The following is a 72,089-nucleotide window of genomic DNA, read 5'->3' as shown; positions in this document are numbered from 1 at the left end:
ACGTTCGGAGGATTACGCCTTGTTGATTTGCGAGGAGGCATCTTTCAACTATAAGTTTACAGATGAACATAATGGTAAGAATTCAATAGCAAAATTAATGATTGAGTCTCAATAACTAAGTCGTCATAGTTCAACAACTAGGTGAGAGTATGAGTTCTAGTGACACAAGAATGAAAGCATTTGAATAAAGAATTCTAGAAGATTAGATATCTGTTAATAATATTGGTATTAATGATGTAATAAGTTTAGGAAAATTGACCTAACAGTAGGTCTTACATCAAACCATATACGGATAATATTGACAGATTAGAAGTCTAGTTAATGTACTTGCAAGACAGGAATATTTTACAGACAAGTGCTTCATAGAGCACAGGTAAGAAAAGGCCATTCCTTAAATCAAAAGAAAAGATGTGCTAGACATCTTCTATCAGCGATGGGCATTCCTCGGGTGAACCCTCAGATCTGCCAGTTGACGCACCACTTCTTGAAGATGTCGCTCATGAGCTCTCTGACGCACTCGAAGTTCTATGACTTCAGCTCGGGATGCAGCTAGTTGTTGCTGCAGAGCCTCATTGGATCTTCTAGTCCCTTCCATTGCCTCTTCGAGATGGCGAATGCAGACCATGTTAACGCCTGAATTGGCGTCAATTTCCTTGATTCGGTCGATGGCTGCTCGACCTTGCTCATCATTATGGGCGACCTGCGGACCATGACGGGCAAGGCTCGGTCAGCTGAGCCACCTTCGCTAAGGTTGTAAAAGATTTGGTCCCCATAGTAAGGTAAAGGTTGACCTTGTTCATCACTCCAACGGTTCAAGTTTGTCACCTAGAAGGGTGTGGGGCCTTTAAATACTGGTCGGGGGTTGGGGTTTGTGGCTTGAACTTCTTGGGGTAGGTTGTTGACTTCGGGCTCGGAGTCAGAACCATCCGAAAAGCCTTCTGCGAGGTGATCATCCAAATGGATTAGATGATCATCTTATGGCTATTCTTCAAGCCATCCGACATTGCCTTGATTTGGAAAGTATGGGTCGCCAGGAGGATGGAATCCAACCATGATATCTACGTGAGAAAAGGGATATAAGGATCTTATATAAATAGACATACTACTTAAGATAATTATAAGATGATCCTTACCAGTTACTTCAATACTTGCATAGTGCATACTAGTTATACGAAATCAAAACAGGATAGACCTTCGAATAAGTGACCCTAACTCTAAATCCACAACCAAAAAAGGAACAGGAAGTAAAGCGAAGATCACAGATTCTAAGTCTATGACACCTTAATCTCATATAACCTTAGTGTATCCACTTAGCAACTATTGACCTACTTAGTAAAAACCTTTTTAGTTCTAAAATTAGTAACTATAGTAACACAAAATACTCTTATAATATTTTAAGTTTATGTTTTGTTCTAATGATATCATTGTATTAGTGTTGGTAAGTTTTTAGACTTGTTTCCATATCACAACCATTCCCGGGCATATGCTAATCACTTCTCGGACCAACATAGTTGATCAGGCTATGTCACTCCCAGAACTGACCATACATCCCCAAGCCTACTTGTGATATCCGACAATCGTAATACTTTTGTTCTGTCCTAGTGACACTGATTTTAGTATGAATGCAGGTATGTATACTTAGTTAAATATTTTATTATTTAAAAGTATAAAATCTTGGTCAGAGTATTTTAATCTCATTGTGTTTATAGTTTGTATATCTTTTATGGCTTGATATACTCAATTCACTATAAACAATGCTCTGATACCAATCTGTCACACCCCAAAACCGGAACGGCGGAACCGTTTTGGGGCGGAGGACGTCATGTATAGTATTACAACACAGTATAATAGTAAACAAGTAAACAACATCATCCATTGAATTAATAATATAATTTAATACAAGTGTCTTCTGTGCAGTTTATAAGACACCAAAAATATGAATCAAAATAAAAAGATGAGTCTTGAATGTTCTCCATCTTCTCAAAAGCTGGCCTCGGTACCTGTTTACTGATGACCTGAGAATACAAGTTATTTTGAAAGAGTTTATCAGCTTTAAAGCTGGTGAGTTCATAAGTATTTTAGTGTCATTGTTTGTATGAAAATTGTTTGTAAGTGTTTGAATGTATAAGTTTTTAAAAGTTTGTAGTAAATGTTTGTATCTCCTAGAAAATCCTATATTTTCTACTAAAAGTATCCTTCTACCAAGCCATCAAATGTGTTGTAAGTTTGTTTATTGTAAAAGAGAGTATTTCTCCCAAATGTGACTATCATTAACAAAATATAGTTTTTACATTACCGTTTATGTGAGAAGATCACAAAATGAATGCAGTGGGAAAATAATAAAGTACTGTAGTATTGTAATATGGTAACTACTGCTGTACCAACTACCTTAAACTGATTGTTAATTAAGGTATAATGTGATATAATTGTAACCATACTTGATCGACCTAGTAAAACACGACGCTCGAAGACGTCGAAAAGTTATGACATTCATCACCCGAAGACCTGCAGGTCCCACTGTAGTTAGCAGCAATGTGTAGGACGGTCATTCCAGTGTAGATCTATACACAAATTCATGCTCTCTCTTCAGAAGACTCTGGTTACAAACGAGCCATGGTCGTGATGCCATGCCCCGAAGTAGTGGCTCACATTTATGTTATAGTATTCTTGTATATGTATTGTATGTACTAGTGTAGTGTATGTTCCCTCTGTCTAGTATGTAGTATGTTCTCTCTGTTTCTCATCATAGTATGTTCTTTTGTATAGTATATAGTATGTATTGACTCATATATGAACCGACTCTTTGTATGTTTCATTGTACTAGAAAATGGTAAGTAGTATACCTCTAAACTATACCTATTAGAGTTTACTAGAAATGTTGTTTGAATGATTTAGTAAGTTTATACACCTTTGCTATCCAAAGGTGTTGGATACTGAGGTAAAAGCTTTATGTCTACACATATATACATAATATGTAACTAAGGATCAAACGACACCCGGACAAACAACATGATACTCTAATTCCACATCCAAACAAGGAACAATAGTTAAAGTGAGTTATCAGTCCTAAGTCCTTCAAACCTTACTTATATAACTATATATGTATTGGACATGGTTTCGACAATATATAAGTTTAAAAGAATTAAAAGCAAAGATTTGGCAAATAAGAACAAGTTTTATAAAGATTTTTAACATGTAAAAGAGTGTGATAATCATTTTGAAGTAGTTTTCTTGACAAAACAGTTAAAATTATAGTAAATCCATTTATTTGATGGTTATTAATCACATGTGATTGATATAATAACTATAATAATTCAAATTGTATTCCCCCCCCCCCATAAAAGCATTTAAAAACATTTAAAAGGTTAATTAAAGGGGTATGAACTCACCTGTAGTGATTAACTCGAATGAAAGATCGATATAGGATTGTTGGGTGTCAGTTCGAGTCTTGTGCACAAACGAACCCTATTTAACTTATAATTACACATATATGAATACATTTAATGTATATAACCACTAATGGTGATAGTGACACGCCTTAGGGACATAAAAACACTTAGAATTAGGTGTTACCAACAACTATGGTTGCACATAAGGGGTGTATGGCCCTATATTGGAGTGTAAGGCCACAAAATCATGGACTTTATGTGTGTGCGGCCAGAGTGTGCGGCCACGTGTGTGTGCGGCTGCACACTCATTATGAAGTGTGCCAAAAACGTGTTTCCAAGCCTTAGGAATGTTCTAGGGAAGGTGTTTTGACCATTGCTTTTCCGGAAAGCAAGTTTGATGCCATTTTGGGACTTTAAAAGGGTGTGTATGGCTACACATGGTGTGTGCGGCCGTACACATGGTGTGTGTGCGGCCGTACACACTTAAAGATCATATGAAATGGCGTTTTTCATGCATAAATTCAAGGGTCCTTAGCTTATATCAAGCTTTTGCAAGTGTATACCCGATTTAGAGGCTTAAAAGTGTAATTAAAGTCGAAAAAGTTAGTAGGTGTTCTTGGTGTTTTTGAAGATATAACACCAAATAGGTGTTTTTAAGGATCAAATCAAAGGGGAAGACTAGTTAAGGTCGTGTATTAGCTAATCAAAATATGAATCACTTACTTGATTGAAGATTGAAGCGAAAAGTTGGATGATACTTGAGAGGATTTCGAGTTCTGGTCTTGAAGAAGTGAAAAAGTGTTCAAAAATGACTAAGTGTTGAATATATAGGTGGGAGTGTGCGGTTGGGATGGGTGTGCGGACGCATACTCGGGTGTATGGCCACACACTCCACATGTTGGAGTTTTTGGCTCGATTTTGCTTTCTACGACTCGAGTTAATCCATTTCTAGGGTCCTACCTTGATTGTACTAGTTTTAGAACACCTAAATAGACCATAAACCGCGCTAAAAGATAGCCAAATGAGTCTAACTTTGATAGATTTGAATAAGTGTACAAGATAGAAATTTCGGGTTGTCACATAGGCTAGCACCCAGATATGTTCGAAAGTATCCGGTTGAATGAGACTGAAGGGGTAGGCCTGCAACTGGATATGCTAGGTAGTACGATTATTGTATGTTATGTGGTATGATGGGGGAACTCACTAAGCTTTGTGCTAACAATTTTTAGTTTTGGTTTTAGGTACTTCTTCTTCAAAAGGAAAGGAGCTGACAAGATCGCAGCGCATCACACTATCGCATTATGAGATCTTTGGGAGTTGTACTCTGATATTACTTTTCTATGATATGTTTCTAGATATTTGACATACTGGTTTTGATTATGTTACGGGTTGGCACTATTGATGATTCAGACTATTGGTTTTTAATATTACTTATTTAATGTGTTGTGTGGTAGTATGCTTACCAGGCAAGGCCCAATGCCAGGTGGGGCCTGATGAGTAGATTGTATGCTAGTGAAACATCTCAAAAATATGGTCCAAAAATTTCATAATAAAACCATAGTAAACCAAATCATCTCATAAAAACATAAGTGATAATATCTCAAAAACACTATATCAAAACATTGTAAAAAAATCATGTGTCCAAACATCAGAGTAAATCACCCAGGCTAAACATTGTGGTGTGTGTCATGCAGTCATCCCGAGCTCTTCTCCTTGTTAGTGGAAGTACCTGAAACCAAGCCTGAAAATTGTAAGCACGAAGCTCAGTGAGTCTCCCCAAACTACCACATACCAAACACATAACATGCAACTAGGAGATACGGGCCCCGCCCACACTCAAGGAGATTTAGGCCCCGACCACACTCGGCTAACAAGGAGATACGTGCCCCAACCACACTCTTCTGGCTTTGAGATATGGGCTCCGTCCATACTCAGCTACTATGAGATACAGGCCCCGCCCAAACGTTGCTATCTAGGAGATACAGGCCCTGCCCACACTCCACTGACTATGAGATACGGGCCCTGCCCACACTTAGCTACCATCATACAATCAACAAGTATAACTAAATCTACCAATCTGTCATATACATAAATAATGCTATGAGATACGGTCCCCGCCTACACTCGGCTAACTGTGAGATACGGGCCCCGCCACACTCGGCTACTAATCAAACATATACGGGCTGGTCTAGGTGCCTTCGACCTGTTTCAATCCAGGAGGTCAACCCGACCTCAAATGTCAGGTGAAATAGCTGAAACGTCTCTGCTCCTGCAACCGGCTCTGCTCACTCCCTATATATAAACAACCCTTTAGATACCATTCTATACTCAAGACCCCTTCATGGGTCAACCTTGGTCAAAGTCTAAGTCAACACCCCGAGTTCACTTAACTCATTGATTCACGAAGCCGAATTTCCATGTTACTTGCAGTCGCGATAAAACGAGTCAACTCGTCAAGTCCTCCATCAGACTCATTGAGTTCTGCCTTTTACAGAATCGGGACCAACCGAATTAACTCGTCGAGTTCCTACAAGAACTCGCCGAGTTCTTCAGTCAGATTCTTCATCTTAATGGATTAAGCCTTATTCTTAAAATCGCAGCTTCACACTTCACATTTATACTGAAAATGTCCTTTTAAGGGTAAAGTTTCCAACTTTACCCATTAATAGCCTTAAATAATGGGTTTAGCTCAAACCCTAACTCTTATGACTTAGATCTTGATCCAAATGTCATCAAGACTCCAAACCAAGGCACATAAACTGAAATATGGACCCTAGAAACTACATGAACATGTAAATCTTCCATCCTTTTCTCCATGCATAGCCTTTTGGAGCTAAAAAGGCCAAAATGACATCCTAAAGCTTGCATAGGCTTCAATGGCCATAAAGTTTGCACCTTTATGCCATGAGAGCCCTTCAAGGTCCTAGAACTGAAAGTATACCTACTTGGGACGTCCATGTCCCAAAGATAATGCTTCTTGGACCAAAAACCCCATAAAATGAAAATAAGGAGATCTAAGAAGCTACTAAGCAAGTTTGAGACTTGCTTACCAGAAAATGATGAGAATGAAATGGTGTCTCTGGATCTACTAACTTCCTCTTGAATCACCAAGCTTCTCCTTCCTTCATAATCCTCAACATACACAAAAACTCACTAAAAATGGATCACTATCTCACAAATGCATTAGGGTTTCGTGACTTAGGTTTTAAGACTTGGAGGCTGGAAATGAGGCCAACCTTTGGAGGTTAAGGTGCTTAAATAGGGTGCTAAACCCTGATAATTAGGGTTTCATTCTGGCAGACCTACTTTTCGAGTTGAGGCTCACAACTCGTTGCGTAGACTTTACATCTTGTGTCCAAATTCCATTCATACTCGACGAGTTTGGGGCCTCCAACTCATCGAGTTTCCATAAAAAAGTGAATAGTTTTGATTTAAAATACATACCAAGAACCATGCGTTACAATTCACCCCATTTGTTTCAGACTTCGTCCTCGAAGTCTGCTGCCTCGAATAACTCTAGGTAGTGCTCTCTCATTTCCTCCTCTAGCTCCCATGTCCATTCTGAGCCCTTGCGGTGCTGCCACTGCACCTTCACTAGCTCGACCCTCTTGTTCCTCATCTCCTTCATCTTTATGTCTCGGATGGATACTAGTCTCTTGATGTAATTCAGGTTTTCATCAACCAAAATATCCTCTAAGGGCACTACCACTGAGTCATCCACTAATCACTTCTATAGCTGGAAAACGTGAAAAGTGTTGTGGATCTGGCTTTGCTCTGCTGGCAGATCAAAACGATAAGCAAACCGGCCCACCTGAGCCAAAACCCTAAATGGGTCGATGTACCAGGGCCCCAACTTGCCCCGCTTCCTGAACTGGATGACACCTTTCCAAGGTGACACGTTTAGAAGAACCATGTCGCCCACCCAGAAGTCTAGGTCTAAATGGCGCATGTCAGCATAGCTTTTCTGCTGACTCTGAGCAGTCTGGAGCCTGCTCCGGACCTGCTGGATTCTCTCAGTGGTCTTAAGTACTACCTCAGTACTCCCCATGACTCTCTGACCGACCTCGCCCCAATAGATTGGGGTCCTACACTTCCTCCCGTAGAGCATCTCGAAGGGAGGCCGGTCTATGTTGGCGCGGTAACTGTTGCTATATGAAAATTCTGCTAATGGAAGATACTTATCCCAACTTGATGGGTTTTACACAAACAATCTTATGTGTGCATGCAACCCTAGAGTTGGATCTATGTTTTCACTATTAGTTATACAACACTATGAATACAAAAAGAAACCTAGCATGCAGCTACTATTTTCTAAATTGACATAGGAGAATAGAATACATACATTTTGATGTTATATAGTAATAACAACTAATTCCTTGAGTTTCCTTTGCTATTGAAAGCAAGTACCACAAATGCAATACCTCTAATGGCTCACAAACACACTTTGAGTGAGAGGATGAATATGAGAGAGAGGAGGAAAGGTACTAAGCTCCGAAATTCAGCCTTAGTAGGGTTTTCCCCAGGAGTGGTCGAATTCTAGTGCCTTAGGGTGCTATTATTACTTGAGGCTAGCTAGGGTTTCAAGGTGGAAACCCTAATCCCTTAGCTTAGGGCCTAAGCAAGTCCATGGACTCCTTTCCTTAAGACCTTGGACGAAAACTCCTAGATGCTTCTAGGATTTTCATTAAAGCCTTAATAAAGGTGATTCAATAGCCCAAAGTCTCAACTATCAAATAATTACAAAACAGCCCCTATATTTTTAATTAATTCCTTTAATCTCGAAATTAATTCCTAATTAATTTCTGATTAAATATAATTAATATTAGGATTCCAAATTAATATATTATTCATATAATATATTAACAAATCATATTTATACCCTAATTTATTATTCTTAACAATAAACCAGCCTCTCTCCACAACAGTCATCCTGTCTAGTCACCGGTATGAAGGCAACCCAAAAGGACCATGCTCACAATCGGGTCAAGTACATACCAAAATAGTTATGGAGTTAGACACTAATCCAACAGTTTCCCACTTGGATAAGTCTAATAACTATTTTACGTATGACTTCAGAACCTGATCAGCAATCGTAGCTTTCAAAAGTTGTTGTCAACTCTGATCTCATCAAAAGTGTGTCCTTTAGATAAGGGATCATGTATTCGTCCATTCTAGATATTATATAGACATGAGACATGGATTATAATCATTCTCTCAGCCTATGTGTTGTTTCTCGATTTTCGATTTATGACGACTGATAACAGACTACAATTGAACACATCAACTTAGTCCCGGCTTGGCCAAGTGCTCAGGTGTCTTCACTAAATCATTGAGGGGCCCACGGATATCGCTTTTATCCACTTTAGGTAAAAGGAACGGATAAACTTCGACTCCAATGCTCGCTTTTATCTACTCATCAAATCACACACAACAATATGTTTTATAACACCAAGTTACTGGTGCGTTTAGATATTATCAATGTGCAACCGACTTGCAGAATACAACTCACACGTCTCGGTTTCAAGAATATAAGATATTATCGTCTCACCAATCACTCGTGATAAAATCCATGAAGCGATCCAAGTGAGTGTGGTTTTAATCCAATACTCTAATCTTATAGCAGCACTCATGAACCCTGTAGCAAAATTTTTGCTATGTCTAAAACACTTTAGACAATCTACAGTCAGATTCATGACAGTCTTCATTCATACCTACTTCCAAAGTATGAGCGACTGCGGAGGGTTTGAATAATCTTATTATCCGGGAAGTCAAAACATGCAAAGTAAAACACAAGAATAATACTAATCACATATGGCCCCAAACTTTGGGTATAAATAAAACATTTTATTTAATCACTATATTGATTACTCATTATTTGTTGTTTCCAGTAATCAACTTCTTACTTGAATTATAACAACAATCGTCCCATGCTCTTAGCATGCACACTATGTTTACCTATGGTCCTTACTTTGTGAAATAGTATAATTGAATAACATTTTCAATCAACCTCATTTCACAATTCCTAATTCATTAGTGTAAGAATACAAAATTCTCGCCACTACTAGAATATGTTAGATTCTAGGATTTTATGCAACAGTCATTTTGTAATGTCACGGCATAAAAGTCACCAAGACTCAGCCAATGAAATTACAAAATGCTCTATTGGAGATTGTTACAACACAATTCCATAGTCATGAAGTCTCATATTCAAAGTACATTCATTTGAGCATCCTTCTTACATAAAAGTTTCTAATCTAGACATTGATTCTTGATATCCAACTCCCAATATGGAAACATTTCCATATTTTCCATATGACAACTCATTCTAAATAGAATCTTATCTCTTCATAATAAAGTCAATATGGTCCATCCACGACTATACTTACAACTTTCCACAAGCGACCAATCCTTGGCAAACCTTAGATTGTCCTTGGTAGTTGTTTAATTATTTTTTAGTCAAAACCGATTCTATTTCCTTTTTCCCTCTAAATGCCCTAGGCATTCGGAAAATTTTAGAACGGTCAAATATTACAGCATATGCAATCGATCCTATACCCGAAGCGTATGGGATACAATTCATAATGAAAAACGTGATACTTTACCAGTTTCTTACTATAATATCGTCATAATATTTCTATTTGCCATGTTCTCAAAATTCGAACTATGAAGAGGGATGTCGTAATCATAATCGAACTTTGAGAGTGCAAATAATAAATATACCCTTGACTAAATTCAATTAAAATTTCTCGATCTAAGCTTTTAGATTGGAAATGAAGTATAACATTCTCTCCCTTAATTATAGCAAAAAACATCTTTTCAACCCCTCCAACTTTGCAAAGTGAAACTTTTGTTTTTCTATAATTAATATTGCCAACTTGAAATACTTAAATAATAATAATCATGCTCCTGCTAACATGATGATTATATCCATTCCAGCATAACATTTATGCTCCCACTAGCTTTGACATGTATTCAGAAACCAGCTAAACTTCTAGAAAACAATACTTATTGACTTCCAAAGTTCATATTTTCTAATACGATGTGCTTCGATAAACCATTATCTAAGCTTTTCAAACTTATACACCTCCGCTTAGATGGCTCACATGTGTGTCTAAACTATTTTAGAACTTATATTACTAAGTCCCAAATGTTCACACCAATTGCCAAATCTCACAATTCGAACTACGAAGAGGGATGTCGTAATCATAATCGAATTTGAGAATGCAATTTACGTAATCACTATCTTCTTAAAATCTCTATTAGTGAAAGTGTTTCCTCACAATCATTTTCATGAAGGAGAGAAACCTTATTACACTTAGATTTTTACAGTGTATGTGTTCCTATCCATGTGAATTGCCATAACCATAATTGAAAGATAATGTTTGTGACATATTCAAACTCTTATGGACATAACTTGTTCACTCTTAATTTCTTTCCATCAAGGGTCCCATCATTGCGTCCAAGTTATTTAGCAGCTCACCTATGCCAGTCAACGTACTTTCATTGAACAAGGTGTTTGCCCTTATGCAACCTATTGAGAACTCGCAGAACTCATATGCATAATCAACTCAACTGGATTGACACAGAAACAAGAATATGTCAACACGATAGGTTACAAACCTCAAGTCGTGTGCTAGTGATTAATAATAGGTTTACTCTTGATTAGTTCTTGAAACTTTTCAAGATCATTTAGACTCCCACTTACCTCTTGACATATAAGATTCTCTTGTCAAAAAAATATTTCTTGACAAACAAATATTCAAGAGTTAGTGCGGATTCTTATCAAGACAAACACTACACACAATTGGTGTTAGTTGGTCTTTGTCTTATCCAAGACATCACAATTTACCAATTTCAAATGTGCAAGAGTAAGAAAAAAAATCTTCTACTTCACATTTGATGAGTGTGTTAGAACTTCTTACGATGTGTCACTCAATTCACAATCTTGGAGTAAGATTCTAAGACTTGATTTTGGAATGAAGTAATACTTGTTCTTTTGATTTAACCATTTCAAAAATTTCCGCTTCTTAGCCATACTAGTGCACTAATATGTCCTTAAAGGATCAATTGAGATATGGTTCTTAATCATTAAGACGATCATAAAACACGATACAAAAGTACTCTCCCTTCTTCTTAGATTGGAGAAACTTTTATCTTTCTGCCTAATTGATTCTTCTTATTTGTTCTGCCATTCATTGAAACTTTTCAATGATTCATAATTACACTTAATCTTGTAAGTATAACCACATTTACTAGACTTTTAGTAAATTATGATGAATAGTCTTATTGTAATTTGTGGTGGACTTGACTAGTGCATAACATTGTGTTCTAGTCCTTTAGTCCTTCACTAGACTCACATACTTTTGTGATCATGGAATTACTCTTAATTTTCTAAGTACCAAGATTTCCATACATCACATGATTCAAATCTTATGATTCCAAGGTTCTATCCAACTGAAACTTGGGCGATGGGAATCTTTCCTTACTTAGAGAAATTTGACACTTCCATAAATAACATAACTGAGAAACACATCCATTTATAGAAATACACAAACATCAATTTTTCACAACGATTTCATTGCAAGGATATATACCAAAAAATTTATTTTATTCATAAAGCAGCGGAAAACATGTCCTTACAATGAAAAATCAACTGAAAAACTATGTAATCAAATATTCCTTACAAATCTATCATAACTTCCCAAGCTCAAAATCTGATCTTCGAATCCATGCGATCGTGATCCATTTCTTCGTGATCAGACTCATATTGCTCTTCCATCAAGCTTCCTCTCTTTTCTCTGATCCTACAAAAATTCAAATGTAATCTTATCACATTATATATTAAGAATCAATAAATAGGAACTTGATGGAGTTAGATAGTGTAATTTACCTGAAGTAGAGTCATACTTCTTGACTCTCCCATCTCTTAGATTCTTCAGGTCCTCTGGGAAGCTTCGTAGCCAATGCCCCTTCTCTTGGCAGTAGAAACAGGTGGCTTCTCTTGGAGCGACCACAGAAGCATGGTTGGTTAAATTACCATACAAATATGCTCCATTACTTTGCCAAATCATTTCTGATTCAGCAGCAATAAGCATGTAAGTTAAGTCAATGAGGGTCGCGTCAACATCCATCATATAATACTCTCTTATGAACTTAACATATGATTTAGGGAGTGACTGAAGAACCCAGTCTACATCCAACTTCTTTGGAAAAGATGCACCCAACATTGTCAACCTATCGATGTGTGATTTCATCCATAGGACCTGAGAACACACGAGTTTTCCATCTTCATGTTTCATTGCCAACAACGCTTGAGTGATTTTGAACTTTTCAATTCTTCGATCTTGTGGGTTTGGGAGGACAAAGGGAGGAGGTGGAGGAAGTGAAATCAAGCTAGTCCACAAGGCAGGGATTGATCTTTCACCTTCATTGTGGAACAAACTTTCACTTTGAGTAGGAAAACCTTTTCCATGGGATTTAGGAAGACCATAGTTGTCAGACTTTGAAATCTACAAAACGGGAGAAAATCAAGTTAGTTAATTAAATGAGTCCTTAATAAAACACCCAAATGAGATATTAAGGCTAGGACCTAACACAATATTCTATAACTTGGGAGAGGGATGTCGTAACCCAAATGCAGAACATTTGAAGGTAAGTGAATGACGATTCACTAATTTTCCACCATGAAAAACGAAAATGAGATTAAGTTTTAAATGTATTGAAAACTCCAAGACCTGGAGCACCTAGTTCTTGGTACGTATTTCTTTTTATTAATTATATAAATATGTTGCATTTTGGCCTTGGACTCAGCGAGTTAAAGGACCAACTCGCCGAGTAGAAGCGGGATGGGACGCGGGATTTAAGCGATGGACTCGACAAGTCGGACCCCGGACTCGACGAGTAGACGTTGTCTGGACAAAAACCCTAATCTGAGGGTTTGCACCCTATTTAAACAATGTTATGTCGGCCACAACGTCCCTTATGCTCCCAGAACACCTCTCATTGAAACCCTAGCAATTATTGAAGCAATCTAAGCCTTGTTGGTGGATTTTGGTGCTTGTGCTCTTAAGAAGGAAGGGAAAAGCTTGAGGAGGCAAGTAGAGACCAAGGGAACCTGAGTTTGTGCACCTTCTACGGTTCATTGGAGGTAAAAAGCTGTAAAATTGCTCTTTCATATGTTAGATCCCTTTTTGGGAGATTTAGGGCTTTTATAAGCCATTTTTTATGGCCAACCATGATTGCAAACATGGTTGGGGGTTGGAGCTTCTGAATCACGTCATTAAGGGGGTCACAAGGCAGTTGGGGGCTGCTTATGCACCCATGAAAAGTCCCATGCATCATAAGAGCTTGTTTTATGTCTTTTTGAGCTCAAAGTCCCATGCAAGCACGTAAAGTTTGTAACTTTACGTGCTAGATCGATTGTAGAAGCTTGGATCTATCTTTTGATCAAAGGTTGTACATCAGAAATCGAGGATTTAGAGTGTGGACATGAGCGACTCGGCAAGTCTGTTCCTGGGACTCGACGAGTCCAAGGCTTTAAGTCCTATATTTGTTAAGGGTCAAAAGAACTCAATTGAGTGTTAGAAGGGTTGTAACCGGACAGAAAGAGTGACCCAACGCATTGGACGTAATTTTGGACCTGGAGTTCATGGGACTCGACGAGTACTAGAACAGACTCGGCGAGTCCAAGGCAATCTCCTTAAGATTGATGATGAAATCGACGAGTTGTTCATATAACTCGGCGAGTCGAGGATAGGACTTGTTCATCCGATGAAGGTGGACTTGACGAGTGTTCATACAACTCGGCGAGTCGGATGAGTTTCATTCGATGTTCATATATGAGAGGAACTCGACGAGTCGAGACGTGGACCAGGACGAGTAAAGGGTGAAGGACTTAGCGAGTTGACGGCCCAACTCGGCGAGTCGGGTCAACTTGAAGTTGACTTTGACTTGATTTGGACTAACCCTATTTAGGGTTGCACGTGCTGTGTGCTGAATTGAAGGTTGTCGTGTAGGGATCGAGGAGTCGAAGGGAGCCGACTTGTTTGCCGAGGATAATTCAAATACTGCACGACATTGAGGTGAGTTACTTCCCAGTAGGGGTGGGTCTAAGGCCATAATGTCGGCCCACCAAAAAGGGGTATTTAGAAGATAATGGGCTTTGTGATAATTATCTTGGTCTGGTTATGTGTTTTGGTTATGAGATTTATCTGTATGATATGATATGTGTATAGTAGGGATTAGTTTCCCTGACAGGGTCCTTAGGGCCAAAGGGTAGGTCAGTACCCGGATATGCCTGACTGTATGCTGATTTCTGTTTTTGTATGCTAGTAGTAGGGGTGAAATAGTCCCCATTTACCGGTTAAAAGATACCAATGACGAATACCGGTTGAAATATACCGATGATGATTACCGGTTGAAAGATACCAATGATGGTTACCGGTTGAAAGATACCGATGAAGGTTACCGGTTGAAAGATACCGATGAAGGTTATCGGTTGAAAGATATCGATGATATTGTATGGTATGGGGTATGATGGGGGAACTCACTAAGCTTTGTGCTTACAGTTTTGGTTTTGGTTTCAGATACCTCTTCGTCGAAGGGGAAGGAGCCAGCGGTGTAGCAGCGCATCACACACACACACATGGTTTCCACATTGAATTTCTGGGACTGTACTATGATTTTCATTACTTTTGATGTCATGGTTTGAGACACAACATTATGATCTTTGTAACTTGATGTTTTATCAACAATGTTTTGGTAAATATTTATTAAATTTATTAATTCAAAAATGAAATTTTTGGCCTTGAATTTTGGGTCGTTACAAGTTGGTATCAGAGCCCTGGTTTGAGGGATTCGGACACACCCTCGGGGTGTCTGGACTCAAACCGAGGGACTAAAAGATTTTTACAAGGAAAATGATTTTCTAAAAATCTAAATTGAGAAATTTTAAGAAAGACGAAGTGTATGATGCATGCGACCGGCCGGGCTCAAGTAAGCTTTCCCCAAGATACCCATACTTGCTATGTTATGTTATATGGTTTTGATTCAGAGAACTGCATGCTAGAATAGGACTAAGGATCTAGGAGGATGCCTTGTGTGCCTGATGTATGATTCTGAAAATTGCATGCTAGTTAGGGCGAAGGGTCTAGGAAGGATGCCTTATATGCCTATTGAATGAATTGTATGTTAGGACTGTTTAGTCAGCAGTAGGATGCCCTATGTAGGTTATGCCTGGTTTGGTTACTCAATGCACGAATGCTGCTTGGTTTGTGCTATGGGGGTTCTGGCCAGCTTCAACTAACTAAGGAGCGGATATGTAACAGTATCCGCAAGCTAGATAGGGGGAGGTGATGGGGACTCCTAGTGCAACTGATGGCGGAGAGTAGGTCGGAGAGTGCCATAGGAAAGCCTAGGAGGGGGTCAGTGGAAAGGGTATTGGTAAAAGGGACTTGGTGAAGTCGAAGCAATCCTTGAGGAAAGTACGGATAGATGTGGAAGGTAGTATGGGCCCGTACTACTGGAAGCAGAGGATCCATAATCGAATCAAGGAGGGCCTAGATGGAACCGGGGAACGTGGAAAGTGTGTGAGACCTCTAAGGGTATATGTGACCCTAACATTTGTATGTTTATTTTTCAAAATGATGGTCACGCGACATGGAGCAGGAGGTTCAGGATCTGGGTCAGAATCGGGCTCAGGGGCAGGATCCGAGCATGTGGATGATGGTTGCGCGATTTCATCGCGTCCGAGATAACGAGAGGTATCCTTGATGCGACGCTGGTTATCTTCGGGTCGATCAAGGAGGGGATCATTGAGCTGATGGAGGATCGCCTCAGGGTGTTCAGCAGTGACATGGCGACCAGCCAGTCAGGACTACGCACACTGTCCTTTAAGGACTTCAGAGGGAGTGGTGCGTCGGATTTCCATGGGGTGAAGGACCCCATTGCTGCTAGGAGATGGATCGCAGACATCGAGTCTGTGCAGCTGATGAGCTTTTGCTTGGAAGGGTCGAAGGTTCGTTTTGCTGCAGGGTGTTTGAGAGACAGGGCCAAAGATTGGTAGGAGTCGGTTGGTGACTCTCTAGGAGCCTCGGCTGTTGAGGCTATGACCTGGTCAGACTTTGTGACCAGATTCAGGGCGGAGTTTGTGCCAGCTGTGGAACTTCAGCAGCTGGCCAGGGAATTCTTGGATATGAGACAGACTACGGAGACTGCGGCGGAGATCACCGCGAAGTTCCGGGAGAGGGCATTGTTGGTTCCCCAGTATGCGGGTGATGAAGACATGAAGAGGACCCACTACCATGACATGCTACAAGCTGACATCCGGGAGCATGTCTGTTTCTCAGCTTGCCCTACCCTAGATTCCAAGATTGCTAGGGCTAGGGAGAGGGAGATTGATCTGGAACACATACGGAAGAGGAAGGCAACGGAGGGGATGACGATGGGGGCTTCGGGGAGGAAGCCCAAGGGATCCGATGGTAGGCCAAAAGGCCAGTTAGGGCAGGACCATTGTGGGAAATATGGTCGGTCACACGAGGGAGCTTGTCACACTGGGCTGGGTTCAAGCTGCTATAAGTGTGGCAAGGTTAGGCATTTTGGCAGGGATTGTACTGCCCCTACTCCTGCGATTCAGATTTCAGACCTGATTTTCTTTCATTGCAATCGGAAGGGACATAAAAAGGCCAATTGCCCTAGATTGACAGCAGCAGCAGCGCCGACAGTGGCGCCGACTCCAGCGACAGGACGGTTTGTGGATGGCCGGAAGGCCAAATTGGAGGCTCTAGTGGTTCAGAGTCGAGCATTTCAGCTGACAGCCGAGGAGGCACGCGCTGCACTCGATGTGGTGACGGGTATGATTCCTTATCTTTATGCATTTATGTTATGTCGGTGTGATTTTGATATATTATGTGCCTTGCTTAGGATCGTTCCATGTGAACGTATCCCAGTTCAGGTGTTGTTTGATTCGGGTGCCACCCGATCATTTGTCTCTCTTGTGCTTAGCAAGAAGTTTCTGGAGTCTTCAGGCATGTTGGATTTCCCTCTAGAGGTCGAGATTGCAGACGACCGGTTGGTATGAGCGTCAGAGGTCTACCAGGATTGTGTTTTGAGGCTGTTCGAGGAACGTTATCTGGTAGACCTAGTTCCTATTTCGTTGAGAGGGAACAAGGTGATTATAGGCATGGATTGGTTGAGCCCCAATGGGGCAGTGATAGATTGCACACAGCAACTGGTTCGGATCAGAACCCTAAGTGGGGGAGAGTTGGTAGTTCAAGGCGAGAGGCCACGACAAGGACCAGCGGTATGTTCAGCAGTGAGAGCTAGGCGTTACCTTCAGCAGGGTTGCGTAGGATATGTCACCTATGTTATGGACACCCGGGAGGCGGGTAAGGCGACAGTGGGAAATGTGCCCGTGGTGCGAGAGTTTACGGACGTATTCCCTGAGGAGTTGCCTGGGATACCTCCGGAGAAGCAGGTTGAGTTCCGGATCGACCTATTCCCGAGTTCGGCTCTGATAGCCAAGGCACCGTATCGGTTGGCTCCTCCTGAGATGCAGGAGTTGTCTACACAGCTGTAGGAGCTGTTAGACAAGGGATTCATTAGACCGAGTAGTTCTCCCTGGGGAGCCCCGATTCTGTTTGTAAAGAAGAAGGACGGGTCGCATCGGATGTGTATAGATTATCGGGAGCTGTACAAGGTAACGGTGAAGAACCGTTACCCACTCCCGAGGATTGATGACCTCTTTGACCAGCTACAGGGAGCATCTTCGTTCTCCAAGATCGATTTGCGTTCAGGATACCATCAAATGAGGGTCAGAGAGGAGGATGTACAGAAGACTGTGTTTCGGACGCGCTATGGCCATTACGAGTTTGTGGTGATGCCCTTCGGGCTCACCAATGCTCCTGCCGCGTTCATGGACCTCATGACCCGCGTGTGTAGACCGATGTTAGACTGGTCGGTGATAGTGTTTATTGATGATATCTTGGTCTATTCCAAGACGCAGAGGGAGCACGAGGAGCATCTGCAAGAGGTTCTGGAGACTTTGAGGAGGGAGAACTTGTATGCTAAGTTCTCCAAGTGTGAGTTCTGGTTGCGTGAGGTGCAGTTTCTTGGGCACCTTGTCAACCAGAATGGGATTTCGGTAGATCCGGCCAAGGTGGAGGCCGTGATGAGGTGGGAAGTTCCGATGTCTCCATCTGAGATTCAGAGTTTCCTAAGATTAGCCGGCTACTATTGGAGATTCATCCAGTATTTCTCCAAGATAGTCATACCCTTGACCAGGCTAACAAGGAAGGTCATGGTCTTTCATTGGGGGCCTGAGCAGCAGACTGTGTTCAAGACACTGAGACAGAGATTGTGCGAGGCGCCAATCTTAGCCCTGCCGGAGGGCATGGAGGATTTTGTTGTATACTACGATGCGTCCATCTCAGGTTTGGGCACAGTACTGATGCAGAGAGGGCATGTCATTGCTTATGTGTCGAGGCAGATGAAGCCTCATGAAGAGAATTACGATACGCATGATTTGGAGCTGGGGGCTGTTGTTTTCGCCCTCAAGATTTGGTGTCATTACCTCTATGGGGTCCGGTGTACCATCTACACGGACCACAAAAGTTTGAGGTACCTCATGGATCAGCCGAATCTAAAAATGAGGCAGCGTCGGTGGTTGGACGTGGTGAATGATTATGATTGCGAGATCCTTTACCATCCGGGGAAGGCCAATGTAGTGGCCGATGCGCTTAGCTGCAAGGCAACGCCGATTAGGGATGTCTGTCTGAGGATGACAGTGGTGACTCCACTGTTGGAGCGGATTCGGGAGGCCCAAGAGGAGGCCATGAAGGAGGAACATCGGAAGAGAGAGCGGATAGTGGGGCAGGTTTCCTCCTTCGACTATGACAGCTAAGGACTACTGACACTACACCGTAGGGTGTGGGTGATGTACCATGGGGGAGTGCACCAGGTTCTGATGGAGGAGGCGCAAAAATATTGATTCTCCATTCATACCAGGACGACGGAGATGTATAGGGATCTTCGTCTAGACTATTGGTGGCCCTGCATGAAGCGGGATGTGGCATGGTACGTGGAGTGGTGCTTGACCTGCAGGGTGGTCAAGGCCGAGCATCAAAGACCTCATAGCCAGACGCAGTCATTGGATGTTCCGCTGTGGAAATGGGAAGACATCACGATGGATTTTATCACAAAGCTTCCCAGGACCGCGCGGGGAGTGGATTCGATCTGGGTCATCGTCGATCGATTGACCAAGAGCGCCCATTTTATCCCGATTCAGGAGATTATCTCGGCCGAGAAGTTGGTCGACATCTATATCCGGGAGGTGGTGGCACGGCACGGGGTGCCAGTTTCGGTAATTTCAGACAGGGATGTGCGGCTCACTTCCAGGTTTTGGAAGAAGTTTAACGATGAGTTGGGTACTCGTCTGCATTTTAGCACCGTCTTTCACCCTCAGACGGATGGTCAGAGTGAGCGAACCATCCAGACTCTGTAGGATATGCTGCGAGCATGCGTTTTAGATTTCGGAAGCAGTTGGGATACCTACCTTCTGTTGGCAGAATTCTCCTACAACAATAGTTATCATGCGAGTATTGACTGCCCTCCCTTCGAGATGTTGTATGGAAGGAGGTGTAGGACCCCAATATGTTGGGGCGAGGTTGGCCAAAGGGTAATGGGGAGCACGGAAGTGGTGCTCAAGACGACAGAAAAGATTCGGCAAGTCCGGAGCAGGCTTCAGACTGCTCAGAGTCGGCAGAAAAGCTATGCCAATAAGCGCCGATCAGACCTGCAATTTCAGGTCGGGGATATGGTTCTCCTGATGGTATCACCATGGAAGGGTGTTATCCAATTCAGGAAACGGGGCAAGTTGGGCCCCAGGTACATTGGACCGTTCAAGGTTATAGCCCGGGTGGGCAAGGTGGCGTATAGGCTGGATCTGCCAGCCGAACTCAGTCAGATACACAACACTTTCAATGTTTCTCAGCTGCGAAAGTGCCTGGTGGACGACTCGGCAGTGGTGCCCTTGGAAGACATTCAGGTTGATGGCAGCTTGAATTACATCGAGCGACCTGTGGAAATCCTCGACCGGAAGTCAAAGAATTTGAGGAACAAGAGGGTGGAGCTCGTGAAGGTGCAATGGCAGCACCGGAAGGGCTCGGAATGGACTTGAGAGCCGGTGGACGAGATGATGGAGCATTACCTATAGCTGTTTCAGTAGCGAGCAGCAGACTTTGAGGACAAAGTCTAAAATAAGTGGGGGAGATTTGTAGCACCTGGTTCTTGGTATATATTTATTTTTATTAATTATATAAATATCTTGCATTTTGGCCTTCGACTCGGCGAGTTGAAGGAACAACTCGCCGAGTAGAAGCAGGATGGGACGCCGGATTTAAGAGATGGACTCGACGAGTAGACGCTGTCTGGAAAAAAACCCTAATCCAAGGGTTTGCACCCTATTTAAACAATGTTATGTCGGCCACAACGTCCCTTATGCTCCGAGAACACCTCTCATTGAAACCCTAGCCATTATTGAAGTAATCTAAGCCTTGTTGGTGGATTTTGGTGCTTGTGCTCTTAAGAAGGAAGGAGAAAAGCTTGAGGAAGCAAGTAGAGACCAAGGGAACTCGAGTTTGTGCACCTTCTACAGTTCATTGAAGGTAAAAAGCTATAAACTTTTTCTTTAATTTGTTAGATCCCTTTTTAGGAGATTTAGGGCTTTTATAAGCCATTTTTGATGGCCAACCATGATTGCAAACATGGTTGGGGGTTGGAGCTTCTGAATCACGTCATTAAGGGGGTCAAAAGGCATTTGGGGGCTGCTTTTGCACCAATGAAAGGTCTCATGCATCATAACAGCTTGTTTTATGTCTTTTTGAGTTCAAAGTCCCATGCAAGCATGTAAAGTTTGTAACTTTACGTGCTAGATCGATTGTAGAAGCTTGGATCTATCTTTTGATCAAAGGTTGTACATCAGAAATCGAGGATTTAGAGTGTGGACGTGACTGACTCGGCGAGTCCATTCCTGGGACTCGACGAGTCCAAGGCTTTAAGTCTCATATCAGTTAAGGGTCAAAAGAACTCAGTTTAGTGTTAGAAGGGTTGTAACCGGACAGAAAGAGTGACCCAACGCATTGGACGTAATTTTGGACCTGGAGTTCATGGGACTCGACGAGTACTAGAACAGACTCGGCGAGTCCAAGGCAATCTCCTTAAGATTGATGATGAAATCGACGAGTTGTTAATATAACTCGGCGAGTCGAGGATAGGACTTGTTCATCCGATGAAGGTGGACTTGACGAGTGTTCATACAACTCGGCGAGTTGGATGAGTTTCATGCGACATTCATATAGGAGAGGAACTTGTCGAGTCGATGCCAAACTCGACGATTCGATACGTAGACAAGGACGAGTAAAGTGTGAGGGACTCAACGAGTTGACGGCCCAACTCGGCGAGTCGGGTCAATTTGAAGTTGACTTTGAATGGATTTGGACTAACCCTGTTGAGGGTTGCACGTGCTATGTGTTGAGTTGAAGGTTGTCGTGTAGGGATCAAGAAGTCGAAGGGTGTCGACTTGTGCGCCGAGGATAATTCAAATAATGCACGACATTGAGGTGAGTTACCTCCCAGTAGGGGTGGGTCTAAGGCCACAATGACGGCCCACCAAAAAGGGGTATTTAGAAGATAATGGTCTTTGTGATAATTATCTTGGTCTAGTTATGTGTTTTGGTTATGAGATTTATCTGTATGATATGATATGTGTATAGTAGGGATTAGTTTCCCTGACAATGGTCCTTAGGGCCAAAGGGTAGGTCAGTACCCGGATATGCCTGACTGTATGCTTATATCTGTTATTGTATGCTAGTGGTAGGGGTTGAAATAGTCCCCAGTTACCGGTTAAAAGATACCGATGACGGATACCGGTTGAAAGATACTGATGATGATTACCGGTTGAAAGATACCGATGAAGGTTACTGGTTGAAAGATACCAATGAAGGTTACCGGTTGAAAGATACCGACGATATTGTATGGTATGTGGTATGATGGGGGAACTCACTAAGCTTTGTGCTTACGGTTTTGGTTTTGGTTTCAGGTACCTCTTCGTCGAAGGGGAAGGAGCCGGTGGTGTAGCAGCGCATCACACACACACACACATGGTTTCCACATTGAATTTCTGGGACTGTACTCTGATTTTCATTACTTTTGATGTCATGGTTTGAGACACAACATAATGATCTTTGTAACGTGATGTTTTATCGACAATGTTTTGGTAAATGTTTATTAAATTTATTAATTCAAAAACGAAATTTTTGGCCTTGAATTTTGGGTCGTTACAAGATCCTTTGAGATTCATTGAACTTTTCAATGACATGTTTAAATCTTGATATGCCCCTCGATTTGTGACTGGGATGCCGACGATCACAAAACAGGTTATGAATAACCATGCAAACTTACATGGTGCCCCCAATGTTACAGTCACCTATTCGATGTGCCGGTTAACCACACATGCTCCAACGAACTATGACAAACATCGAGTCACCTTTTTCTACCTTTGCTTAGAACCCATTTAGTGTGTCGGTTAACCACACACGCTCCACTAATGTCTTCGCAAGGGTACAAAGTGTAATTTAATGGAATTGCATCAAATTCACTTTTTTTGCCTAAAGTAACAAAGATTGGGAATTTTGTAAAACATTTAGTTACTTTATACTTCATTATACTTTTAATGGAAAGGGTTTGCCCTATCCTACCCATTCGGCTAACAACCATCCACCAATCAAGGAAGCGGTGGGTGAAAGTGGACACCCATTAAACGGCCATTTTATAGGTCATAACCTTATACCCCCTTATAGACCGCTTCGTGAATGAGGCCTACTAACGGTAAGACTAGCATTTAAGTTATACATATATAATACTAGACTTTTAATGTTATATATAATATAAGGGTATATTTTACACTTTTAAAATACTAGGCGGTTTAATTTAATAAATTACACTTTTCATTTAATTAAATATAAACCATATTATGGATTTATTAATTCTCTTTTAGTTATACTTTTAATTAACTTAATAAACCCATAAGGGTGTAATTTGAACTTTTCAAAAACTAGGGTTTTAGAATTTAACATTTTAAAATTAAACTTTTAATCAAACTTTAAATTCCAAAACTTGAGGGCAAGTTTTGAAACTTTTCAAAACAATTAGGTTTTAATTATAATTAAAACTTTTTCGAAAAAATTAAAACCTTTTAATCTTAAATATTAAAATTTGATTTAGTAATTATCCAAAATTAAACAATTAATTTGAATTATTAAATCTTGGATGATATCTATTAAATTAAACAATTAGTTTAACCTAATCCCTTAAAACCCCCAAAATTCGAAATTATGGGATGGGATAATTCCAAATCTTTAATTACCAAATTTAAACACTTAAAAGATAATTACAAGATATGACATTATCCAAATCCCTAAAAGTTAGGATCTAATCTTGGGGAGGAGACCAATTTCGAAATCCTAGGGTTGGAAAACCCTAGAATTCGAAATCTTGGAGGCTAAGGAAAAGGGTTTGGGAAACCCTAACCAAATTTCGAAATTTAGGGTTTATGAACCCTAATTTCGAAAATCATGCCATTTGGGTTTATTGGATATAAACCCTAATATGTCAAATTCATACTTTTGTATAGAAAACTAATTGAAAACAAAAACCAATGGCTCTGATACCTCTGATGGGTTTTATACAAACAATCCTATGTGTGCATGCAACCTTAGAGTTGGATCTATGTTTTCATTATTAGTTATACAACACTATGAACACAAAAAGAAACCTAGCATGCAACCACTATTTTCTAAATTGACGTAGGAGAATAGAATACATACATTTTGATGTTATATAGTAATAACAACTAATTCCTTGAGTTTCCTTAGCTCTTGAAGGCAAGTACCACAAGTGCAGTACCTCTAATGGCTCACAAACACACTTTGAGTGAGAGGATGAATATGAGAGAGGAGGAAAGGTACTAAGCTCCGAAATTCAGCCTTAGTAGGGTTTTCCCTAGGAGTGGTCGAATTCTAGTGCCTTAGGGTGCGATTTATACTTAAGGCTAGCTAGGGTCTCAAGGTGGAAACCCTAATCCCTTAGCTTAGGGCCTAAGCAAGTCCATAGACTCCTTTCCTTAAGCCCTTGGACGAAAACTCCTAGATCCTTCTAGAATTTTTGTTCAAGCCTTAATAAAGGTGATCCAATAGCCCAAAGTCTCAACAATCAAATAATTACAAAACAGCCCTTGTACTTTTAATTAATTCCTTTAATCCCGAAACTAATTCCTAATTAATTTCTTATTAAATACTAATTAATAATATGATTCCAAATTAATATATTATTCATATAATATATTAACAAATCATATTTACACCCCAATTTATTATTCTTAACAATAAACCAGCCTCTCTCCTCAACAATCATCCTGTCCAGTCACCAGTGTGAAGGCAACCCAAAAGGACTATGCTCACAATCGGGTTAAGTACATACCAAAATAGTTATGGACTTAGACACTAATCCAACACAACTGCCACCAAAATCCAATACACATGCGCGCAGCATGTCCGGGTACTCCTATACAATCGGTACGTCATCCACCTTCGTCTTACCCTTATCCCGGGTATCCATGACATAGGCGACATATTCTGTGCAACCCTACTGAAGGTAGCGCCTAGCCCTCGCTGCTGAACATAAAGTCGGCCCATGCTGCATCTTGTCTCCCTGAATCACTAACCCTCCCCCACTAGGAGTCCAAACTCTCACTAGATGCTGCTCGCAGTCGATCACCGCCCTATTGGGGCTCAACCAGTCCATACCAACTATAACCTTATTCCCTTGTAAGGGAATAAGGACTAGATCCACCAAAAACTGCTCATCAAACAACTCTAATGTACATCCCCAGTGAACCCTCGCGACCCGAACGATCCTATCATCCGCTATCTCTACATCAATTGGGCAATCCAGCTCCCCCGGAAACCCCATGAACATCTTGCTGAGCGCGAGCGACACAAAAGATCGGGTAGCCCCCAAATGAAATAATACCAGAGTAAATATATATTTCACAAGGAACGATGCTATAACAAAACACATAGATATAAGCAATAATCAATATAAATAAAGAGATAAGGAGAAAATACATACCCGTCACAACGTTGGGTGCTGCACTTGCCTCCTCGGCTGTCAACTGGAAGGATATGCTCTTCGCCACAGGCGCCTCTATCCAACCCTGTCGGCCATCTATAATCCTCAGTGTAGCAGGAGTAGGTGACGCCACCTGTCCTGCTGCTGCCAACCTCGGACAATGGGACCTCTTGTGGCCCCTTTGATTGCAATGGAAGCAGATCATATCAGATATTATGGTGGTAGTGGTAGCATACAGTCCTTGCTAACATGACCAGTTCGGCTGCACTTGAAGCAGTCCGAACTACCCGCCCTACACGTCCCCTCATGTGACCTACCACACTTATCGCAGCGGCCTCGGCCTTGCTGGCCCTTTCCTTGGGAATCTACCTTGGGCTTCTTGCTCGAAACCTCCATACTAGATGCCGCATCTGGTTTCCTCTTCCTTTCCATCTCTAAATCAATATCTCTCTTTAGCCCTGGCAATCATAACATCCAACGTCATGCAGCTGGATCGACTCACAAACTGTCGAACGTCACTCCTCAATATCTCATGATATCAGGCCTTTTTCATTTCCTCGTCCGCCACGTACTGCAGAATAAGAAGGTCCCTCTCCCTGAATATAGCGGTGATCTCCTTCACTGTCTCAGTCGTCCGCTGGAGGTCCTGGAACTCCCGTGTAAGCTGCTGCACCTCTATCACAGGTTAAAACTTGGCCCTAAATGTAACACCCAAAGTCTAGAAGGCCAAGAAAGGAAAGAAAACCCTAATTTTAAGGGACGACTCGGCGAGTCCGAGCGGGATCCGGGTCGAGGAGTAAGTGACTGACTCCCCTAGGGTTCCTTTACTGCCTCTTTCACCCAAAACATCGAACCCTAAGCCCCATTGTTGCTCATTCAAGCTTCCAAGCCATTTTTGGGTGATTTGAAGGAAGAAGAAGGAGGGGAATCATTGAAGCTTCAAGGATTGGCCTTAGATCTGAATATTGGGGAAACTTTCTGAGTTATTGAAGGTATTAAGTCGTTTCCCTCCTTTAGATCTATTATGGTTGTAAGTTTTGGGGGCTTTTTAGCCATGATTAGCTATCCTTTTGAGTTAGAAGCCAGATCTGAAGTTGCTACTTCGGATGTAAGCATATTATGATCTTGAGAAGCATAAAGTATCTGTCCTTGAGTTGATTATGGAGCCCCCTTGCCTTTAACCCTAGTTTATGGTGTATTTAGCCTAGATCTCCTTCTCTACACGTAAAGTTTGCAACTTTACGTGAGGAATAGGCTTGGGAAGGTAGATCTACAGTTTGGAGTCCATGCATGACTCAAAAGTCCTCTGCATGTATGAAGATCTGAATGGACTCGGCGAGTCCTTTGAGTGGACTCGGCGAGTAGCATGAAGATTTGGAGCAACTCGACGAGTGGGATGAACAACTCGTCAAGTCGGATGAAGATTGCCTTGGACTCGGCGAGTCTGTTCTTGGACTCAGCGAGTCAAGACGCGAAACCCCAAACCCTTCAAGTTGAGACTCGAATCAGTGAGTCGAGTGGAGACTCGGTGAGTTGGACAGGTTAGGACTCGGAACTCAGTAGACTCGGCGAGTCATGGACTGACTCAGCGAGTCGAGTCATGGATGGAAGGACTCTGAGCTTATGAACTCGACGAGTCAGTAGGCAGACTCGGCGAGTAGGGTTGACGTGGGAGGTTGACTTTGACCAGGACTTTGACTTTGACCAGCATTGACTGGGTTGACTTTTGAGAAGTCGGTTAGGCTAAGTGTTGTATTGTTATTGGTAGCTCGGGGAGCTAGCGAAGCAGCAGTTCAGAGAATTGTGGGTCAACGTCCAGAAGGTTATCAGCTAGTTCAACAGTTCGAAGTGAGTTTCCCTTTGTGTGAATGGGTCTACGGCCACAGTGCCGGCCCATGTAGTTATGTGTAGAAGACCCGGGGGTTAGCCCTAGGCACAGTATGCTAGTATGATATTCAGGATGACGTCCAATGATAGCGGGCGGGTGCCCACGGAATGGTTTATGTGATAGCTTATACTTGTTGTCTGTATGATACTTGTATGTGCCTAGTAGGGAGGTGAGTGTGGGCGAGGTCCCGTAACTCACCAATAGCAGAGTGTGGATGGTGTTCCACATCTCATTAGCAGCAGATCAAGGGCGAGGCCCGAGTTAGGGAAGGAGTGAGGGTGGACTGGGCTGGTACCTCACTATCAGTAGGAGCATGGACGGGGTTCCATGACTCATCAGTAGCAGGACAAGGGCGAGGCCCAGGATAGGCGACGCCTTAGGACAGGATCCATTCGTATGTGTTTAGCTTATGGTGTTGTGATATGTTTATGTGCTATTATATGTTAGGGGAGAGGCCTAAGTGAAACAGATCTGTATCCGAGCGGGGCTCAAAACCAGGCGGGGCCGCTGTAACGGGCGAGGCCTGAGGTAGGGGCGAGGCCCAGGTTAGCGGGCGTGGCCCAGTATGTGCAGTATGTGGTTATGCATGGTATGTGGTAGGGTGGGAACTCACTAAGCTTCGTGCTTACGGTTTTCAGTTTTGGTTTCAGGTACTTCCGGTAGCGGATGGAAGAGCTCGGGGTGATCGCATGACACACACCATAGTTTAGACAGCCTGGGAATGTTTACTCTGATAACGAACATGTGTTTTGGAAATTAATACTCTAATTATGTTTTGGATTGATGGCGTTGCTTAAAGTAATGTTTTATTAAAAGAAATTTTTAGTCTTAAATTTTGGGACGTTACAAGTTGGTATCAAAGCCTTGGTTTGAGGGATTCGGGCATAATCTCGGGTGTGCCTGAACTCAAACTAAGGGGTCAGATAAAAAGTTTTCAAAAATGAGAACACAGTTTTGTAAAAAGGAAGTTTTTAGAATGACACAGTTTTAGAAAAGCAAAAGAATTCAGAAAGAAAAGAACTTTTAAAGAGAAAAGGGGTGCGGTGCATGCAATCAGCCGAGCTCAAGTAAGTACCCCAAAATACCCAAACAAGTTTATGTTATGATTATCAGTTAATAGAACAACATGCTAGATTAGGACTAAGGATCTAGGGATGATGCCTTATGTGCCTGATATATGTGCTTTTGAGTTGCATGATAATGCTGATTAGACAGTAGTAGGATAGCCTGTTTAGGTTATGCCTGAGTTTATGAGTTTGTGTGAGTCTATGAGTTTGTATTGCATGCTAGTTTAGATTCTTGCTATGTGGATATGATTGCTTGAGTATGTTATGGTTAGATTTTCCCTTGTCTGAATGTTGCTTGCTTTGTGCATTGTGGGATTCTGAGTGATGGGAGTTAGCCATTAGGTGGATACGACACGTCACATGTGATCAGGGTTGAATAATCTTAGAGTGTTGGATTTGGTCCTATTGCGCAGCTCTTGTTTGAGTCCAACCGTTGTAGGGACGAGTCTTTTACTTGAAGGATTATATGAGCCTCGTCACATGTGATGGTATCCAGGTGATGGCTAATTGGCATCACAAGGAGACCTTCAGCAGCTGAGGACTGGTTTGAGTTGAGTCAGAGGTTTCCCTAGGGTAAGCCTAGGATGAGATAGTGCTGGGAGCAGTAGTAGTGGATAAGGGACCTGGTGGAGTCGAAGCAATTCCTGAGGAAAGTACGGATAGATGTGGAAGGTAGTACGGGCCCGTACTACTGAAAGCAGAGGATCCGTACTCGATTCGGGAAAGGCCGAGACAAGACCGAGAACCTGGTAGTGCGTGTGTTGGGTCTCGCAACAGTGATAAGTATTCTGATAGCGGTTGTGTTATATGTTTCAGCATGGTGACGTTGCGAGAGAGACCAGTGGGCGGATCAGGCGCCGGAGAGGGATCGGGCTTGGGTTCAGGAGCCGAGCAGCTCGAGGAGCGAATGAGGGAGTTTATATCAACTGAGGTTACGCGCAGCATACTAGACCAGACTCTTGTGATCTTTGGCACGGTCAAGGAGGGTATATTGGAGATCTTGGATGAGAGGCTAGGAGCCTTCCGTACCGAGATGATGGCTTTGATGGGAGCGCGTACTTTGACATTTCGAGAGTTCAGGGCTTGCGGGGCACCAAATTATCATGGGGCTAGGGACCCTATCGCTAGCAGCAGATGGTTGGATGATGTTGCCGACGCATTCCGTACGAGCCGGTGTCCTGAGGAGGACAAGGTCAGACTCGCTTCCTGTCTTCTGAAGGACAGAGCGAGGGATTGGTGGGAGGAGATTGGTCATGCTCTGGGGGATGATGTCGCGTTGGACGCGCTGACTTGGAGCGATTTCTCGGCCAGGTTCAGGGCCGGGTTTTCGCCAATTACTGAGGTGCAGCTGTTGGCACGGGAGTTTCAGGATTTGACGCAGACCACTGAGACTATGGCGGAGATCACCGCCAAGTTCAGGGAGAGGGCTCTTCTTGTACCGCAGTATGTCGCGGATGAGGAGATGAAGAAGGCCCGATATCACGAGATGTAGAGGGCTGACATCAGGGAGTTCGTGAGCAGGTCCGGCTGTAAGACGCTGGAAGATATGATTTCTCGGGACAGAGAGAGGGAAATTGATTTGGAGCAGATCTGGAAGAGGAAGCCGGATGAGGTTCAGGTAGCCGCAAGTTCGGGCAAAAGGCCCAAGGGATCCGATTCGAGATCGAGGGATTTTCAGGACCGCAGCCGATGCGGGAAGTGTGGCAGGGCGCATGGGGGCGCGTGCCGGAGTGGTAGCGATGGTGAGTCTGGCTGCTTCAAGTGTGGTTAGACTGGTCATTTCAGCAGGGATTGTACTGCTACCACCACACAGGGATCAAACTTGATATGTTTTCACTGCAATCAGCGGGGCCATAAGAAGGCCTAGTGCCCCAGTTTGATTTCAGAAAGATGGGTACTGGCACCTGCCCCCGCAACTTTGAGGATCACAGACGGCCGTCAGGGCCGTGCAGAGGCGCCTGCGGTAGGAGGCAGGGCTTTTCAGATGACTACCTTGGAGGCGCGAGCAGCATCAGACGTTGCAGGTATGCAATTTCCGTTTTCAGTTCTTTTAGTCGTGCATGATTGTATTGTTATGGTTCTGCATCATTATCGGTATGAGTATTTTATTTTGTGCGCCTTGATCGTGATCGAGTTATATGCCATCTGCATACCTTGGATATCTGAATGATAGTTAAGGGATGTGCTCTATTGGGGAAGGTTGCTTAGGATGCAGTAATTGTAGCATGACTGGGAGGAACTTGGTATGTCTCGCTAGTTTGGATCCGTAAAATTTTGGAAATGGATTGGTTAGATCCGTAGCTATGGTAAGCTTGGGGTTCCTCAGCAGGTTGATTATGGAATGGTAGCGAGGGTTGGGATTTCTTTTTGAGCATTGAGCAGCAAGGGTTAAGCAGGATCGAAGTGGGGGAGAATCCTCCGAGTGTGCAAAGGTAAGAGCACGCAGATCCAGAATGAGTGCGCAGCCTCAGAGAAGGAAAAGAAGTGGTACATTGTTGATGGATTGAGGAGTTCAGGGTTAGGAGTTTGAGAAACTCCCCCTCGGCCAGTGCGAGTATTGGTGATGGTTAGCATGTGGTTGGGAATTCAGGTTGGAGGATCGCATGTAGGACTCGGGTGAGTCAGAAGGAGGATCTTGAGAACTGATAGCACGGGGTGCTTTCGTATTAGCAGTAAGTGGTGGAAGGTGTTGTAAGACTACGGGGCATCCGTAGCATTCACTAGCAGTCAATGATGGGAGGTGATGTAAGACTGCGGGTAAGTCATAGCATTCCATAGTAGCTTCGTTGGCGGAGTTGGGGCGAGGCCCTTATCTCCTAGTGATCAGATAGGGATCAGGAATGGGTAAGTGGATGAGAATGATAGGGAGTTTGCCTGTATAGCCCTATAGAGGTGAGATCTTGGGAGAGGCCCGTATAAGAATAGCAGTATAGGTGAGACCTGAGAGCAGGGTTGCTCAGTAGTATGGTTAGGTGAGACTCGTGGGCGAGGCCCGAGCGAGAGTGGCTAGGCAAGTAGGACTAGAAGGATAGAGGCGGGTGAGACCCGTGGGCGAGGCCCGTGAGTTTTAGCAGCATAGGTGGGACCTGGTAGGGACTTTAGTGTCAAGATAAGGGATCGGGGATCCCAGGATTGTAGTGCATGGAGGACAGAATAGATTGAGCAGTTAATTGGTGCCTTTATGATGCATATATGGTATGAGTTATGTGTTCCAGACTATGGTCTGATGCAGTATGCAATATATGTGTTCATGCTAGTTGACATGTTATGATATGTGATGATTCAGTGAGTTCCGGACTTCGGTCCAAGGCAGTTAGTTCGCTGGGAGTGACTAGGAGTTGTGTGGGCTCTAGCGACCGGGGGAAGCCGATAGTCCAGATATTGGTAGGACGGTAGGGACCAGGGTGGTCTCAGTCATCCGGAAGGCAGATGAGGAATGGCAGAATTTTCAGTCAGTAGCAGTGCGGGTAAGCAGTCTATGGCGAAATTCAGTTAGTTGATCGTGGGGTGCTCAACACCAAATTATAGTAGAAAGATATGCCCAGTGGATACTGGCAATATTGACCCGTACTGGAGGTAGCGGGAGTAATGGATTGGTGAAGATAGGATCTTCACAGTGACAGAGGAAATAGTTGGTTATGGAGCATTGCCTTGGGGAGGCAAGGAAATCGCGCAACGAAAGAAGGGGTGAACCCCTATGGGCTCAGTGTAGTACTCGGTGAGTACCAGAAGGATTGTCAGTTGAGTAAGTTGCGTTTCCAGAATGTTCAGGGTCAGGGTTGACCCGAGATGATTATCCGCAAGGATTAATGTTAGTCGGAATGACCAGACGGAAGACCAGCGAAGGTAGGCAACTGGTGTTGGAATAATTGGTGGGCTATTAGAGGAAGATCGCAGGCGGTGGGCCATAGCAAAATTCGAGGACGAAGTTTAGTTTAAGCGGGGGAGAGTTGTAACATCCAAAGTTTGGAAGGCCAAGAAAGGAAAGAAAACCCTAATTTTAAGGGATGACTCGGCGAGTCCGAGCGGGATCCGGGTCGAGGAGTAAGTGACCGACTCGCAAGGAGACTCGACGAGTCTGGTTTCGGCGAGGAAAACCCTAAATCCGGGACTTGGAGCCTATTTAAACGTCTCATTCTCTCCCCTAGGGTTCCTTTACTGCCTCTTTCACCCAAAACATCGAACCCTAAGCCCCATTGTTGCTCATTCAAGCTTCCAATCCATTTTTGAGTGATTTGAAGGAAGAAGGAGGGGAATCATTGAAGCTTCAAGGATTGTCCTTAGATCTGAAGATTGGGGAAACTTTCTGAGTTATTGAAGGTATTAAGTCGTTTCCCTCCTTTAGATCTATTATGGTTGTAAGTTTTGGGGGCTTTTTAGCCATGATTAGCTATCCTTTTGAGTTAGAAGCCAGATCTGAAGTTGCTACTTCGGATGTAAGCATATTATGATCTTAAGAAGCATAAAGTATCTGTCCTTGAGTTGATTATGGAGCCCCCTTGCCTTTAACCCTAGTTTATGGTGTATTTAGCTTAGATCTCCTTCTCTACACATAAAGTTTGCAACTTTACGTGAGGAATAGGATTGGGAAGGGTAGATCTACAGTTTGGAGTCCATGCATGACTCAAAAGTCCTCTGCATGTATGAAGATCTGAATGGACTCGGCGAGTCCTTTGAGTGGACTCGGCGAGTAGCATGAAGATTTGGAGCAACTCGATGAGTGGGATGAACAACTCGTCGAGTCGGATGAAGATTGCCTTGGACTCGGCGAGTCAAGACGTGAAACCCCAAACCCTTCGAGTTGAGACTCGAATCAGTGAGTCGAGTGGAGACTCGGTGAGTTGGATAGGTTAGGACTCGGAAATCGGTAGACTCGGCGAGTCATGGACTGACTCAGAGAGTCGAGTCGTGGATGGAAGGACTCTGAGCTTATGAACTCGACGAGTCAGTAGGCAGACTCGGCAAGTAGGGTTGAACTGGGAGGTTGACTTTGACCAGGACTTTGACTTTGACCAGCGTTGACTGGGTTGACTTTTGAGAAGTCTGTTAGGCTAAGTGTTGTATTGTTATTGGTAGCTTGGGGAACTAGCGGAGCAGCGGTTCAGAGAATTGTAGGTCAGCGTCCAGAAGGTTATCAGCTAGTTCAGTAGTTCGAGGTGAGTTTCCCTTTGTGTGAATGGGTCTACGGCCACAATGCCGGCCCATGTAGTTATGTGTAGAAGACCCGGGGGTTAGCCCTAGGCACAGTATGCTAGTATGATATTCAGGACGAGGTCCAATGATAGCGGGCGGGTGCCCAAGGAATGGTTTATGTGATAGCTTATACTTGTTGTCTGTATGATACTTGTATGTGCCTGGTAGGGAGGTGAGTGTGGGCGAGGTCCCGTAACTCACCAATAGAAGAGTGTGGATGCTGTTCCACATCTCATTAGCAGCAGATCAGGGGCGAGGCCCGAGTTAGGGAAGGAGTGAGGGTGGGTTGGGCTGGTACCTCACTATCAGTAGGAGCATGGACGGGGTTCCATGACTCATCAGTAACAGGACAAGGGCGAGGCCTAGGATAGGCGAGGCCTTAGGACATGATCCGTTTGTTCGTATGTGTTTAGCTTATGTGTTATGATATGTTTATGTGCTATTATATTTTAGGGGGCGAGGCCCTGTGATAGGCGAGCCCTAAGTGAAACAGATCTATATCCGAGCGGGGCTCGAAGCCAGGCGGGGCCGCTGTAGCGGGCGAGGCCCGAGGTAGGGGGCGAGGCCCAGGTTAGCAGGCGTGGCCCAGTATGTGCAGTATGTGGTTATGCATGGTATGTGGTAGGGTGGGGAAATCACTAAGCTTCGTGCTTACGGTTTTTAGTTTTGGTTTCAGGTACTTCCAGTAGGGGAGGGAAGAGCTCGGGGTGATCGCATGGCACACACCATAGTTTAGACAGCCTGGGAATGTTTACTCTGATAACGAACATGTGTTTTGGAAATTAATACTCTAATTATGTTTTGGATTGATGGCGTTGCTTAAAGTAATGTTTTATTAAAAGAAATTTTTAGTCTTAAATTTTGGGACGTTACACTGAAACTGGCCAAAAAGTCACTCCAAGTCATCGCATCAAGAGCTGCATCATCTCCAATGTCATGCCCAACCTCCTCCCACCAATCACACGCCCTGTCTTTGAGAAAGCATGTAGCAAGTTGAACCTTGTCCCCCTCGGGACAACAGATGACAGGAAAGGCGTTGGCGACATCGGCCAACCACCTGCTGTTAGCAATGGGGTCCCGACCCCTATGATAGTCTGGAGCTCTGCAAGCTCGGAACTCCCTGAATGTCATCGTGCGCGCCCCATCATGGCCGCCATCTCGGTGCGGAAAGCACTCAACCTCTCATCCAGAATCTCCAGAATGCCCTCATTGACCGTACCAAAGATCACATGAGTCTGGTCCAATATATTGTACGTGATCTCAGATGAGATAAACTCTCTTATCTGGTCATCTAGCAGCCCGACTCAAGAGCCCGATCCCAATCCCTTGCCTGCGCCAGAGCTGCCAACTGGCCTAGTGTGTAGCATCACCATACCGAAAATACATCATAACAAACCTCAGAATACTCATCATAACTCGAGGGATCACACACACACTACATGTTCCCTGGTTTTATCTCAGCCTACCTTGAATCGAGTATGTATCCTCTGATTTCAGTAGTACGGGTCCATACTACCTTCCACATCTATCCTTACTTTCCTTAAGAATTGCCTTGACTCCACCAAGTCCCTTCTACTACTACTGCTTCACGCACTAATCTCATCCTAGGCTTGCCCTAAGGTAATCTTCGACCCACTCTCTGCCATCAGCTGCATAAGTAGTCCCTATTATATTCCCCTAACTAGCTCGCGAATACCATTACATATCACTAAGACCAGATAATTCTTCGAATGAGAGGTCCTACCCTACAACGGTTAGACCCAAACAAGAGTTGCAAAATAGAGCTAAACCTAACCTTCTGAAATTATCTAGTCCTTGTAATATGTAACTTAACGTATTTGTTTACTAGTTAGTTAAAGATAACTAGAACTCCTAAAAGCACAAAGCAAGCAACATTCGAGCATTGAGTAACCATAATCAAGCATACCTTATTCATGCCATCATAACACCGACTGATCAGTACTAGCATGAAGTTCAATAAACTCATATAGTAGGCATATAAGGCATCCTTCCTAGATCCTTAGCCCTAAACTAGCATGCAGTTCTCATACACATATAACAAGCATACAAGGCATCATTCCTAGATCCTTAGCCCTAATCTAGCATGCAGTTCTCATAATCATATCATAACATAAACTTGTATGGGTAATTTGGGAGTACTTACTTGAGCTCGACTGATTATATACACCACAACCTTTTTCTCTTTTTCTCTCTTTCCAAAATTCTTTTTATAAAAATGGTTTTCTTTTGAAAATTTTATACCAAGTACTCAGTTTGAGTTCAGAAACACCCAAGAGTGTATCCGAATCCCTCAAACCAAGGCTCTGATACCAAATTGAAACATCCCAAAAATACGGTCAAAATTTTCATTTTTAATTTATAAATAAAACCATAGTAAACCAAATCGTCTCATAAAAACATAAGTGATAATATCTCAAAACACCATATCAAAACATTATATCAAAATTACATGTCCTAACATCAGAGTAAATCATCCTAGGCTAAACGTTGTGGTGTGTGCCATGCAATCATCCCGAGTTCTTCCCCTTGCTAGTGGAAGTACATGAAACCAAAACTGAAAACTGTAAGCATGAAGTTGAGTGAGTCTCCCCAAACTACCTCATACTATACACATAACATGCAACTATGAGACGTGGGCTCCACCCACACTCCAGGAGATTCGGGCCCCGCCCACACTCGGCTAAATAGGAGATATGAGCCCCGCTTACACTCTGCTGGCTATGAGATACGAACCCCGCCCACACTCAGCTACTATGAGATACAGCCCCACCCACACTCAGCTACTATCATATATACAAGTATCACACAAACAACAAGTATAACTAAATCTATCTATCATTCATATACATAAATAATGCTATAAGATACGGGCCTCGCCCACACTCGGATACTAATCAAACATATACGAGCCGACCTTGGTGCCTTTGACCTGTTCAATCTAGGAGGAGAACTCACCTCAAATATCGGGTGAAATAGCTAAAACGTCTCTGCTCCTGCAACCGACTCTACTCACGCCCTATACATAAACAACCCTTTAGATATCATTCTATACTCAAGACCCCTTCACGGGTCAACCTTGGTCAAATTCCAAGTCAAAGTCTAAGTCAACACCCCGAGTTGACTTAACTCGTCGAGTCACCTTCCTGACTCGCCGAGTTTCCATGTTACTCGCAGTCGCGATAAAACAAGTCAACTCATCAAGTCCTCCCTCAGACTCGTTGAGTTCTAACTTTTACAGAATCGGGACTAACCGACTCAACTCGTTGAGTTCCTACAAGAACTCACCGAGTTCTTCAGTCAGATTCTTCATCTTAATGGATTAAGCCCCTATTCTTTAGATCTGAGCTTCACACTTCACATCTATATTGAAAATATCCTTTTAAGGGTAAAGTTTCCAATTTTACCCATTAATAGCCTTACATAATGGGTTTATCTCAAACCCTAACTCTTACGACTTAGATCTTGATCCAAATGCCATCAAGACTCCAAACCAAGGCACATAAACTGAGATCTGGACCCTAGACACTACATGAACACGTAAAACTTCCATATTTTTCTCCATGCATGGCATTTTGGAACTAAAAAGGCCAAAATGACATCCTAAAGCTTGCATAGGCTTCAATGGCCATAAAGTTTGCACCTTTATGCCATGAGAGCCCTTCAAGGTCCTAGATTTGAAAGTATACCCACTTGGGACGTCCATGTCCCAAAGATCATGCTTCTTGGACCAAAAACCCCATAAAATGACAATAAGGAGATCTAAGAAGCTACTAAGAAAGTTTAAGACTTGCTTTCCAGAAAATGAAGAGAAGGAAATGGTATCTCTGGATCTACTAGATTCCCCTTGAATCCCCAAGCTTCTTCTTCCTTCACAAGCTTCAACACACATAAAAACTCACTAAAAATGGCTCACAAGCTTACAAATGCATTAGGGTTCCTTGACTTAGGGTTTGGGACTTGGAAGCTGGAAATGAGGCCATCATTTGGAGGTTAAGGTGTTTAAATAGGGTGCTAAACCCTGAAAATTAGGGTTTCACTCTGGCAGTCCTACTCGTCGAGTTAAGGCTCTTAACTCGTCGAGTAGACTTTACATCCCGTGTCCAAATTCCATTCCTACTCGACGAGTTTAGGGCCTCCAACTCGTCGAGTTTCCATACAAAAGTGAATAATTTGATTTAAAATACCTCTTTCAAAAACAATTTTGATTTAAAATACATACCAGGAACCAGACGTTACAGCTAGTCATTAGTATCTGTTTTTATGCTTACCGGGCGAGGCCCGATGCCGGGCGGGGCTCAATGACTGTATGGTATGCTATAGTCTTTGTGATTATTGCATGTGCTAGTAAGGTTATATGTTTATTTGATTATATGGTTATATGATTATGTATGTATCGGGCGTGCCCAATGTCAGGTGGGGCCTGGTGATGGACAGATCTGTAATCCGAGCGGGGCTCGATGCCGGGCGGGGTTCGATGTTGGGCGGGGCCCGAGGCCGAGTGGGACTCGATACCGGGTGAGGCCCGATGGAGGGTGGAGGCCCAATATGTGATTTTATGTATGTGTGGTATGATGTATCTTGGAGAACTCACTAAGCTTTGTGCTTACGGTTTTCAATTTATGTTTCAGGTTATTTGGTTTTTAAATAGAAGGGCTCGGGATGATTGCAGAGCACATACCACATGATTCCGCACTCTATTATTTACTCTGATTTAATGTTGTTTTGCTAAATCTAAATTACATTGGTTTTATGGAAATGAAATGTATTGTCGATTTATTAATCTAAGAAAGAAAATTTTGATGTCATTATTTTTGGGACGCTATTGTTTTAATTATCGTATTTAGGATTTTAAAAACTCGCATTTAAAATTTTAATTTTTGTTTGTAGTTGTATTTTTTTTAAGAAATATTCATTTTGTAATTTTACTTTTATTTATTTATTTTATAATCTTATTTAGGATTTTAAAAACTCGTATTAAGAATTTTAATTATCGTTTGTAGTTGTAATTTTTAATGAAATATTCATTTTGTGATTTTACTTTTATTTATTTATTTTATAATTTATTGTTTATTTTTTAATCAAAATTAGAAGTGTTTAAAAAGATGGTTGTAATTTTTTAATGAAATATTCATTTTGTGATTTTACTTTTATTTATTTATTTTATAATTTATTATTATTATTTTAATCAAAATTAGAAGTGTTTAAAAAGGTAGGTATTTTGGATAATGGACTGGAAAAAATGATAGTAAAAAGAAAAAGAAAAAAATTGATATAAAATCTATATCACATACAATTTAAATATTAAAGTTGTGAAACATAATCCATATGACATAAATGACTTTGTAGTGGGTCCAATTTACAATAGCTTCTACAATTCTACAAAAGATATGCCTATTTGAGGATTTAAAAAATGTGGCCATTTTATAACAAAGTTGTATCTACTTTTGTATTTTTCTTTCATCAAAAGACTGAAAGAAGATGTAAAAGTGGAGTAATGTTTTTACTTTTTGAGGACTATTCATGTTGACATTTTCATAAGGAGCTCAACTTGACAATAACCTAAATCTTAAGGGTCTGCTCTGGCAATTAACTAAATTTTCAACCACTGAAAACAAATATCAAGAGAAACGATTGTAGACATGCTTTGCTGTTTACAGGCCTACATCGTGAAAACCGTCATCCGCCAGTTCTTTCTTCAACTACCGACAGATCAATTATCAATCAAACCCTTACCAGTTCCCACTATCCCTACGGAAATCTCCATTTCACATACACACGGGTATACCTTGTGTGTGTGTGTGTGTGTTTGATCTTCTGCTTTTGGATTAATTGAAAAGCAGCGGGTTTGCGTTGTTGATTTGTCATTTTGAATTGGAAAAATGGCGGATGATGCTTCGGACAGGATTGTTTACTTACACGGTGACCTGCAACTCAACATTATAGAAGCACGAAACTTACCTAACATGGATGTCTTCACCGGTCACATCCGCCGTTGCGTTACCTTTGAGGCCTGCCGGAACGACAATTCCTCCGCCGCAACCACTGACACGAAGTTGCGTTCTGGTCACCGGAAGATAATTACTAGTGATCCTTATGTCAAGGTTTCGGTGCCTCAAGCAACGGTGGCGCGTACGCGTGTGTTGAAGAACTCGAAAAACCCTAAATGGGACGAACGATTTATTATTCCGTTAGCCCACGCCCTTGCACACTTGGAGTTCCATGTGAAAGACGATGACGTGTTTGGTGCTGATGTGTTGGGGAGTGTTAAGATTTCGGCGGAGAAGATCGCCACCGGCGAGACTATTTCCGGTTGGTTCAAGATGGAGAATTCAAGTAAGAAAAACTCGGAACTCAAACTGGAAATGACATTTTTTCCGGTTGAGAAAAATCCGCTTTACCTGCATGGAATTGCCGGAGATCCGGCACATAAAGGCGTCAGAAACACATACTTTCCGGTAAGAAAAGGTTCTCAGGTGACATTATACCAGGATGCTCACGTTACACCGGATTGTAAGATGCCTCAGATTCAATTAGACGGGGGTAAGGTTTATCAGCACAATTCGTGTTGGGAAGACATCTGTTATGCTGTATCAGAGGCTCACCACATGATATACATCGTCGGTTGGTCTGTTTTCCATAAAATTAAACTGATCAGAGAGCCTACCAAGCCACTACCAAGAGGAGGCGATTTGACACTCGGTGACTTGCTGAAGTATAAATCTGAAGAAGGGGTTCGTGTACTGTTGTTGGTTTGGGATGATAAAACTTCCCACAATAAGCTCTTCATAAAAACGGTGAGAATTTCAAATCTTTTACTCAGCTGATTGCTTAGATTATTTTGTTTTGATTTCATTTATAAATCTTTTGCACAGACTGGAGTGATGGGGACTCATGATGAAGAAACCAGGAAGTTCTTCAAGCATTCATCTGTCATGTGTGTGCTATCACCTCGTTATGGAAGCAGCAAACTTAGTTTTTTTAAGCAACAGGTAAGCACTTCTCTTCTCTGATTCCCTCCTCTGGTTTTCATTCAGATTACTCACTTTGTTGCAATGAATCTTTCTTATACCATTTACATTTCAGGTTGTTGGAACTGCATTTACACATCATCAGAAATGTGTACTTGTAGATACACAAGCATCTGGTAACAACAGAAAAATTACTGCATTTATAGGTGGTCTTGATCTCTGTGATGGGCGTTATGATACACCTCAGCATAGGTTATTTCATGATCTAGACACTGTTTTCAAGGATGATGTTCATCAGCCAACATATCCAGTGAGTGGTGTTCTGATATTATTATTCCAAAATGTGTCCTAATTCTTATCTAATGGTGTCAATATCTAAATTAGGCAGGAACCAAGGCTCCAAGGCAACCATGGCATGATTTACACTGCAAGATTGATGGTCCTGCTGCATATGATGTGCTTTTGAACTTTGAGCAGAGATGGAAAAAGGCTACTAAGTGGAGAGAATTTGCATTTATTGCCAAGAAAATGGCCCAGTGGCAAGATGATGCATTGATAAAGATCGAGCGGATTTCATGGATTATTAGTCCTAAATATCCTGTTCCAAAACATGGAGATCACACCATTGTTCCTGAAGATGAACCATTGTTGCATGTTTCCAAGGAAGATCATCCAGATAACTGGCATGTTCAGGTTAGAAAAAGTCTTCTCTTTTTTTTTTCCACCAACTTCTTTTCTTATGTAGCCTTTTAAGCCCCTTTTGTTAGACACAAAAGGGCATAAGTGGTTGTAATTTGTTTGGGAGACTCATGTCAATGGGACAAAAAAAATGAAATCTTTAGTCCCAAAAAGATAGGACAGGGACTTGATCTTGATTTCTTATTTGTACAAAAGACATGAATGCCCTCCTCATTTAAATTAAATAAGTAATTCTCACGAGTTTTACCTCTCACAGATTTTTCGGTCTATCGATTCTGGATCTTTGAAAGGATTTCCCAAAACTGTTGATGTTTGTGAAGCACAGGTTAGTAATTGAAATCTGTTCATCTTCTTCTTCTTGCTAAACACCTTTCATGTTCAACCTGTATTTATTGGAAAAATGCAAGAAATACCAAACTTATTTCCATTGATTTGTTTATTATAGCATCATACATACATCCATTTCTTCCTAGATACATACACTGCTATAAATGTTCATCCATTTCATTGGTGCAGAATCTTATTAGTGCAAAAAGTCTGGTGATTGACAAAAGTATTCAGACAGCATATATCCAAGCCATTCGCTCAGCTCAGCATTTCATTTATATTGAAAACCAGTATTTCATTGGATCATCATACGCATGGCCTGCATACAAAGATGCAGGTATAGTATATACACAAATACTTGATCATAACATATTCGTTTTATATGGTTTCTGATAAGAATAAGATAAATTCCAATTCCAATTCCAATTCTTATAGGTCTTATATTAATAAACTGTTTGTTGTACTTTACATATCAAAAGGAGCTGATAATCTGATTCCAATGGAATTGGCCTTAAAAATTGCAAGCAAGATTAGAGCAGGAGAGAGGTTTGCAGTTTATGTTGTCATACCAATGTGGCCTGAAGGCGTTCCATCATCCGCCACTGTCCAAGAAATTCTCTATTGGCAGGTAAAATTACCTTTTTACCCTCCCAACTCTACATAGACTTGTATCATGTGGAAATAATTCCTTTCTAGTTGATCTTTTGTTCCACCGAAAAAGAGTTACATGGACTCACTCTCGATCTCTTCTTTTTTCCGTACAAAAGACGTAAATACCCTCCTCATCCTCATCATTAAATATTACAGAGCCAGTCAATGCAAACAATGTACACTATCGTAGCGCGTGAAATCAAAGCTATGCAACTTGATGCACACCCTCAAGACTATCTAAATTTCTATTGCCTTGGAAAACGTGAAGAATTACCTCCAGGAATGCCTCAATCTTCCCCAGACGAGAAGGTGAGTAACAAACCTAACCATGGAATGTAATCACACATTCCATTCCAATCTTAGTAATTTGTTTTTGGTTTAATAGGTCTCGAATTCACAAACATTCAAGCGCTTCATGATATACGTGCACGCAAAAGGAATGATAGTGGATGACGAATATGTCATAATGGGGTCCGCAAACATCAATCAAAGATCCTTAGCCGGATCAAAAGACACAGAAATCGCCATGGGTTCGTATCAACCTCACCACACTTGGGCGGCTAAAAAACGTCATCCACACGGACAGGTATACAAAAAATAGCAAAATACTTTCATTTTTCATTTTCAATAATAAAAATAATAATTAACAAATTGAACGTATAAGAGGCTGGGTCCGACTCGGTCAGATTCAGACAATCAGTGGTTGTGTCTGTGTCTGTGTCTGATTCAGGGTTGTGTAGTCAGATCTGACTCAGTCAGCAACTATTTGTTTTAGGTTTACGGGTATAGAATGTCGTTGTGGGCGGAGCAACTTGGGGTGCTTGAGGGGTGTTATGAGGAGCCGGGGAGTTTGGAGAGTGTGAAAAGGGTGAACGAGGTGGCGGAAGATAATTGGAGAAGATATGTGAGTGATGAGTTTTCAGAATTGCAAGGGCATCTGATGATGTATCCTTTGAAGGTTGATGTGGATGGGAATGTGGGGTCGTTGCCCGAGTGTGAAAGTTTCCCGGATCTTGGAGGGAAAATTATTGGAGCTCATTCGGCTACGCTTCCTGATATTTTGACTACGTGATTGTGGGCCCCGGGGTTATGATTGATTCTTTTTTGTTTATATAAGGATTTGGTATTGGTGTAAAGGGAAAAGGTGTGTATTGACATATGGTTTTGTTTTTGTTTTGGTTGTTGAAGTTGGATAGATGAGATGTTTTGTTGTACATTAAGCAAGTGGTTTGTGTTAATTGGTGGGTAACTTGGTTGATATTCATTTGATTTGGGAGATTTTTTGCCTGTAATTTGTTTTTGTTTTCGTCCATTGGTGATCACGAATTAATGGGATCGGATCCAAAATCAGAATACTTCTTAAACATAATGAGTTTACATTAAACTTCGTAAAAAGGAGGGTAAATCACATTAAAAATCACTAAAGTTTATATAAAATTTTGATTTTTATTGAAGTGTTATTATTATTATTATTATTTTTTTTTCTTCTCTCAATTAAGTCATTAAGTTATAACTTTGTTGCAAATTTAACAAATCAACTAATTTGTTTTAGGTGTTTTATGTTTAATGTGGTTTTCGTATATGATTGCTAATATTTGGGGTTAAATTGAACCTTTATATAGATTTTTACTTATATTTCTTATTTTTTTTCTTTCTTTTAAAACATTACCATTTTATGCAATGACTTTTTAAGGTTGCTCATTTGGTTTATCACCTAGAGTGGTGTAAGCATGGTAATGAAAGCTCATTTAGAAGAGGTTAGTGTGGACAACTTTCCTTGCATTGCTTACCACCCGGGAAGATGAACCACTTGAACGATCTTGGAAAGTAATCGCATAAAATTGTGATGATCTGAAAGAAGAAAAATAAAAAATAAGGGAAAGTGAGTACAAATCTAAGAAAAGATAAAGGAAAATGAGTACAAATCTACGTAAAGATTCAATTTACCCAAAATGTTTACCAACTATAATCATATGTGGAAACCATATTAGTTTTTTGCCTAGTCAGTAAATGAGAAGTATAAAACATGTGAAACAAATGAGAAGTATAAAACATGTGAAACAAACGGATTGATTGAATTTGCAACAATATTGTAAACTTAATGATTTATTTGAAAAAAAAAAACATAATATCAAAATCAAAATTTTATGTAAACTTAATGTCTTTTATGCAATTTTCCCTAAGAAGTGTGAACTTACATTAATACTTTCATAAACAAAATCATAAAATGAGTTCATCGGAATGGTACAAATGTATAAATCTTTCACTAGACACAAATTGTATAAACAATACTTTTTTTTTTGAAGAACCAACAATACATATATATTTTCTAATGTGGACGACATGGGGACAATGATACACCACATAAGTATCAAAACCGGCTAAACCTTCTATAGGTGATAACAAATATAAAATGCACAAAGAAACTGTTTGAGATTCAAACCCGGATCAACTATATTTTGGAGTATTTTTATATTAGGTGATGCACCTTTGTAGTCCTTAACTCATCCAATCCCTCAAAATCTTGCTCAAAGTATATCAAGACATGTCTTTCTAGGATAAAAACTACAATTTCTGTCTCATTGATATCAGTCTCACAGTCTAAATAAACACCAAAAGCAGTATAAGGCCATGACAGACTCTAAAGCTTTAATTTTCTTCCGTCATTACTTTATCCAAACCCACAAGTGTATCAAAAATCTCGATTCTTCTTACATGATTCTCATCTTCCGCCCCAAACGTATGAACAACACTATCCACCTTCACCGAACTATACCCAAACGGTTTCTTGATATTACTCTTCACCATCATCTTCCTCACGGCGGCAGCCTCCTTCAACCGCCCAACACCGCCATATAGCTTTGCCAGAGTCACATACCGGCCGCCACTCATTGGATCCAACAAAAACAACTTCTCCGCCACAACTTCACCAAGTTCAATATAATTATGCATCCTACAAGCACCAAGAAGGGCACCATACACACTCTTCCCGGGCCCCATTGGCATGGATTTAATCAACTCAACCGCCTCCATAACCAAGCCCGCTCTCCCAAACAAATCAACCATACACGCGTAATGTTCTTGACCTCTTTCCACATTGTAATCTTCCATTTGTTTGAAAATTTCACGCCCTTTTGCGATTAATCCCACGTGACTACATGTTGATAACAAGCAGAGAAACACAATCCCGTCGGGGGTAAAACCGTCTTTCAAGAAGTTTGAGAAAAGATTGAGTGTTTCTTCCACGTTGCCATGCATTCCGTAACCCCTCATCATGGCATTCCATACCATGATGTTTCTTTCGGGCATTTCATCAAACACTTGGCGTGCATAGTCTAAATGGCCACTGTTTGCATACATAGCGATCATACCACTTCCAACCATAGCATCTTTGTTTAAACCTGTCTTAATGGTGTAACAATGGATCCAGAACCCTAATTGGATTTCTGCTGCTTGAGCACAAGCGGGAAGGATGCTAACGAGAGTGGCATGATCTGGTAAGCTAAGAGACTGTTCATGTAGTAATGTACGAAAAAGATCAAGAGCTTTTGCAATTCGATCATTGTTAGCACAACTGGAAATGGCAGTATTCCAAGTAACGAGATCCCTTTGTGGCATTTCATCGAACACCTTCATACACGGCTCGATCATTTCACACTTCGCATAAAACGCAACCAGAGCATTCCCAACGAACAAATTAAAGTAAAATCCACATTTTATTACATGTCCATGGAGGACGCAACCTGTTTTCTCGTCTTTTGTGATGCCAGACGCCTTAAGAACGAACGTAAATGTATACTTATCAAGAAGCATATCTTGTTCACGCATCTTTTTATACACGTCTAATGCTTCCGGAGACATATCTGAATTTGCATATGTTTGAATCATCATGTTCCACAAGAAAACATCTCTTTCAGACAAACGATCGAACACTTTCCTTGCATCTTTCATGTATAATTGACCCAATCCAGAATAGATGGCAATAAGCTTAGACCCAACAAAAACATTTTGCTCATAGCCTCCAATGATGATCTTAGCATGCATTTTATTGATAGATCTAATACTACCGTCACATTGTGTTAACATTTTGTTCAGCTCGTATGAATCTTCTTTTGACGTGCATGATACGAAGTATCTGATGGCTGCAAAAGTTGATCTTGTTAAGACTCTAAGAACACCATCGCCGAACAACCCACAAGTGGAATTATTCCATAAATAAGAGTTTGGCACCTTTCTTAACTTATGTATCTTCCTCGCCATTAAATCGTGGAATTTCTTTTTAGAAACAATCAAAGTAAAAGACGATTTCTAATTGCTTTGTAAATTATCCGAAGTTTTGGGCTGCAAAACTAAAAACCCAAATTTGATCGAGCCTGCTGTGCAACAAATGGATGCGAACCGTAGAAATTGAAAATAGCCTAGCATTCATGTGCTGTTTGGTTGCAGGTTGCAAGTTTGCTTGTCAAAATATACCAACACAAACACAACCCATTTAATTATGCAGGTTACGGGATTGAAACATAAACCCATATGCGAACCATCTACCCATTTATTTATACAGGTTCACAGGTTGGCGAGTTTGTAGGTCAGATTTGGGTTCGTATGTTCGTGAGTCAGATTTCATATATAAAATTGATAATTAAACATGAATAAATTTTTGATGCAAACATATCTGAATTTTAGAAACTTAAGTGTTAAACATCCCATTGAAAATTATAAACATTCATTGAAACATGTTCAAACTAAAACATTAATACAAACATAAATAAATTCAATCGAATGCATCGATGTCGTTCGATAATGGTTCAATCATTCATGTCGTCATTTTTGTGGGATATTTAGATTATTTAGGGAAAACACCAAATATGTTGCAATACAAATCAACAGATGATTACCCACGGGTCAAATGGTTAATGATATTGGGCATCTTATCCTAGTATAAAGTATAAAATGTATAATGTATAATACTTGACACATTTAAAAAATATATAATTTTTTTTATTAAAATTCTAAACGGGTTGGCGGGTCAACCCGTATATTTTTTGAGAAGCTCATATATGACATGTTTAATAAACAGGTTAACGAGTTGGCGGTGTAACGCCCCGATTTTCAGGTATTGGTTTATGTGAGAATTTTATTGATTTCAGGGTCTACTCGACGAGTTGGCTGCCCTACTCGTCGAGTAGCAGCGGGTTGGTCCGCGTGTTTTAGTGATATACTCGCCGAGTCCAAGAAGAGACTCGCCGAGTAGGAACTAAAGGATGAAACCCTAATTTCCAGGGTTTTGCACCCTATTTAAGGACCACTTATCCCCCATTAGCCTCTCTTACTGCCTCCCTTGGGTTCCGAAACCCTAATTCGTGTTGGCTTCCTATATTTGTGTGCTTCTTAGCTTGGAAAAAAGGGACTCTTGGAGTGAAAGCTTGGAGTTCAAGAAGTTTGGGGCAAAGAGCTGTTGTAGATCCGAATTTTCTTTGTCTTAGCATCATTTTGGAGGTAACAAGTTGTTACCTTGGCTCTCTTTTAGTTAGATCTCTTCATTTATGGGTTTGGGGCCCTTTTTAGGGTTTTGTGTGGTGATTCTTCGATTTAGGTCAAGATCTGAGGTTGCAACCTTAGATCTGGACTCCTTTAGCCCCTCTTTGTCATAAAGTTTCAGTCTCTATCAAGCTATGACCTTTCCCTTACCTTGAGCCACTCCTTTAGCTTGTTTTGGGCCATTATCATCTTGCATGCACGTAAAGTTTGCAACTTTACGCGATAAACATGCCCTAAGAGCTTAGATCTGCAATATGGAGGCCTTGCATGGCTTAAAGTGTATCTGTATGGATGAAGGATTGTAGGGACTCGGTGAGTCGCATAGTCGAGTCGGCGAGTCATATGAAGATGGTCCTGAACTCGACAAGTAGGATGAACAACTCGGCGAGTCCGAGGAAGATTGTCGAAGACTCGACGAGTCAGTAGAGTGACTCGGCGAGTCGGTTAGGGTTTTTCCCAATCGTTGGATACGTATGAACTTGTCGAGTTGTAAGGGGGAAAACTCGACGAGTGGCCATAAAAGCTTCGACCACGAACCTTAGGTACTCGACGAGTCACTCTCATGACTCTGCGAGCGGACAAGTATTACAAGGAACACAGCAAGTAGATGAGGGTGCTCGACGAGTTGAGGTCAACATGGACTGTTGAACTTTGCTGTTGACCTTGACTTTGACCATGGGTTAACCAGTTGACTTCTGGAGGACATTTTGAAAAGACTGGAAATTTACAAGTATGGTTTACAATGAATATAGGTGGTGGAGTTAGTGGCAGTGGTCCGAGGATTTGAGCTTATTTTACGAGTCGATGGTTGCGAGGTGAGTTACCTCACTATACTAAGGGGTCTAAGGCACCAAGACTGGCCCATTGGATATATTATTCTAGTAGTGTTAGTATATTGAGTATAAAGTTAGCTTTGCATGCTAGTGGTTATGCCAGTTAGGTAGATCTGTAGGACTACCTTTGTTGTTATATGATTATTTGCATATTCAGTGGTTATGCTATATGTTGATATGTTATGTGGGATGGGTTGAGGTGAGACTGCTTCGTGCGGTAACCAACAAACCCAGGAGCATTCCTATTACGGGCTAAGGGAGACTCGTACTGTGGGCTCGATGGCAAGCCAGATGTGAGCTGTGGGCCCGTAAGACAATCCAGACTTACACTGTGGGCCCAGAGGTAATCCAGTCTGTAAGTTGTGGACCCATTGCATGTTGTTCTGTTTAGTTTGCTATGTTATGATATTGCTGACATGTTATGTGGATTGTATGTGTATCGATATTTTGAGGGAAACTCACTAAATTTTTGGGCTTACAGTTTCAGTTTATTGTTTCAGGTACATTAGGGGATCGCGGCAAGGCGAAGGCATGATCATACAACTCCTCCTGTTTTGTTTATGGTTCTGGGAAAACTCTGATAGTGCACTATTTTGAAAACAAGAATGTAATAACTGTTGCTTTTGAATGTTTTGAAAAGTTTTTAATTGGCTTGAATTTTTGGGATGTTACAGGCGGGTTAAAAAACTGAACTCAAACCCATTTATTTCGTGTCTTGTCGCGGAAAGTTACTTCATAAAATCCCATAAAAAGTTTAGAGCATGTTTGAGATTGCTTTTAAAACAACTTTCGCCTTTTAATTTTTCCAAAAAAGTTAAAAAAAGGCCAAAAGATGTTTGGGTAATTAAAAAGATCTTTTAAAATAACATTTTGTGGAGAAGGAAATAACTTTTTGTGTAGAAGGAAAAGTTAGTGTTTCAAAAGTCACAAAATCTTATCTTTTCGTGACTTTTGGGACTCTTTAACATGAAAAGATGACTTTTACCCTAAAAGCAAATACAAGTATATTTTAAAGACTTTTTTTTGGAAAAAGTCACTAGCCAAAAGTCATTTTACAAAAAGGACTTTTAACATTCAAAAGTAATTCCAAACACCTCCTTTGTAGAGAATATTATATTGTTTATATTAGAAGGTATCTAATTGTATTTATCTAATATTATACATCTAGGATCTTATGTAATCTTTGATTTATTATTGAAATTATTGAAACACGGTTTCACTTGGTATCAGAACCAAGTAAACTCTAACCCTACGACTCAATAAAATTTCTATCGCCGATCTTAACAACCCCCACGACCTAAACCTTAATCTTCATTCAAATTAGAAGACTTCAGAGCTACAATAGCCACCTTCACCACTCAACAAACAACAATTAATAACTCTCACAAGTTTGCTTTTACTTTCCCATCCACAAACAAAGGGTATTGGAAGACTATGATTGAACCCTTTCTTGTTTCTAATAACTTGTTCGGATATACAGATGGTTCCATACAGTGTCCAGAGAGAAAGGTTGGAACTTGATAAACAATCGTGGATAGCACTAGTTATCCATGTTGGATAGCTAATGATGCCCACATCCACACGATCATGGGTTGATATAGTATACATGCCGGGCTAGCCCGGGATGCCCCTCAAAAAATTCCAGTAGTGTAATTTTTTTCGGAATTTTTTTTAGTATTGTATATTATGCGATTTTTTTTTGTTGGGGATACCCCTTCACTTTGATCCTGGCTCCACCACTGCACATGATTATTATATCTACCATATCAGAGGCTTCGTTTCAACATGTACAAGGTACTACCTCTCGAGATTTGTGGCTTGCATTAGAACGAGCTCACTACAAGAAAAAACAGATATTTTTAGGGAATGTTGCTATGGAACGTATTTATGTTGTTATTCTGCAACAGATGATGCTATGGAATGACGTTCCATAGCTAATTTGCTACCATATTTTCTACAAAGTTAATTTTGGTAGCGAACACGGGAATTGCTATGGAAACTATTACCAACTTGAAATTCGTTAGTATATTGTTACTAATATTTTTATGAAAAAAACCATTCGTTGCAAAGTTGCAACGAACTTTTTTACAAAAATACTTTCTGTTGTAATTTTGCTACGAAATTAAATACCGTGGTTATTTTGTTATGGAAGTAGCATTCATAACTATTTACCTATGAAATTGTGGTATTGAATATTATTTTCGTTGCTTGTTTTTTTATGGAAAAAACTCTAGCTATGTTGTTAGAATTTTGTTGCGAAATTAGACTCCATCAATTTTGACCTACAACCACATTTTTCTCAAAATAGTTTTGCCATATTTTTGAAAAAAATGTGACGATTTCGTTATATATATATATATATATATATATATATATATATATATATATATATATATAGTACGATGGGTGGGTCTTTTTTTGTTTTTGTTTTATTTTTATTTTATTTTTATATTAATAAAATAGTAATAGAAAAACAAAAATATAGAAAAAAAATTAAAAGGGCAAAATTGTCATTTTAAGTTTATCAATGACCAAAACCACGAAAAATTACAGATTTTGGACCTTTCATGCAAGTCAAAAACTTTTTGAACTCTATTTATAATTTTTAGCAAACCATAAGAACCAATTATTCAGTTTGCTCAACTTTTTAATAGAAATCCATTACATTATCAATTGTAATAAACTTATTGGAAGTGCAAACATACGAATGATATATTCAACATAAGAAACAGACATCAAACTTTGCGATTGTTACTTAGAGAACCTCATTAGAAAGCCACTTTGTAAACATGTTTAAACTTTCTTTAGGTTTGTAATTGTAATAAACTTATTGGAAGTACAAGCATACGAATGATATATGCAACATAAGAAACAAACATCAAACTTTGCGATTGTTACTTAGAGAACCTCATTAGAAAGCCACTTCGTAAACATGTTTAAACTTTCTTTAGGTTTGTACTCCGGAGCTGTATGACCTGCTCCCTTTAACAACATAAAAATGTGACCTAAAATGTCAATATCATCACTAAAACAATAAAATGCTTATTTTTCTAATGAATATTGAAAACTTTATTGTTTAAAACATTTAAAGGTTTATCAACAAAATTATGATGAAATTAATATATAAATTTTGTTACATGTAGAAAATTCTTAGTCTTTTTACAATGTTAAGCATTACAATTATGATAATGACAACATAGTGAAATGAAAGATTTCAAGAAAGATTTCTGACCTTTATAGTGGAAAATACTAAGTTGTATCGGTGGTTTGAATATTTCACGGTGTATCTATATGAAAAAAAAAAACAAAAAACAAAAAACAATAAAACCATAGTGTTCACATGTTACACATTTTAGGATTAATTTTAATCATAGCAAATCATGTTTCTACTAATGAAAATTTAACTAACCCGACTATTTGTTCTTCCACAAACCAAGGTCGCCATCCGTCTATGATTGATAAATTTAGTGATTTAATCCAATTCAATGTACTCAAATATGGAACAGTTGTGTCGTGGTCTCCACTGCTCAAACATAAACATAAGTTTTTTAATTGTAAAATAGGATGACTTAGACAAACCTTCGCAAAGATAGGATAGTTTGATATCGATTTGTAAAAATAGGATATATTGAGAAATTGTCCCACAATGTCGTGTAAATATTAAAGTGCAACCCTTCTCATTTTTATTTTTTAAACTTAAATTTACATTATATATATATATATATATATATATATATATATATATATATATATATATATATATATGTATATACCTCTTCTAATAAACAAAACCTAAATATGACACATGTCATCTTCTACACCTCTCCTAGCCACTTGTCATCCTCTCTACACTCTCTTTTCTTATTCTCCCGTATTGCTTACCCATGAATTGTTCCTAGAAATCAGCCCTTGAAATTAACAACTATTAACTAATTCCAATCAATCAGACATTAAATCAGCAAAATTATGTTATTTCAAAAAATTTAAACTGATTCCCTAATCACTTCCCATCTTATATACCTCAGTAATTATGGATGTTACAACTCTTCTTCGTCAGAACAACAGAATACTCCATGACTCTACTTCACTTGTTATAGATTGTTATAGATCTATGATCTCCTTTGATAAACTTCACTGTTCTCTCTAGATCTAAGATTTACGCTTCCAAATCTAGTGTCCCGTTACTCTCTGCCGCCAGATTTGAAGCCTAAACGATCATCATTGCTCATCTACTCCAGATTCGCCTTGAACCAACACACGACCACCACAGAAGGCCGTCACTGCCATCTTTAATACCGAATATGTTTAGATCTAATCAGATCTAAGAATTTGGTTATATTTCATAAAGGATTTTGTTACATTCTAGCAAAAACATCACATCTCCACCATTGCTGACGTCTCCCGGCATCGTTGATCTTTTCTCAAGTTGTTTGATGTTCAAATCATGTTAGATTTTATGTGTATGGTGATTAGAGATCTGATGTGTGTTATGCACATAATGTGTTTGATAAAATGTTTCATCTTGTGTTTTCTTCTTTGATTTGTTATCTGGTAAAAAAAATTTATAGATAAAAGTTCTAAAACAATGTGCACACAAGGTACTTGAAGAAATATCTTAATGAAAAGATTATATATTTTCACTTGTGAATGATTATCTGAAGTAGTTTGTTAAGTTGTGAATTAGTGTCTGAACTAGTCTTTTAAGCTATGAATATTGTTTTAATTTCTCATTAATTTGTTGTTTACTTTTGTTAATCTCATCTTTAACTCATATTAAGTTGTGAATCCAAGTTTGTTTTCTTAGTTGCTATAATATTTGCATAAAATTGTTATTTACAATTTATGTTTTATAATTGTTAGAATTTTGAATGTGTTATTCTACCAGTGTTTCTCAAATAATACAAATTTAGAATTTTTTAAGTTGTGAATTGTGATATTATAATGTTTCAACAATTGTTAGTTATGGTAAAGTAAGTTTTAACTATGAATGAATTAATATGTTTTTAAGTTGTAACTACTATGAATAAGAGTCCTGAACTGTTTTAATAAACTGTGAATGAGAGTCCTAAAATGCTCTATTAAATTGTGAATTTATGTAGTGTACACAAGGTGCTTGATGAAATGATTCGAAAAAATCAAGTATGTTTTTAAGCTCTAAATATTGTGAATGAGAGTCCTAAACAACTTTATTAAATCGTGAATTAATGTCTTGAAATGTAAGTTTTAAGTTAAGAATATGACTGTGAATGTATAATGTTTGTGTATTAATATTTGAATTTATTATATTAAGCTGTGAATTTTGTGTATTATGCTTCGAATTGACTGTATTGAATTGTTGTAAATTAAATGTATTAAATTGTGAATTGTTTGTATTAAGCTATGAAATGATTGTATTAAGTTGTGATTTTTTTATCCATTCTTTATTTTCTTTTGAAATATGAGACGAGAAAAACATTATACACATATATGAATTAATCTAATTTTGAAGGAAGTATGTAAAATTCAAATTATGAATATTTATGTAAATAGACTTTGAAAGGAACACTAGTCTATCTAAATGTATATATGTAAGTTTTAATTTGAGAATATAAATGTGAATGTATAATTTTTTTGCATGAAACTGTGAATTTATTATATTAAGATGTAAATTTTGTATACTAAACTGTGAATTGGCTGTACTAAACTTTGACTTTTTAATGAATATTTGTTAAAATATGAATGATTTATGTATAAATGTTTATATTCGTTTTCTTGTGAATATATTTATTTTTTGTATATTATAAATATGTAAGAATGTATTAATTTTTATAATTATTTTGCATTAAACTCTGAATAAGTGAAATAACTGTTTTGGTAAGCTGTTAATATAGTATTTTAGTTGTTAATTTATGATTTTATATATAGATCTGATTTGGAAGGAATGATAATTGCTATGGTGACACAGGTTGTTGGTGGTAGCATGTGGTAGTTAGTGGTGATAGAGTTTGAGTTTGACTTCATTAAATTTGTAAACTAGTGTATAAATAAATATATTATGTTGTAAAATTATTGTATTAAACTAAAAATAGATTGTATTAAGTTGTATGTTATATATATATATATATATATATATATATATATATATATATATATATATATATAGTTAAAATATGACTGTATGTACACATTAACATATTAAGTGTATTAATAAATTAATATGTTTATTAAACTATGAATATGATATTTTAAATTGTAAATATGTCTTATAAACGATATATATATATATATATATATATATATATATATATATATATATATATATATATATATATATATATAATTTAGAAAAGAGAAAATTGAATTTGTAAAGGCATAATGCTAATTTTTTTTCTTAAATTACATATATTCGGCTGGAAAAATAAAATGATTTATGTTAAAAAGTATTACCAAACAAGTGATGAATACGTTATTTGTTCTATTAAGCTGTAAATACGATTAGAAAATGCTATTGAAATTGATGTTAGTCCGGCGGTGGTTCAGCGACAGTCCGATAACGATCCAACGACGGTCCAATAACAAGTGACAACTAGTGAATGAATATCAAATTTTCTATCTTTGATCATGTGTTAGTATTTCAATCACCTTAGCAGTCGTTCTTTCTCACTTCTCATGAGACCTTACCAAAGTATGAAACCACACTTGGATTTTAGAAATCATACTATATATGTGTATCTTAAAAAAACTTGTGGCTACCATTATTAGAGAACAAGGGAAGTTGTCGGAGTTGATGGGAAGAAGGTGGTGATGGCAATGCACATGATGCACCCATAGGAGGGGGTGATGGTATGTGGGTTGGCCCACTCTAAATCTTTCTTATCGAAAGATATCAATATATAACATATATTTTATTTTATGTTGATTTCTTTAAACACCATATGCATACATAAGTGACTAAGATAGAAAAAAAAAGTTGTAATACCTATATACAAGAGCTCGACATTTTTTATGGACAAGGCGCTGATGATAGGCTATGTTATTCATCACATTGTGTGTGTACGATATAGGTTTTTGGTCTATAAAAAAGATCAAGCTTACATTCCATAAAACCCACTCGATATCGTCAAATTCCTGTGGCCACGAGATTAAAATCATTCTTCATAATTAAGATAAAACATAAATATAATTACTGACTATATAAACTACGGACCTTACGAATGTGAAGAGCCTCTCGCACCTCTTTGCTATTAGCCCATGGTTCGATAAGTAAATAGTTGCAGTCCTGTCAACATGTACATATACAATTCAAAATTTAATGTTTTAAAATGATCATAACCATTATACTTCTAGTGATGAAAATACATAACTTATGCGGTAAATTACACGGATGGCCCCTGTGGTTTCGCACAATCTACGTGTTTTGTTTCTAACAATTTTTTTTTTTTTTTTTTTAACTTTGATCGTCCCTAATATACAATTTTCAACATACCACATAGACTATTTGTGCAGTTTAATCTAATATATATATATATAGGTTGCAAAAATCGTTTGGCGTTAGTTCGATGGTCGACTGACGATAAACGATTAATCGCACTAGGCGAGAATTAATCGGGGACTCTAAATTATTAATAAAAGTATTTAAAATAAAAATATTCCCTAAAAAACTAAATATTTGAAAATTTAAAATTTTAAAAATTTGAAATTTTGAAAATTTTAGTATAATATTTTAGAAGTTGTAAACATAAAAATTTGAAAATTTAAAATTTTGGAGTAGTATTTGAAAATAAAAATTTTTGAATTTTTTTAAAATTTCTCGCCTATGACCACCGACGACCGCCAATGACTGCCAAGGACAATCAAGCCTGATTTTGACCAATTTCCGTCAAGCATCCTAATCGTAATCGGTTCAAGGCCGCTAAACGATTAATCGGTCGTCAATGTTGATTTTTGCAACACCAATATATATATATATATATATATATATATATATATATATATATATATATATATATATATATATATATATATATATATATATATATATATATATATATATATATATATATATATATATATATAGAGAGAGAGAGAGAGAGAGAGAGAGAGAGAGAGAGAGAGAGAGAGAGAGAGAGAGAGAGAGAGAGAGAGGTAAAATACACGACACCATGATTTCTGAACTTGATGTAATGACCAAAAATTCAGAGAGGCTTTCTCTATAGATTTAAAGCTCCTGAAGAGATCATAAATCGAAGGGTCACATATAGGCTCCAAAATATGGGCGGTTGATATATTGTCAATACACTGCACGTTGGAATTAAAATAGCATTAGACTGAATAAATATTGGAAGATCTCACTATTAGCTAATAGCTAATTATACAAGTTCGAAGTCTAGTTCATGTACCTTATGGAAATCTTGAAGATCATTTATGCAGGGAGTGTTGTTGGGATCTATATTTAGGTACTCTCCATGGCAATCTTTTTTAGTTCTCTATGAAAATATGAAACTTTTTAATTCCCAATCGTATTGCAATTTTATTTGGTTTAAGAATAAAAAGCTAGTAAAGGTGTTGGAAAACGTTATTCACATCCTTATTGTGTATACGGAAAATTTAATTTTTTTTTATTTACCTTGTAGAGTGCATCTGATAAGAGTGCCATATGATGGGCATATTGGACTCTTGAATTGATTTCACCAAGTGTATCTGTTCCAGGATTACCAAGCACATACCCCTAATATGGAAAAACATACATTTAATTTTATACATATGAATTCATTACCAATATCTTTTCAAATTCAGTATAATCAAGCTAATGCACGCATAGTTTTTCATTTCAGTAAGAAAGATTTAAACAAGCTAGTCACTAGCTAATAAATAAGAGATTCAATTGATCAGAGTGTTTTATGGGTTTGTACTTTGATGTTGATATGTGGCATTTCTCCAACTTCATTAGCTACAAAAAAGCGAATAAAAAGTAAAAATCATAGTATCTTGGCATAATCTATCTAAAGAAATATTTTGTTGAGGTGATAATAGCATCTGAGTAAACTATGATGTGTTTTGAAACCAAGCATATACGGGTACCAACTTAAATTAGATGGAACTGAATTTGTAGTTCCGGAAATGTTGGAACTGTCGTGGAACCAGTTACAACGGTTCTTAAGATTTTAGAATCACTTCTTGAATGGCCGGTTCTAGATATTGTATCTGTTTTCTTTTAGTTAATTTATATAATATATATAAAATTAAACAAAAAAATAAATCATTTTCTAGTATAATAAATTTTAGTCAATTTTGAGGCAACAAGATCGTATGAGAAGGCACATGTTACCATTGCATCACATTGTTGTAGTTTTCTTTCGATTAATATGTAACTTAATCAAAACATAATACATTTAGATTGTATATTAAACATTAAAGCGTTTTCAACCTAGCGGTATCAGGAGTTAGACAAATAATATCACTCGTCAAAGATAGATGTTTCAAGTTGTGCTTGGGACAAAACGTGTATATTTAAAGTAGAATAGTGAGTTCATATACAAGTCATTCTAAAAAATATGTGATTTAAATGTAGTAAAGTTATATCATATAGCCACCATGATCATTAAACATGGTTCCTATTGTTTAAAAATTATGACAAATAAAAATTTAATTTAAATGGAGTAGATTTATATGGTATAATTGCCATCATCACCAACCTTGGTAGATAATGTTTCCTATTATTCAAAATTTTTTAACAAAATGAAAACGTCCATGTTATTTTATTATAAAATAGTTTAATTTTAAGTTGTTATATTAACATTAAAAACATATAATAGTTTTATTAAGAGAAAACAGTACCTAGAGGATAGCCGTACCAAAAATATATGAACTCAAATCGGAATTGGTTCCATTCGTTTCCAAACTTTAGGAACCGAAACAAAAACCACTCACATCGGTTTCGATTTCAGTTTTGAAATTGGCACTTATTATTTCGAATGAGAGTACCCGGATTAGATGCTCATCTCCATTTAAAACTATGGAAACAAGATGATTTTTACATTTTAAATAGTAAAACTTGTGTTTTTCAAAGAAAACTATATAGCTAATACTTCAAGTATGAATGATACCGTTATATATTTCATGTACAATCATTGGCGCAATTATGCCTGCGTAAGAATCAGCACCAACATAGAATTGATTGTTCTGAAATGTAGGATGATCCACAAACCACTGTTGCGATTGGCATACAAAATGAACATTGATCAAAGTGAGTAATTGAGTTATTAAGCAATTGTTTTCAAAGATATTAATTGATGACACATGTATGCATGCCTTCAAAAAATGCATATGGTTTTGCTTATTGATGATATGTTAACCGAAAAACCTCATAATTTAAAAAAAAATATTTTCATCCAAATCTTATTTTTGTTACCTTCCTTATAAACTGGTAAGCATGCATTGTTGCAAACGTATCATTCGTTATGTAAGCGTCGGGAGTTTTTGCATAGGAAAATCCAGCACCGGCAGGTTGATCAAGAAATATTATGTTGGCCGCCTAAAATGTAATGGTAATTTCATAATCCCATAAAACTTGTACTTATAATTATCTTTTAATTTTGTAATATAACATTTAAAACCCTTAATTACCAAAAACCAAGTCAACTCTAATTCCTATAATTGTGTATATCAACTCAAATTCTATTAATAAATTCAAGTAAATCACCATCACATATTCACATTGGCAAAAACCATTTATATCCAAAATTAAATAATTTTCCAAATATACTTAGGAAAATGAATGTTTCTTTTACGGTGAAGTAGTGGTCTCTTTTAACTTTTGACGTAACAAAAGACAAAACACAGGGTAAAAATGAGACACCTTTGTCCAACTATAAGGGTTTATCTCGAGTGTCTGCTTCTCCATTGTGGAATTTTTATAGTTGAAAGTGAATGGGCCTGTAAGCAAAACCTCCAATCTGTTAAATAAAAGTACATTTTTTTAAAAATATATATACATTGTTGATGTATATAACAATTACATCCAAATAGAAATAGCTTTGCTTTAAACCACGTTTGTTTGCAAATACTTCCACAATCAAGTGTTATATATATATATATATATATATATATATATATATATATATATATATATATATATATATATATATATATATATATATATATATATATATACACTTAGATTCATTTGAGACCATAAATATTTGGTGAGACATGTGAAGCAATCCTCACTACTCATTTTGAAATGAAAAAGAGTATTTTTAAAATGCAAAATAAATAAAAATATTCAATTTTTTTTAAATATTATTTTAATTATTTAGATTATACAAAAAAAATTTAAAAATAATAAAATTATTGTTATTTTTTAATATAGATGAAATATTCTTATAAAATATTACAATAAAAATATAAAAACAAATTTATTAGAATATTCAAATATTCTACTAGAAAGAATATTGGACTATATTCAAACAATTCTAATATAATATTAGAATATTTTAATAGTTCTAACAATTCTATTAAAATATTAGAATATTTTAACATATTTAACAATTATAGTAGAATACTAAAATAAATAATCGTTTTAAGAATTCTATTTGAATATTTAAAGCGTAATATTTTAATAGAATATTTCACGTTTATTTAAAAAAAATCCGTAATATGTTTTATTCATTATTTATTATTTATTTTTTGGAGTAAATTAAATAACTAAAATACTAACTAAGAAATTAATTTTTGCATATTTCCTTTTATTTTACATTTCGGATTTTTTTATTGATCTCCAAAATTAGTGCCTAGGATCACGTCTATGCCTTACAAAATTAACATGGTCTCAAATATATATTTTTCTCTCTCTTTTTCTCTCTCTCTCTCTCTCTCTATATATATATATATATATATATATATATATATATATATATATATATATATATATATATATATATATATATATATATATATATATATATATATAGCAGGGTTCATTAAGAGACATATTTGAGTAATAATATATGATTTTTCCAAAACAGAATGTATAAATTATAAATTCTAATTATTTCTACTTTAACTAATGATATACGATTATCATAGAACAATAAGAAAAAGCTCAACATCTTTAGTTTTTATTTTAGTTTATATAAACATTAAAGGAATATATATATATATATATATATATATATATATATATATATATATATATATATATATATATATATATATATATAAAGATTTTAACAGTAAAGTGACACTTTTTTTTTTGTCAATTTTGGTCCTCCAAGTTATAATATTAACCCTTCACTTTAATGTTTTTATTCACAAACAACCCTTTTATTTTGGTTTGAATTTTTCATAACACTCACCTTTTAATATTTAGTCTTTTGGTAGAATTGGTCCTTCATCATTATTATTATTATTGTTAGACAAAATTACACGATTGGTCCTTGTGGTTTACCATATTTAACATTTTCTTTTTGATTTTAAATTAATGTTTTATTTATTAGAAAATACCCACCCAATACCATAAACCCACTCACCATCTGCCATCATCACCACCACCACCACCGCCATAATTACATAAATGGTCCATATGGTTTACCCATGGTGACAAATTCAGTCCCTACTACCTGAAAAGACCAAATTACCCTCACATTAACGGACAAAAATCAACCGTCTATATTTTCCGGGATGACATTGTTTATCTTCCTTTACTAGCTTATCTCAATGCAATTCAACATGCTATTTTACTTTACAAAGCAATACCTTCCGACCCCGGCAATGCCGGTGAATCTTTTCTAGTTATACATTAATAACAAAAAAATAGAAGAAACATATTAGAATACTCATATGTGATTTATTAAAAACGCAAAACATATTTATTAGGTATAAATTATATATGTTTCTTTTTTTCATTTTAATTATTGATTTATGAATATCGACTAATCATATATTAATAATAAGGCTTCAATATATTTAGTTTATTTAAATCGTAGAATATATATATATATATATATATATATATATATATATATATATATATGTGTGTGTGTGTTCACTTGATATTTTAATAAAAATGGAGATGTTTATATTTTTTCACATATAATTACTTTATAATTATATAAGAATAACCAAAAGATAATAGAGATATTTAAATATTCATATACGATTTATACAAAACATAATATATTTATTCATATACAAATCACATATGCTTATTTTTTCCATTTTGATGAGTGATATATGATTATCGAAATGTGAATATACCCTTAAGGGTATATAAGGTTCGGTACTCAAACTCACCATAGTACGTCGTTTTGTATCATATATACATTATAATTGTCCAATGTTCTTATAATTAAACTTCTAACTTGATTTACTTCAAAGATTTTTATTAGTTTTATATTTATCTTCCTCTTACATAATATTTATTTTCAACTATAATATATATAGCCTAGTAGGTGTTTTGCACAAGGATGTGATGTAAGAGGAAGATAATACTAAACTTTTGAAAATCTTAGAAGTAATCAAGTTAAGTGTTAAAGTTTAAGAAAATTATAAATTTATAATGAATATATCAAACAAAACGATATATTATGGGGGTTTGGATACATAAACTTATATATCCTTAAGGGGTTATATTTACATTTCTTATATATATATATATATATATATATATATATATATATATATATATATATATATATATATATATATATATATATATATATATATATATATATATATATATATGGGAGAGTTCATGCGAAAATGCAAATAATTTGCGAAAACGCGAAAACAAGAGAAACCTATGAGATTGTGTCACCTCAACATTATCTTTTTGGACAATAATTTATCAAAACTTTGAAATACATGATTATAATCGATAATAAATGAGAATTTGTGTCATATTAACAAAGTATGATTTTTAACATTTTTATTATGAAAAACGTGAATTTAAAAATGGTTAAGGACGTGAAAAAAAAGTAATTATTAAAAACGTTTATAAATCTATACTATTATAACACAATCCAATGTAAACTTATTATCTTTAATTTATTGTTAATAATTTTTTTTATAGTATATGTGTTTAATTTTTATAAGATAAAATCTATTTTCGCGTTTTCGTAAGATATTTATATTTTCGCATGAGCCTATATATATATATATATATATATATATATATATATATATATATATATATATATATATATATATATATATATATATATATATATATGGTGAGGTTCAATAGAGAACCAAAATTAACCAAGGAACCAATCTTTTTTTCAACTTTTAGAACTTATTTTTCATAAAAAAAAACTAAAAATATAGAAATTCATAACTTTTTATCATTTTTCCAATGATATCAAATTCGATTTTTTTTTACGTCAAATTCACAATGTGAATTTTTGAAAATTCACAATGTGAATCTGGATTCACACGGTGAATCCGAAAAATATTTTTCACATTCACAATGTTAATATATGAATTTAGATATTTTTAGATTTTTTTTCGATAGAGAATAAGCTTTAGAAATTGAAAAAAAGATTTGGTTCTTTGAAGAACTAATAATTATGGTTTTCTATTGAACTTTTCCTATATATATATATATATATATATATATATATATATATATATATATATATATATATATATACACACGTGTGTATGTTTGTGTTTCTTACTCATGAGATGAATGCTCCATAAATATTACAAGTTGGAGCTAGCCCACTTGGCTAACAAGGTGTCTAATAAGTAGTTACTAACAAGGAGGTCCTGTATTGTATCCCAGACATATACTAACCTATCGTTCTAAAAAAAAATGCTCCATAAATATTTAAAATTCTATTTTGAGATTCAATAAATACCTATTTCGTATATAATGGCGGATAGAACAGAGGAACCGGGCCCTCCTGTGAGCCATATCATGAGCGGGTCGCTTTTTGGATTAGCTTCAGACTCAACAAAGTAGTAAAATAGTTGCACTGCATTGTACTCTCCTACCCCAATGTAGCTTAGGCAAATTGTTTATTTCATATGTTAGTATATTCAAATAAATAATAATAATAATAATAATAAAAGAAAAAAATAAATCATCAGAATTCTATCATAAGTTGCACATCCTTACCCAGTCTCAAGTGTGAAAGGAAGATCACCATTAAACCCGGGTAGCGATTTAACAAGGGCACGTGACTTAGTAAAGTCTAAGGAAACTACAATAATAATCAAAACTAACAATATTCTGCAACCAACATTCTGACATAGGTTTGAGGATTGAAGTTGAGATCGTGTTAGAGGTTTCATATCTAAGAAAATCAAATTGGTTCGAAATTTATTAATTTATCACTTATGCAGTCGTAATATATATATATATATATATATATATATATATATATATATATATATATATATATATATATATATATATAAAATGAAGTAGGGAATAAGTTGCTTTAATTGGTTATATGAGCTAAAACTTTGTTATCGAGAAAAACATTTTTTGTAAAGCAGACATGTTGAACATTTATTATTATGGAAAATATTTTTTTTTATAAGGGTAATTGAAACCATGTTTCTTTTCTTTTGTTAAAGACAATAAAGTCTAATGAATGGACAATGAGAGTTGAGTAGATAAAATTTTGTTTTATAAGAATACCGTTTATTTTTTTTTTCATTGTATGTATTTAGTATGGTTTGTTGTTGTCTTTTCTTTTTGAAATCGAGGTTAAAGTCTTACTATGGACATATGTGATATATTTTAGGAGTACTTTAGGATGTGATATAATGTGGACATATGTGATATACTTTAGGAGTAGTTTAGTATATATTTGTATTTGTCATTCCAAAAAAGATCTCGTAATTATAAAAAAAATAATAAATTAGCTATTTATTTAATAAATATTATAAATTAAAGTTAACATTAAAATTAATAAAATAAATTAAATTGTTAGTATCAACAAATAAAATCTTATTGTAATTCATAACTATACACCTGCTAGTAAATTGCAAACATGAAATAATATTCACAATACAAAATAATGGGCTTTATAGGTTATAAGTACATTTATAATGTAGAAAAACACTTAACAATTAAAATGACACATGCAGTCTGTAAGGATCTATGTCATAACACTTTGAAAACACATACAATGAACAACAAAATAAATGAACCATAATATAATTGAAATCATGGAATTAGGGTGACATAACTTTGATTTGTTGTAGTAAACAAATCACTTCGATCCATTGTAGTTGTCGGACTTGAAAAACTTAGCACCAAAAGAATGATGTATCTAATGACTCACATCCAAACCCTAGAACTAGAACGCAAGAGAGGAGGAGGTAGTTTTTGGCCAAAGTATTCTCTTGGAAATGTGGTGAATGATAATTACAAGCCTTAGGGTCCTATTTATAGTGAAGATGACATAAGGGAAACCCCTAGATTTGAATAATAAAATATCCAAACTTAATCTATTTAAATATGGTATCGTTATCAGCTTTATGAATATTCCAGAAACCCTATAATCTTTCCTAAAATCTTCCACCACTATTAGGGTTCTAGGATTTTCCTTTATTGCTCAATTAAGAATAATTACAATTCAACTGTAACACCCTAATTTTCAAATACAGATTAAATTACAAATAACTATTGCTACTTCTCTCAGGATCATATCTAACTCTTAATATTTTCTAAAGTACAACGTAAGCAAATAAAATAATATACAAAGTCTTCAACTTAAGAGCTTCGGGTGTTACGTCTTAGTGAAAACTCCTTTTTTGTCTTCTTGATTAATCTTCATATTTTTCCTTTCTGTCACACCCCAAAACCAAGAACGGCGGAAACGTTCTGCGCGGAGGACGTCATGTATAGTATCATAACAATGCAAAGTAGTAAATAAACAACAACATCATCCATTGCATTAATAATATAATTTCATACAAGTGTGTTCTTTAATAGTAATAAGACACCAAAAATGAATAATCAAAATAAAAGACGATTCTTGAAGATGCTCCGTCTTCTCAAAACCTGATCATCGGTACCTGTCTACTGGTGACCTGAGAATACAAGTTATTTTGAAAGCGTAGATCAACATTTAAGCTGGTGAGTTCATAAGTATTTAGTGTCAATGTTTGTATAAGTTTGATGAAAATGTTTGTAATTGATCAATGTAAATGTTTGTATATGTTTGAAACTCCTAGAAAATCCTATATTTTCTACTAGTATAAAAAGTAGTCTTATACCAAGACCAGACTGTTTTGTATGTTTGTTCCTTTGTAAAAGTGAATGCTTTTCCCAAGTATGACTATCATTACCAAAATATAGTTTTATATTACCCTTTATGTGAGAAGATCACAATTTGAATATAGTGGGAAAATGTATATGTGTACTGCAGTATTATTTGTATTAATCACTGAAGTAATAACTACCTTAAAACCAATGGTTTAATTAAGGCAAAACGTGATATGATTGTTACCATACTAATCTGACTATAACACGACGATGAAAGACATCAGAAGAAATGACATTTGGCACCCGTAGACTTGCAAATCCCACTATAGCGAACATCAAAGGTGTAGTATAGTCAATCCAGTATAGATCTATACGCAAACTCACTACTAGAAAAACAGCCTTTTACGACGCTCATTGCGCGTCATAAAAGGCTCAGATGACAAGCAAATGCGCGTCAAGGAAGACCCTGTCATAAAGAGAGACGACGCGCATTGACGATGCTCATTTACGACGCGCAATTACGACGCGCATTTACGACACACAATGCGTATCAAGGAAGGCCCTGTCATAAAGGAAGACGACACGCATTCGCGTGTCGTAACCTTACGACGCGTGTGTTAATGACACGCAATGCGTATCAAGAAAGGCCCTGTAAAAAATGGCCATGTCATAAATGAAGATGACACACATTTTTGCGTATCATAATTTTAAATGTTTAAAAAAAATATTATTTATAGATTTACTTATTTTCAAATTAAATTTGTATTTAGTGTTTCATAATAGAAAATAAAATATCATATACAAAAAATAGAATCCATTGCATAAATTTAATGTCATACAATTCTATTTCTTACAATATATAAATTTGCATCTAATCTACTATGTACATCAAATTCCAACTAAGTAAAGTTGCATCTTGCCTTTCATAATTCTTTAAGACTAATGCTCCAAACTGCTGATTATATGGATAAGCAGTTGTACATTGGCCCATCTCACTCAATAATGACTTAGCCAAATTCAATTCACTTTCCAAGAGCTTTCTCATGTACAACAAGGCCAGTTCCAGTTCCTTCCAACCCTACACAAAGTATCACATCCAATTAGGAAGTAAATATAAGCATATCTTGCAGGGGTAAAATGGTAATTTGTGTAATTTTATAACCAAACACAAATTACCAGGCAAATACATAAGAGCAGGACAATCTTTTAGAGGCCTGTTACAGGCAACTTAAGGTGCACCATGTGGAAGTTACTGAGTGGGTCATTTTTAGGATCCATGACTTCCTTTTTTCTTAATCTTTTTTAAACCTAGAAAAGTTATGAAAATGGAAGTTAGGGGACAACTTAAGATGCACCATGTGGAAGTTACACAAAGCATTTAATCTAAAAAGAAATATAAAAGAAGCACCTGAATAAAGGTTGCTGGACCACCACATATATCAAAGTACTTCTTTAGGCCCTTAATGTTCTGAGAAAACAAGAAAGATTATTTTACAATATAAAATATTTTTAATATTAAAAAAAGTGTTAAGTACCTTAGCATTCGAAAAGATGCCATTAGATCCTTCGTTTCTCAACGGTTGACCATCTTTCATGATTATATTGCCTCTTGATAATCTAGAAAATCCGTAATTTGGTGATGCACCCAGTTTTCCTTGTGCCTGAGCATGTGCTAATACTTGCTGTTGCTGTTGATGTAGGTGTTGCTGCTGTTGTTGTGATGCCAAATAAAACTGATTTGGGTTCTGTAAATTGGGTTTATGGACTTGAAGACCTATACCAGGGCGTAGTTGGTCAATTCCCTGCATTTGTATTCTTATGTCAACCCCAATGTAAACTATGAAATTTTATATATAGGAAACTTACAGTTAGAGGCCAACCCTTCAATGGAAGACCTATTTGACCTTATTTATTTGACCAGTTGACTTCCCCTTCATTTTCATATCTAACTCATAATCCCATTGCTAAATTGATAGCCTATAACGGATGAAGACTAAACTTAGTTACTACAAAGTTAAAGAGGGAAAGAAAATCATGGGAAATTGCAAATCGGAGAAAGTGCCTTTTAAAAGTGCTTATGTTTAAAAGAGAATGAGACCTGGCCTTTCCTTAATTGCAGCAAGTTGTGACTATATAGTTTGATAAAAATGTAATTAGTAAAAAAAATAGTATGACTATGAATAGATTATAATTTATAAGTTATAAACTCACTGTGAATAATTTAACTCTACTTGTAAATGGCACCAAGAAAGGAGCTTGTTTCAGTATGTCATATGCCCTTGTGTTTTCAATCATCGCCTGTGAATTAAGTAAATAAATGGATTCTTTTTAATCATCACAAACTCAAACTTAAAAAAAATATATGTGAATTAAGTAAATAATTATTACCTGAGAAATGAAGTGATCATTAACACCATCAGCATGGAAGTTACCAGGGTGTGCAAACTGCCTTCTATTATTCCAATCTTGCAGTTGTAATTGTAGATTTATAGTTACACAAATTATTGTCTTTCAAGATTGTCAATGAAAGTCAAACTACAATAAGCATACCTGAGAAAGAAGTTCAGAAGCCACAACACTAACCCTATATTAAACAAATTCTACATGGTGTTTCTTTAAGGAAAGATTGTTTTTAGTAAACTTCATTGGTGCCATAGGGTTTAACCAAAGAATCTGCCACAAATACTAGAGAAAGAAAAAAACAAAACCATGAATTAAATTTGTATAATAGGAGCTAAAATGTAGAAAAAATGTCCAAATTTGGAAGAAATAAGCTTGATGTTTGCTAGCATCAACATTACAAGTTGTGGTAGTAAAATATTTTTCTAAAATCAGCTCAATTTTTCTTTAGAAGAGGGACCAAAAACGTTATAAGAACCTCAAATCATGACCAAAATTGGAAGAAAATAACCTTTTGGAGACCAAATTTGCAAAAATCAATTATACTCAGGGATCAAAAATGTAAATTTAATAAACTACCTGAACAAACACATCAGTATGAGTCTTCCCCTCATACAACATCAACTCTGCTTTTGCTCCTACTCTTTGAAGAGTATCCTCAAATAGTGGTGTAGAAACTACACCACTGTTTGATGATGACAAAGGTTGGTGCTCCTCTGATGCTATTGGATACTGCACAATCAAGAAAAAAAAAACTAACATTCGGATAACATGAAGGGTAAGATGGCAATTTCATAGTCCCATACAATATACTAACATGATAGAATCGGGGTGAAGTGTTGAGTTCTACTCCTTTAGAAAAGCAGCAACAGCAGCCTCCCATTTTTTGTTTTACTCAGTTATGGATTTTATCGAACTGAAGATATTGATAATTGTGTCATTGTGGTTTTGTTCTCTAGTAAAGGAGAAGACGCCTCTCAACTGTAAGTTAACATCAACACACTTATATATTATTATTTTAAAAAAAACTAAATTGAAAAAATAACAAAAGACTCACACCTGCAGTCTGCTGGAATGGGAAAGTTTCTGTAATCTATGCATGCCACTATAACATCTGTACCTGATTAAGGATTTATATGTCATTTAGCGATCTAGCCATTTAGGAAGTATAGTGACATTGAGAATTTTAAGTTAAAGGGTATAAAAGGAATCTTGTAATTTGTTATTAAACATGGTGATTAAATAAATTAAAAAAAAAGTTCTCACAAGAAGTCGATTTGATCACAAGAAGGGTCTCTTGAATTTATTCAACTGCAGCTACTTTACTCCCAACCTCATGTCTAATAATACCCACAGACAGTCGTGAATCTTGTGATGGAATCAAAATAGGATCTTTTTTCGGACAAATATACCCCTAGTGAAGGTCATACTGATGGTTACTTAGATGCAGATGTGTCCTTGGAAGTCAACAAGATTGGCACATGTCCACTTTCAGAAGACCCTAAGGCAACAGCTGGGATCTTACTTGACTCAACAGGAACAACCTTTGGCACTTGGCCCTCCATCTTACTACTAGATGTAGACGAAGTCACTTAAGATTGCTTCTTATCACTTTTAAAAGATTAGATGCTTCATTTATTTCTTCCAAGATGTTCCTGAATGCACTCCACCCTTCATATCTAGTGCTTCCTACTGGGACAATGATAGTACTCCTGTTTCTACTAACTAAAGCTTCGGATACATGAAGCTTCGGGTTTTGTATTCAGGGAATCTTTCAAGCCAGTTGACTAGAAAAGTGTAAGAATCTTTAGCTGTCTGGCTATCGCTTGTCGTGTAGTCAGATGATCTGTTTGAATACCAGAATCCCACTCTAGCTGGCGACTCCAAGAATAGTACATTGGCTACTGTCATTTTTCAGCAATAGGGTTTTATAGGGTTAGGCATGCACCAGCAAGACAGGGACTAAGATTAGAAGTGATGTGAATGGGACATAGTAATTAAAGGAATTTTTAAAGGAATTTTTGTTACCATTGTTCCATGCATAGTGGTTGGGGTAGAGTGTTTTTCCATCACTGTTGACACGGAAGGGTCCAAGTTCTTCTATGGCTCCATATCCAAACGACAAGCATCTTGGCCCTGTAGAATACCTTCATTAATAGTAGGTCTTACTCTAGATTTTGGTGCATTTGGATGATGATCTTTAGAAGCTCCATTCTGATTCATGACTATTTTCTGTGATTCAGATTCCAGTGAAGGAACGAGAGGAGTACCCGAGGGTGTTAAAAGCCTGAAAAAGATAACATCCAAACTTTACTAAATGTGTAAATGTGATCAGTAACATGTGCCTACAACTCTACAAGGATATAAACCATAATTTGTACATACTGGTTGCAGAAGGCATACTGATTTTGGTAGAATTTCCTGTTCTTGATCCTGTGACATCAAATTTTTTATATATTTATTGAAATATATGACGATAAATTAGTATCCACATGGCCAGGTAAGCTACACAAATCAAAGAAATTCATTAGGGATTTCCTATACTTTTACTCCTAAATTTTAGATAATATATTACAAGATTTATTACTTAAAAGGATAAGAAAAGGTCATAAACTAATAATTTTGAAGCATTAGCAACTGAAGTAAGAAAATAATCATCAAATAAATGGAATATCAAGTGACGAGTCAAATTCCTCTTCTGGGTGGTGATTTGGAGTTTATGGATCTTGCAGTCTTCCACATGGACAAATCCTAAGAGAGGGGGTCTTGTATATGGTGAAACTAATGCACTTGAATCTTTAGTCACTGAATCATCAAAAAGAATAGATAAACATTTAATGGATATTATTTTCAACCAATATAAGTTTAAAGAACACTGTCTAGCTATTAAAAGATATATCCTTTTAGGTCAAGGCGATTTTGTTCAATACCTAATGGAAATCATTGAGCCAACCTTTGTTGGGACAGATTGATAAGGGGTTGCTTTTGATGATACGAAGAGGCACGTGCAGTTCTTGTCAGCATCATAAGCAGAGACACCCAACAAACCATCCTAAGAAACACATTGGAGAAAAATGAATTCATAGAATTCATAGAAAAAAAAAGTAGAATCATTGGCAAGTAGATGTATATTATTACCATGTCAGCAAGTGGAGAAAGATCTGTAACATCCCCAAAATGATCATTCCCATTGTCACTAATGGAAGCCGATAGGCCCAACAATGGATTGAAACCCTAGAAGTCATTCACAAGAGTGGATTGAAACCCTAGAAAGTAGGAGCAACGCATTCTATTGATCTGATGATGATAATAATAATGACAACGGATTTGAACTCGCACAACTTACGAACATGTAGACAAATCATGTGATTTTAGACGAGGGTGTAGATGTCATTCGCGATTGTAGAGGAACAGTCTCTAATCTTCTTCACAGTGATTTTGGTGCGAGACTGGATGAGCTGTTGATGCAATCATATGTGAATAGACAAAATCAAGCATTTTAATCACAAAATGAAGTTGATGATTTGTCATTAGTTGTCATCCCCGAAACAGAGGAGGAAAGTGAGATAATCAATGGGTTCAAGCCTCCGTTCGAGGTGGTGGGGTTTCTGTTGAGCCATCGTCGCCATAGAAATGTAGGAAGGTAGGAGGCGAGATCTAGGGTTCGAGGTTTGACCATTCATCGTAGTTATCTTCCATCCCTAAAGTCACCAGTGTGGCATCTTTTTTT

At 37.7% G+C, this 72,089-nt stretch overlaps 3 protein-coding genes across 4 annotated transcripts; 1 reads left to right on the top strand and 2 right to left on the bottom strand.

Moving 5' to 3' along the window:
- Positions 1–39,372: 39,372 nt before the first annotated feature.
- LOC145097199 (phospholipase D delta-like) lies at positions 39,373–43,677 on the top strand. The gene is made up of 10 exons (XM_079034721.1): positions 39,373–40,534; positions 40,613–40,729; positions 40,824–41,018; positions 41,093–41,401; positions 41,664–41,732; positions 41,924–42,071; positions 42,214–42,362; positions 42,542–42,694; positions 42,771–42,971; positions 43,161–43,677. Exons 1-10 carry the CDS (start codon positions 39,620–39,622, stop codon positions 43,455–43,457), a joined length of 2,553 nt encoding a protein of 850 aa, XP_078890847.1. The 5' UTR covers positions 39,373–39,619; the 3' UTR covers positions 43,458–43,677.
- A 914-nt stretch (positions 43,678–44,591) lies between these two features.
- Positions 44,592–46,833, bottom strand: LOC145097198 (pentatricopeptide repeat-containing protein At1g08070, chloroplastic-like). Its single transcript, XM_079034720.1, has one exon. The coding sequence runs from the start codon at positions 46,643–46,645 to the stop codon at positions 45,035–45,037; it is 1,611 nt and encodes a 536-aa protein (XP_078890846.1). The 5' UTR covers positions 46,646–46,833; the 3' UTR covers positions 44,592–45,034.
- Positions 46,834–51,487: 4,654 nt separating this feature from the next.
- Positions 51,488–64,057, bottom strand: LOC145097197 (serine carboxypeptidase-like 13). Of its 2 annotated transcripts, XM_079034718.1 has the most exons (14): positions 63,857–64,057; positions 63,597–63,742; positions 59,594–59,670; positions 59,147–59,269; positions 58,842–58,944; positions 57,648–57,685; positions 57,362–57,463; positions 57,135–57,221; positions 56,890–57,033; positions 55,943–56,014; positions 55,715–55,863; positions 52,166–52,279; positions 51,989–52,043; positions 51,488–51,738 (listed from the first exon to the last, which is right to left on the bottom strand). In XM_079034718.1, the coding sequence occupies exons 1-14, from the start codon at positions 64,030–64,032 to the stop codon at positions 51,655–51,657; spliced, it is 1,470 nt and encodes a 489-aa protein (XP_078890844.1). In that variant the 5' UTR covers positions 64,033–64,057; the 3' UTR covers positions 51,488–51,654. The 2 variants fall into 2 exon arrangements, with proteins under 2 accessions (XP_078890844.1, XP_078890845.1); XM_079034719.1 differs by lacking the exon at positions 59,147–59,269.
- Between the last annotated feature and the right edge of the window lie 8,032 nt (positions 64,058–72,089).

This window comes from Lactuca serriola, chromosome 4, assembly GCF_051521515.1.
Source record: "Lactuca serriola cultivar US96UC23 chromosome 4, Lser_US96UC23_V15, whole genome shotgun sequence".
In the NCBI taxonomy this organism is placed as follows: Eukaryota; Viridiplantae; Streptophyta; class Magnoliopsida; order Asterales; family Asteraceae; genus Lactuca; species Lactuca serriola.
The sequence above is the reverse complement of the archived record's forward strand: the minus strand, read 5'-3'. Positions and strand labels throughout refer to the sequence as shown.

Excerpts from the sequence above, each read along its gene's own strand:
- LOC145097199 (XM_079034721.1), top strand. The coding sequence starts at position 39,620 with ATGGCGGATGATGCTTCGGACAGGATTGTTTACTTACACGGTGACCTG. Across the intron at positions 40,535-40,612 it reads ATAAGCTCTTCATAAAAACG|ACTGGAGTGATGGGGACTCA; the intron begins GTGAGAATTTCA and ends TCTTTTGCACAG. Across the intron at positions 42,972-43,160 it reads AACGTCATCCACACGGACAG|GTTTACGGGTATAGAATGTC; the intron begins GTATACAAAAAA and ends TATTTGTTTTAG.
- LOC145097198 (XM_079034720.1), bottom strand. The coding sequence starts at position 46,645 with ATGGCGAGGAAGATACATAAGTTAAGAAAGGTGCCAAACTCTTATTTA.
- LOC145097197 (XM_079034718.1), bottom strand. The coding sequence starts at position 64,032 with ATGAAACCTCTAACACGATCTCAACTTCAATCCTCAAACCTATGTCAG. Across the intron at positions 56,015-56,889 it reads TTCAGAAATCATGGTGTCGT|GACTGCAACTATTTACTTAT; the intron begins GTATTTTACCTC and ends ACATGTTGACAG. Across the intron at positions 55,864-55,942 it reads AGGCTCTTCACATTCGTAAG|GAATTTGACGATATCGAGTG; the intron begins GTCCGTAGTTTA and ends TCGTGGCCACAG.